Below are 72,089 nucleotides of genomic sequence, written 5' to 3'. Positions count from 1 at the left end.
GAGACAAAATCCCGCTTTCCAAACCCTATGCTCTGGTGCAGAAATTGCAACTGCAACCCTGGGTTCGCAATTGCAAATCCTCATTAATGTAAAGAATAGCTCGCAAATGCGGAACCTGACAAGCCCGGGAAAATGTCCCAATTGCGACATAGACCTCGCAAATGCGAAGTCTGCCCTCTTCACAAATGCTATCCCTAGTCTCCAAGACTAGGTAAGCCTAACATGCATGGAGAAATAGCAGAATTAATAATAAAGCATCCAATTTAAACCATCTAGCTATCATAATACCGCAGACAATGACTCCCAAAAATCTGGTGAGACTAAGTCATAAGCTCTACACAAATATACTATATAATCCCTAGTACAACACTATCTAGAAACAAATTAAGCAGTAGAAAAAAACAAGGACAAAGGGTGACTCTGAGGCCTACGAACGCTGGGCAGGTATACCTTGAAGTCTCCAAACTGAATGCTCTACTCACTGGTACCTAGCCTGGGTCGAGGTACCTGGATCTACACAAAATTATATAGAAAAGTGGTATGAGTACACCATAACGGTACCCAATAAGCTTCACACGGGTCGTATTCACATTTATCATAACAGGTCGTATTCACATTTATCAATTTCAATGATAAGCATTCCTTATATCACCACGGGAGCCTTGCATTTAGTTTTGAAAATCATTTTACCCGAAATAGTGACCCGCGTTTTAGCACACCTTATCACGCCATATGGTTAAAAGTAGTTCCCTACTGGAAACATGCGTATCAAGACCGCCTTATCTCATCCCATGCATTTCAACCCCTAGCCTTATATCACCGCATGCGTATCAGTATCACAACATAATCACAACTCGCACCACAAGTAACCGTATGCCACAATGTGCCACAAAGTCAACAATATCGATATTACTATAACAAGTACTCCATGGCTCAACCACAATGTCCACAGGAATTTCAACAATAACAAAATAAAAGTGAATAGCTCAACAAGAGAGATACCTCAACAATTAACAATTTTTCCTCAATGTGATAACGGCTTTTACAACTTCAACACCAATAACTCAACAAGGATATATTCCATGAAATAACAACTCCAAGTAAGGTAGTTCAACAATCAAAGAAGTAACAAGGCAATAAGAAAAGCAATAACTTCAACCAAAACACATAAGAGAAACATAACAAGTAAGAGATTGAACAAGTGCTACAATGTCAAATAAGCATGCGAGAGTATATAAAAAATGTATGAGTGAATTACCAATGAAAGAGGTGACATGTTATAAAAACTCAACTAAAGGCACAAAAATAGTCTAAATGACCTAAACCGGTCAAATACCACATATAGCCCGTGTACCCACTCGTCACCTTGCGTACACGGCTTTCACATAACACAAATAGCACAATCAACCCAAATCCTAAGGGGTAATTCCCCCACGCAAAGTTAGGAAATATACTTACCTCAAACCAACAAAATATATCTCCTAATAAGCCTTTTCCGGGAATATCCAACTCTAGACAGCTCGAATCGAGCCAAAATAACTTAATACCATACATACAAACCACATGAAACTATTCCGGATAATAAAGTTCTCATCATTAAAGAAAATCAAAAAGTCAACCAAAAATGTCAACCTTAGGCTCGCACCTTGGAACCCGACCAAACTTACAAAACCCGAATACCCATTCAACTACAAGTCCAACCATACTAAAATTATTCAATTTCGGCCTCAAATCGACCTCCAAATCCTCAGTTTATAGTTTAGGAAGATTTCACAAAATTTCCCAATTTTTCCAACTCAAAACACTAATTAAATGATAAAAACAATGATGGATTCATGAATAGTATCATATCCAAGTAAAAAACAATTACCCCGATCAAGTCCTTGAAAATCCCTTACAAAATCGCCCAAAACCGAGCTCTCTAACTCATAAGATGAAAAATAACTCTAATCCTCGATCTAGTCCTTTTTCTGCCCAGCTATTCCACACCTGCGAAAAATCCATCGCAGGTGCGGCTTTTCATTAAGCCCAGGAGGATCGCTTCTACGGACAGTTGTGCGCATCTGCATTTCCGCTTCTGCGGAAAATGACAACACCTGCCGTCCAAAAGGCAACAGACAAAAACTCTGCTTTTGCGGAGGAAACACGCATCTGCGGTTGCGTACCTACGCAGAAATCTCTACTCCTACTGGCACAACTCGCCCAACCCCAAATCTCGCTTCTCTGGCTTAGAGGACGCTTCTGCGATGTTGTACCTGCGGTCCAAAGTGTGCAGGTGCGATTGCAGCAGAACCTCATGTGGACGGAAATTCTCCTTAGTCCAAAATAAATGTGAATTCAATGCGAATCACACCCGGGGACCACGTACAAACATACCGGCAAGTCCCAAATCACATAACGAACCTACTCAAGGCCTAACATCACATCAAACTAGGAATTGTAACCTAATTCAAACCTATTGAGTCCATGAACATTCAACTTCCAAAACTAACGCCGATTCATATCAAACCAACTCCTATTGAACTCAAATTTTGTACACAAGTCATAAATGACACAACGGACCTATTCCAACTACCGGAGTCAAAATCCGGACCCGATATCAATAAATTCAACTCTTGCTCAAACTTCTCAACCTTCCAAAAATTCAACTTTCATACTTTCGTCAATTCAAGAGAAAACGACTTACAGACCTCCAGATCAATATTCGAACACGCTCCTAAGTCAAAAATTACCATATGGAGCTATTAGGGTCATCAAAACTCCATTCCGGAGTCATATACACAAAAGTCAAACTCCAGTCAACTCTTTCAACTTAAGCTTCCAACCTTGGGGCTAAGTTTCCCGGTCCACCCCGGAAAGTCACATAACCACAATCTAACATAGAGGAGGCAATAAATAGGGGAACTGTGCTAAAATACTCAAAACTACCGGCCATGTCGTTATATCCCCCCTCTTAAAACAAACATTCAACCTCAAATGAGTATAAGGACATACCTGAAGTGGTGGAAAGATGAGGATAACAACTACACATATCATGCTCGGTCTCCCAAGTCGCCTCCTCGACTTGTTGACCCCTCCGTTGAACCTTCACTGAAGCAATGTTCTTTCATCTCAATTTTCTAACCTGTCTGTCCAAGATGACCACCAACTCTCCAACATAAGTCAAATCCTTGACCAATTGGACTAAGCTGAAGTCTAAAACATGGGACAAATCACCATGATACTGGAAACATGGAACATCGGGTGAACTGTGGATAAGCTAGGTGGTAATGCAATCTTGTAGGCCACCTCTCCCACTCTCTCAAGGATCTCCAAAGGACTGATATACCTAGGGCTCAACTTGCCCTTCTTCCCGAACCTCATCACACCCTTCAAGGGTGGAACCTAGAGCAAAACCCTCTCTCCAACCATAAATGCTACATCACAAGCTCTCCAATTGGCATAACTCTTCTTCCTAGACTGTGTTGTACGAAGCCGATCGAGGACCAACTTGACTTTCTCCAAGGCATCTCAAACCAAATTTGTGCCCAACAACCTAGCCTCACCCCACTCAAACCAACCAACGGGAGAAAAACATGCCTCCCATATAGTGCCTCATAAGGAGCCATCTGAATACTCATTTGGTAGTTGCTGTTGTTGTAGCCGAACTCTGCAAGTGGCAAGAATTGATCCCAAGAACCCCCGAAATCCATAACACATGCACGAAGTATATTCTCTAATATCTGAATGGTGCGCTCGGACTCTCCATTTTTCTAGGGTTGAAATGTTGTACTCAACTCAATCTGTGTGCCTAACTCACGTTGTACGACCCTTCAGAAGTTCGATGTAAACTGCGTGTCCCGGTGAGAGATAATGGATACCGGCATGCCATTAAATCGGACTATCTCTCGGATATAAATCTGAGTCAAGTGATCTGAGGAATAGTTGGTCACCACCGGAATGAAATAAGCCAACTTGGTCAACTTATCCACAGTCACCCATACAACGTCAAATTTCCTCAAAGTCAATGGGAGTCCAACAACGAAGTCCATGATAACATGCTCCCACTTCCACTCGGGAATCTCAAGTCTCTGAAGGAAACCGCTCGGCCTTTGATGCTTATACTTCACTTGCTGACAATTTAGGCATCGAGCCACATACTCCACAATATATTTCTTCACTCTCCTCCACCAATAGTGCTAACTCAGATCCTAATACATCTAAGCGGCACCCGGATGAATGGAGTATCGCAAAATGTGGGCCTTTTGAAGGATCAACTCACGCAATCCATCTATATTGGGCACATATAACCTGCCCTACATCCGCAACACTCAGTCGTCTCCAATAGAAACCTCCTTAGCATTAACGTTGTCATGACCCCAATTTTCCTCGGCACGATGTTGTTGCGACCAAACACACTCACGCAAGTATACGCGGTCGTCAAGTAATAAAGTGACTCAAAGTCGGATGTCGAACCCACGAGGACTTATGATTAGCTATTAACTAAATTAGCCTATCTTAATTATCTAAATAAGAATTAAATCTAAAAATATTTTATTCTAACTAGTTAAATAAGAAAAATATAAATAATAAACTTTGAACAGAGGAAGAGCAGATTTTAATGATATCAATGTAATGAAAACGATCTAGGGTTATGGGCTATCTAACAATCCTATTGTATTCTTCAATTGAATTGACCGACTAATTTATCTAGCTTATTGGTTGACAGGGTTAATGCTCATAAGAATCTGTCGAGTTCTTACTCGCCTATTCAAGCTAACCTAACGCCTATATGTCTATGGAGTTAGAATCAACAAGAACGCATTTATAATTCCTGTAAATCAACCACGCAAGGCAATTAGGTATATGTCTATCCTAACCACGAATCCGTTCCCCGATGCCCGAGTTCAAGAACTTGCCCTACTCAATCCTATATGCAAGATAGAATTCCCACTTTTGAGTTCAATTCTAGATTCGTAGATAATATTCAATTGGTGATCAAGCAATTAAATAATTAAGCCCAAGATTGAATAAATAAACTAATATGATAAATCAAGAAGTCAAAATCAATATCCGAATAACAATAGTCATGAAAGAACCACAACCCTAGAACGTGAAGTTTAGCTCCACATAGACATGGTAGCCAAACAACAAATCATATAAAGAAACATAAAAATTACTAAGTTTGGTAGGAGAAAGATGAAACTTGATGAATTCCGGCCTCCACAGCTTTGTCGTAGCTTTTTTCCCCCTTCCCAATATGTTAGATAACCTAAAAGAGGCGTTTTTAGCTTATATATTGCGTACAAAAGTCGTGGGCCAAAGCTCTCCTATTCCTAGTCCAAATCGGCTTCAGGGATTGATGCTAAGGTGGATGCGACGCATCCACCTTGTCCTCCATTTCAATTTTTGCCTGCGAAGGCGGATGCGACGCATCCACCTTGTCCTCTATTTCTCAGCTTCGCACGCGATGGCGGACGCGATGGCACAACTTCACTGCTAAGGTTGCATGCAGGATGATGTTTTCCTAGGTTGGATGCGACGCATCCAACCCTTCTTCCTCTAGCTAAACCACCTTTTCTTCATATTTTGCACTCCGAACACCTTAAATCGTCACACATAACTTAATTAGTCATCAAACCAATAATTACACCATGTTGGGTGTTTTAAAGATTAAATAACATCAAAAAGTGGTTAAAGCATGGGTAAAGTAACATTAACACATATCGAAATATGCCAAACATCACTACCCCACACTTAAACCTTTGTTCGTCCTCGAACAAACCATCATATAGTAGACGAAACAAAATTAAACTCTTATCGTTCAAAGCACACTGCACCTATGACCGTGGTTATTTGCTACAATTAGGCTCTAGACTATGCATCAACACACTTCCCTTTTCTTATGCCCTTCTTTAAACATATTCGAACAAAGACAACATGCTCACAACAATCCTAACCTCAAAAACCGACTCAATGTCACAATGCACTCATGGCTTGAACAACCAACATCATAGAGAAGTCTAATAACGTTACCTATCCCTCGTGAAACCATGTGCCCTCACAACAAAAGCAAAGAGAGTAGAATCACTCCACACATTCGAATCTCATGCTCACAAAGAAAATCGCTCACTCTCACAAAAAGAAGTCGCATGCATGTAATTGGTACCATAGGCTTGCCCTTAATGTAAATCTCTACTAATGTAAGCTCGCTCGATCTAAAATCAATTAGGACTTTTTTCATGGTTGTAATGTGGGCTAAGGGACGGGTAGGATATATTTTAGGAATAGTGACTCACCCTCCTAAGCACTTTAATACATCACAAAATTACTTTAAGCGCAAATTCTTCAACACCACTTCAATTTCACAAATAATATCACCCCAACAATATTTCCTCTTTCTTTAAGCACTACTTTAATTCATACCCACTAGCAAGAATAAGACAACAATTTATTCCTCTATATTTTTCTTTCTTTCAATTTCCGCTAGTGGTGTATTATTTTACAAAATAAGTGCACCCTTCTTTCTTTCATTGGTTCCACTCAAAAGTCACCCCACACTTAGTCCCTTCTTACTTCTTTTAGCGCTCATCTAACAATTAAAGTGCTTTAAGAGGTAAAAGGATCAAAACAATATCAATTAAGAATAAAAAGGGTATAGGCTTGTAATGTGGGTACCAAATAAAAGGTCTACAGGCTCAAAAAGGGTTAACTAGGGATAGATTTTATTTGTGATAAGCAATAAGCTCAAAAAGATCAAAGAAAGCCTAAAATCATTTTTCAAACCGAGCATCACCTAAAATTTCGCTTCAACTCACATACCGGGCAAGTTCTAGACACAAGTACATTACATGGACTACACAAAAACCTCACCACACATGGCACATGACTCGCTAAGGACGGTCACATTCCGACTCTCAAACAATGCAAGTATTCACGGAGCAACGAGATATTAAGCATTAAACGCAAAGTGAACACAAGTCAAGAAAAATGAGAAATAGGCTGCAACAAAACATGCTATCCGTTTTAACAAGGCATCATCAATAATTTCAGAGTGAGAAGGGAAGATATTACATATGTAAAAGCTTAAGTATGCCAGTATCAACCAAGTCAAGGTCACCTAGGTTCATCATTCTTCCTCCTTTTATTCCCTACATTCCTACTCTACTCTAAAAAGAAAACAAAATTACCCGGTTCAAACTACATCCCATGGAAAAGAACCGAGGCACAAAGAAAAACCACAGGGGATTATTACTATCTACAAAGATACTATTTTTTTTTTTTTTTTTAATAAATAAACTAATAGATAAACTGATAGTTACTCCATATAGATGAATTTACTGCTATTTTATGCCATTAATCCAGTGAATATATTAGTACATTCATCCATACATCAAACATAAATCACCCCCACCCCACACTTAGGATTGTGCGTTGTCCCCAACGCACACAAACAAGGTAAAGTAGGGTGAGAAGGACTCCCTGAAGTCAAGGTGGAGGAGCATCTGCATCCATAGCATTCCTATCATCAACAACTGGTGCTGATTCTGTATCAGGTGTTACAGCGACCTCAATAGGCCTGTTGAGTGGAGCCTCGGTGACTATGGGAGGAACAGGAGTGGATGGTCCGGCAGTGGATGATGCAATCAGCTGGGAGATGTCTGTACCTGCACATTGAACCAGAGCTCTGAGGAGTAATGATATCTCCTTCATCATCGTGGCCTGCTCGGTCTGAACTCGGCTTAGATCCGCACGAGTCTGTCTCAACTCATCCCTGGTGGCACTCAACTCGACACGAGTCGCTATCAGCTCAGCCCTGTTCTCTTGCATATCTGCTTGCATATGCTCAAATAATTGTTGGACGGTGAGCTTAGAAGACCTTCCCTTGTTCGGCTCTAGAACATGAGTGACATCATATGGTCCTGGAGCTTTAGCCTCAATGTCATCATTCTCCTTGTCCCATAGTACTCCCCTCTCTGTTAAAAAAGCCGTTAGGGTATTAGCAAAGAACAGCCTCCACTTGTAATTCATCCTGGTTCGCTGCATTTGATCATGCATGATGGCTCCAAAGTTGAGTGGTATCCCCTCTAATAAAGCATATAATACGAGTGCGCGGTAACGAGGGACATCAGTTTTATGTTGGCATGGCAGCAGTCGGTTACAAATGAAATTTAGAGCCACACGTGCTAACGCACTCATGAATTCCTTTGCTATAGAGTGGTACTCCATACTCCCATGCTTCCATTCTGCATCCTTCCTGGTAGGGCATAGGACAGACTTAATGTGTGCATAATCTGGTGTTTTGCATATGGCGTCAAACCTGTCAGTGAGTGTGTGTGGCACCCTTAAGAAGTTATTCAGAGCTTCAGCTGACACATTAATATCTATCCCTCTTACTCGCACAATGTTTCCCCGTGCGTGACGCCAATTGGCGTAGAGCTCTCTAACAATGGTGAGGTTGGCTTTGCCATGACCTTTCAGAATGGGTCCCCATTTTTGCACCTCTCGAATTGACTGGAGAAACTCTGAGTACTTTGTCTTAAGTGGTCCGATGTTTATCGGCTTTTCCGGAATGTACTTCTTTGAAACCAATATCTTCTTATAGGCTCGGAATGCCTTCTCATTAACAAAGTATTTCTCCCAATCAACTCGGTCTATGGGTTCACCTTCGTCTTCATCACTCATGTTGATCTGTAGGTGGTCATTGTCCGAATCGGAATCGGATTCAGATTCTGTAGTAATCTTCTCCTTCCCTTTATCAGTTGGAGCACTCATTCTCGAAGCTTTTCTTTGGTATGTCACAGGCTCTCGTATCTCTATTCCTTTGCTTGGTGTAATACCCTTCTTCACTGTCCTCCGGACCAATGTTTCCTCCTCCTCTTGCTCTGAATCATCACTTAACTGCCTAGGCAGCAGTTCCATTTCCTTCTCCATCCGTTTCCTCTTTTTCTGTGGATTTGGACCGCCCGCTGCCCTTCCGGTAGGCTTTTTGGGCGGTTGTTTGTTACCATCTTTGTCTTGTTGCTTGGATGGTTTACTCGCTGCTGTCATTTTACGAATCTAAGTACCTGCAATGCAAAGAATTCAACAATTAGCAGATGAAACAGCGAAGTTCAGCCTGAAAGCAATTGCGACAGCTTGCAGACTTCAATTTATTTGTAAAGTCATGCCATTCACTCTTCATGGAATTGTAGCTCATGACTTTCAGCAAGTATGTGATAACTTTCTTCAAAAACTCAATTTCACATAGCCCCTCACTCGACCCCACACTTATTCTCAAGCATACACCAATGTTGCTCGGTTACTCAGACTTCACCGACGCCTAAATTTTTCTTAGGGACAATTCGTCGAACATGTGGTATGCAACAAGTGTGCCTAGTTCATTCTATCAGTTGAGCAGTGCAACTACCCTCCCAAAGTTGGACGAGATGAAGGGAATTATAGTTTATCATCTCTCAACCATTACAACTACCAAGAACGACAGCCCTAAAAATCTTGAAATTGCAAAACCTACTTGTTGCTACCATTGAAGGAGGGAGGAGAGACGAATTTGGAGAGAAGCCAACGGAAGAACGAAGAGGATGATGCGTACCTGTCGCGTTTGATCTTATTGCGATACAATTTCGATGAGAGAATTCTGTTCTGCGTTCGTAGGCGTCGCCAAAACGAGACGAGTGGATGCGTCGCAAGAAACGTTTTTTGTTCGAATAGGTTATCTTAAGATGTGTTAAAATATATATTACTTACCTGTGCGTGCGAGCTTTGACGCGACGCATCCCCTTGTCTTCCTTCAAAAATTTTCGGACGCGATACGGGCGCGATAGGCAGACTTCACTGCCTTGAGCAATTGGCCCGTCAATTTTTTTTGCTGAGGGGGACGCGACGCATCCGCCTCGTTTTCCTTCAAAAATTTTCGGACGCGATACGGGCGCGATAGGCAGACTTCACTGCCTTGAGCAATTGGCCCGTCAATTTTTTTTGCTGAGGGGGACGCGACGCATCCGCCTCGTTTTCTTGAATAAAATCTATGTCCTACGAAAAGAAGGGAGAAAAAAAAAAATTAAAATAAAAATAAAAAAACTAACTAACTTGGGTGGCCTCCCAAGAAGCGCCTGATTTAACGTCGCGGCACGACGCAACATGTTCTTCATGCCTCCACTAAGTCCATTGTGGTCTTGTGACGTGCAATGTCACCACCCCAATAGTGTTTTACTCTTTGGCCATTTACCAATAATGTCGTATTGGACCCCTTTTTACACAATTCTATCGCACCATGAGGTTTCACACTAACCACTTCAAACGGACCCGACCATCGAGATTTAAGCTTTCCTGGAAAAAGCTTTAGCCTTGAATTAAACAGTAGAATTTGTTGACCTGGTTCAAACTCACGATGTTGGATATGCTTATCATGCCATCTTTTTGTCTTCTCTTTATACAATTTGGCATTTTCATACGCATGCAATCGAAACTCATCAAGCTCGTCGAGTTGTAGCAATCTCTTTTCACCGGCCAAGTCCATCTCCATATTTAGCTTTTTAATCGCCCAATAAGCTTTGTGTTCAAGCTCGACGGGCAGATGGCAGGCCTTCCCATAAACCAACCTGTACGGAGAAGTGCCTATTGGGGTCTTGTACGCAATGCGATATGCCCATAATGCGTCATCCAGCTTCCCGGCCCAGTCCTTTCTATTCATACTTACTGTCTTTTCCAAAATCTGCTTGACCTCTCTGTTGGAAACTTCTACTTGACCACTCGTTTGGGGATGATAGGCAGTAGAAACTTTGTGCTTGACTCCGTATTTTGCAAGAATATTATTCAGCAGTTTGTTACAAAAGTGAGTTCCCCCGTCGCTTATCAACACTCTTGGGGTCCCAAAACGTGTGAAGATGTGCTTCTTTACAAAGCCTACCACAACTTTTGCGTCGTTAGTAGGAAGAGCTATGGCCTCTACCCACTTAGAAACATAGTCGACCGCCACCAAGATGTATCTGTGTCCGTTAGAATATGGGAATGGTCCCATAAAATCAATCCCCCAAACATCAAAAAGTTCTACCGCCAGTATATTTTGCAAGGGCATCTCGTGCTTCCTCATGATAGTTCCAGTTCTTTGGCATCTATCACAATTTTTAACGAAGGCATGTGCATCCTTAAACAATTTTGGCCAATAAAAACCTGATTGTAGCACTTTTTGGGCGGTTCTATCCCCGCCGTGATGACCTCCATATGGTGACGCATGGCAGTCATGTAGTATAGCCTTCATCTCTTCCTCAGGAACACACCTTCTCACCAACTGATCTGCACACTGCCTATATAGGAATGGCTCATCCCACACGTAGAACCTTACATCATGTAGGAATCTTCTTCTATTGTCAGCTGTCCACTCTAGTGGCGTTACCCCACTTGCGATAAAATTCACATAATCTGCATACCATGGGGCTTCACCTGAGGTGATTGCCAATATTTGCTCATCCGGAAATGTTTCTTTAATTGACCCTCCTTCAGCTACATGGTTCCGGCTCTCTAATCTGGATAAATGATCGGCCACTTGATTTTCTGTCCCTTTTCGATCTCGGATCTCTAAGTCAAATTCTTGCAAGAGGAGGACCCAACGAATCAGCCTCGGCTTGGCGTCTTTCTTTTCAAATAGGTATCTGATAGCTGAATGATCTGTGTAGACGATGACTTTGGTTCCCACTAGATAGGATCTGAACTTGTCAAACGCCCACACCACTGCAAGCAACTCCTTTTCAGTCACTGTATAATTCATCTGAGCTGGATTCATAGTTTTGCTTGCATAATAAATGGAGTGAAAGATTTTATCCCTCCTTTGCCCCAACACCGCTCCAATTGCTATGTCACTTGCATCGCACATCAACTCAAATGGTTGTGCCCAATCAGGGCCAATGATAATTGGTGCAGTCACCAAATCTTCCCTTCAGCTCCTCAAATGCTTTCAGACATGCATTATCAAACTTGAAGGTAACGTCTTTCTCTAGAAGCCTGCACAAAGGGGAAGAAATTTTCGAAAAATCTTTAATGAAACGACGATAAAAACCTGCATGACCCAAGAAACTGTGAATGCCTTTTATGGATGTCGGCGGGGGCAATTTTTCGATCGTCTCCACCTTTGCTTTATCCACCTGTAGACCATCTTTTGAAACCTTGTGCCCCAAAACTATACCTTCACGTACCATGAAATGGCACTTTTCCCAGTTTAGCACCAAGTTCGTCTCTTCACACCTAGCTAGCACTTTATCAAGGTTCATCAAACAACTATCAAAAGAACATCCAAACACAGAAAAATCGTCCATGAATACTTCTACATATCTTTCAACCATGTCAGTGAAAATAGCCATCATACACCTTTGAAAAGTCGCAGGTGCATTACAAAGACCGAAGGGCATTCTCTTGAACGCATACGTGCCATAAGGACATGTAAATGTAGTTTTCTCTTGGTCTTCTGGGGCTATAGCAATCTGATTATACCCCGAATAACCGTCCAGGAAACAGTAGTATTCCTGGCCAGCTAATCTATCAAGCATTTGGTCAATAAAAGGCAGGGGAAAGTGGTCTTTCCGGGTGGCATTGTTTAGTTTTCTGTAATCTATGCAAATTCTCCATCCAGTTACAGTTCTTGTCGGAATTAAGTCATTATTTTCATTAACTACTACGGTTATCCCCCCTTTCTTCGGCACACATTGAACGGGGCTTACCCATTTACTATCAGAGATTGGAAATACAATACCTGCATCAAGCCACTTAATCACTTCTTTCCTTACCACTTATTTCATGATTGGATTTAGTCGGCGTTGGTGTTCTACACTCGGCTTGTGTCCGTCCTCCATGAGGATTTTGTGCATGCAGAAAGCTGGACTAATGCCTTTAATGTCAGACATTGTCCACCCAATTGCTCGCTTGTGCTCACGTAGCACCCTTAATAGCTTTTCTTCCTGTAATTTAGACAAGTGAGCAGAAATAATAACAGGTAAAGTGTCAGAACTTCCCAAATAAGCATATTGAAGGTGAGGGGTAGGGGTTTAAGTTCCAAATTTGGAGCTTTTTCAATTGACGGCTTTGGTGGGGGGCCACTTGGCCTATTCAGGGGCTCAAACGGGATTATTCCTTGCATGTAACCACATGATGTATCTAGGATTCCCTTTATCCCCTCAACCTCATCATCCATCTCCAAGCTATCAAATAGCATGATTGCTTTTTCTAAACAGTCGCCTAGATATACACTCGTGTTAAGAAGTTTCTCATCCACCTCCACCACAGATATCATAGAGAGCTCCTCATAGTGGCGGGGGAGTTGGATTGCTTTGTAGACATTGAAGACTGCCTCCTCGTTGTCCACTCTCATAATCATTTTCCCTTCTCTCACTTTAATTATTGCATCGCCAGTAGCCAAGAGAGGTCGTCCCAATATGATTGGAACTTGTTCATCAGCCTCGAAGTCTAGAATAATGAAGTCAGCTGGGAAGATGAATTTTCCAATTTGCAGCAGCACATCTTCAATCACTCCTTCAGGGTAGGCTATGGACCTATCAGCTAATTGCAACATCACGGTGGTTGGTCTCGGAGCTCCCAGACCTAATTGCTTAAACAAGGATAACGGCATCAGATTTATGCTTGCACCCAAATCACACAGAGCACGTCCCACGTTAATATTACCGATTTGTACTGGAATAGTGAAGCTGCCAGGGTCCTTAAGCTTTTGGGGAAGCTTGTTTTGGACCCTTGATGTGCACTCCTCAGTAAGTGCAACCGTCTCGAACTCAGTCAATTTCCTCTTATGAGCCACTATGTCTTTTATGTACTTAGCGTACTTTGGAATTTCACGAAGTACATCCACTAATGGAATATTTAATTGAACCTGACTCAACATGGAGAGAAATTTGTTGAACATGCGATCGTCATTCCTTTTCTGCAATCTTTGGGGGAAAGGTGGTGGTGGCCTTGTAACCTCCATTCGCTCTGAACTTGCATCATCTTCCTTTGACTCTTGTGTTGCCTTAGGTGTCAACTCCCCCCAGGTATAGGTTTTTCTTTTATCTTCCTTGGCGCTTCCTCTAGTTCCCTCCCGTTTCTAAGTGTAACTGCATTAATTTGAGGGTTCTTCTCTGTATCACTGGGAAGTGAGCCTGTAGGTCTAGTATTTTGGTTTGCTGCTAACTGCCCCATTTGCCTCTCAAGATTTCTAAAATCGGTCCTGAGCTGTTGATTGTCTAGTAACAACTTTTTCAGCAAGTCATTCGTACTTTCTTCCATTTGTTGGGGTGGCTTCTGAGGTTGAGTAAAATTCCCTTGAGGCCTATACTGATTCTGTTGACTCCCGCCCCATGAGAAGTTAGGATGATTCCTCAAGTTTGGGTTGTAAGTGTTCCCATATTGCGCATGTTGATTCATAGGACCTCTGTTTTGTTGTCCCACATAGTATATAGATTCAGGATTCGTGGGGCACATGTCAATCATATGACTGTCTCCGCATAGTTCGCAACAAATAGACATCTGCTGTACATGTTGCATTTGTTGTGTTGCCATTCTATTCATCTGATTTGCCAATTTTGCTATATCGGCTCTCATGGCGGAAAAGTCATCAAGCTCAATCAAACCGGCGGCCTTCTGTTTAATTACCCTTCGTGAATCCCCCTCTCCTTGCCAATTATGGTCATTAGCAGTGAAATTATTTAGCAGGAGTTGTATTTCACTATACGGTCTTGCCATGCAACTACCCCCACAAGCTGAGTCAAGATTCATCTTTGATGCTTCATCTAACCCATCAACAAAAGTGTGACCCAATACCTCGTCAGTTTGACAATGATGCGGGCAGTCTCTGAGTAGTTTCTTGTATCTTTCCCAAGCTTGACGAAGTGTCTCGCCATCCCGTTGTTGGAACCCAAGAATTTGGCTCCTCAACGACTTTGTCTTCTTAGTTGGGAAAAACTTGATCAGGAATTTCCTTGCTAGATCATCCCAAGTGTGGATAGAGTTCGCGGGCTCCTTTTGCAACCATTCTTTAGCTTCCCCCAACAGTGAAAAAGGGAATAGTGTCAGCCTGACATAGTCCTTGGAGAAGTTCGGATAATTGTAAGTGTCCGTGATTTCCAAGAAGTTCTGAATATGCCTCTGCGGGTCCTCATGAGATAGACCCACATATTGTCCTGTGGACTGAATCAGCTGTACCATGTACTGTTTGAGTTCAAAATGCCCAGTGATATCAGGCTTCACAATAGCCTGAGTCATATTCGCAAGATTGGGCCTTGCGGCTTCGATTACCGGACGCTCTTCATTGCCTGCCATATCTATTGGCTGTGGTTGGATTGCGATGTCCAAATCTCTTTCGATTCTCGTTCTAGCTTCGTGTTCCCTTCTCACTCTATGTAATGTTCGTTCGATTTCTGGATCAAGAGGAATGAGGTTGTTTGCACTTCTACTCCTCTGCATTCGAGAGTAAACCCTGCGTTGACACAAACCAGGCAAACTGAAAATTAAAACTTGAAAACAAATATCTAATAAAAGCTTAACTTAGTCACGTAGCTAATTTCTAAGTCCCCGGCAACGGCGCCAAAAACTTGTTGCGACCAAACACACTCACGCAAGTATACGCGGTCGTCAAGTAATAAAGTGACTCAAAGTCGGATGTCAAACCCACGAGGACTTATGATTAGCTATTAACTAAATTAGCCTATCTTAATTATCTAAATAAGAATTAAATCTAAAAATATTTTATTCTAACTAGTTAAATAAGAAAAATATAAATAATAAACTTTGAACAGAGGAAGAGCAGATTTTAATGATATCAATGTAATGAAAACGATCTAGGGTTATGGGCTATCTAACAATCCTATTGTATTCTTCAATTGAATTGACCGACTAATTTATCTAGCTTATTGGTTGACAGGGTTAATGCTCATAAGAATCTGTCGAGTTCTTACTCGCCTATTCAAGCTAACCTAACGCCTATAAGTCTATGGAGTTAGAATCAACAAGAACGCATTTATAATTCCTGTAAATCAACCACGCAAGGCAATTAGGTATATGTCTATCCTAACCACGAATCCGTTCCCCGATGCCCGAGTTCAGGAACTTGCTCTACTCAATCCTATATGCAAGATAGAATTCCCACTTTCGAGTTCAATTCTAGATTCGTAGATAATATTCAATTGGTGATCAAGCAATTAAATAATTAAGCCCAAGATTGAATAAATAAACTAATATGATAAATCAAGAAGTCAAAATCAATATCCGAATAACAATAGTCATGAAAGAACCACAACCCTAGAACGTGAAGTTTAGCTCCACATAGACATGGTAGCCAAACAACAAATCATATAAAGAAACATAAAAATTACTAAGTTTGGTAGGAGAAAGATGAAACTTGATGAATTCCGGCCTCCACAGCTTTGTCGTAGCTTTTTTTCCCCCTTCCCAATATGTTAGATAACCTAAAAGAGGCGTTTTTAGCTTATATATTGCGTACAAAAGTCGTGGGCCAAAGCTCTCCTATTCCTAGTCCAATTCGGCTTCAGGGATTGATGCTAAGGTGGATGCGACGCATCCACCTTGTCCTCCATTTCAATTTTTGCCTGCGAAGGCGGATGCGACGCATCCACCTTGTCCTCTATTTCTCAGCTTCGCACGCGATGGCGGACGCGATGGCACAACTTCACTGCTAAGGTTGCATGCAGGATGATGTTTTCCTAGGTTGGATGCGACGCATCCAACCCTTCTTCCTCTAGCTAAACCACCTTTTCTTCATATTTTGCACTCCGAACACCTTAAATCGTCACACATAACTTAATTAGTCATCAAACCAATAATTACACCATGTTGGGTGTTTTAAAGATTAAATAACATCAAAAAGTGGTTAAAGCATGGGTAAAGTAACATTAACACATATCGAAATATGCCAAACATCACTCATGATGGCACCTAGTCTCTACGACTAGGTAAGCCTAACAATAATTAAAATTGAACAGTTATGCATTAACAAATTATGGAAAATAACTGAACAATAGATAAAAACCTTCCGAATACTGAGTCTCACACTACATACCCCAAAACCGGTGGAACCGAGTCATAAGCTCTAGTATAACAAGAGTAACTACTACCTCACTATTAGAAAGTAAATACAACAGTAAATGAGAATAAAGGAAGGTGACTCTGAGGCCTGCGGACGCTGAGCAGGCATACCTTGAATTCTTTGATAAAACAGCTAGCAGGAATCTCTATCTACCGGCACGAGCAGACGCACCTGGATATGCACAGGAAGATGTGCAAAAGCATAGTATGAGTACACAATAACGGTACCCAACAAGTATCAAGCCTAACCTCAGTAGAGTAGTGATGAGGCCAGGTCAAGACACCTACTAGGATATGAAATAGAAATTATAAAATGAAATACGGATATAAAGTGGAAAGTAAGAAAACAACTATTATGGATCAAGATGATAACATGATCGAATACCGGAAAATCAACAGTATCAATAGTATAAAAGAAGAAACTAAAAGACTACAATGATCATGTACGGACAACAATTGATGGAAGACTAAGGAATGAAACAATAGATATATTTCCCACCAAAACACTTTGCAACGTGAAATAACAGCAAGAATCACATCGAGGTACCGCGTCCTGTATAATGAAATCAAAATCGAGGTACTTCCCCGTATAATCAATACCAACAACAATAATGGATAGAAAATGCTCAATAAGATAGATGTTTCAACAATAACCAACATCACCTCAACGTATTAACGAATTTCACAAATTCAACACCAAATAACTCAACAATGAGAAAATAATGTATAACCACGATTTTTGGTAAGACTAGCTCATAATAGAGGAAATAACCTTCAACACTGAATCTCAAATAATGGGAGCCGACAAGTAAATGGGGAAACATGTAAAATTAACTCAAACAATGATATCTAAAAATGAAGAGATAACATATAACAATAAAGGGGCAACAAGTTCAACTAATAGCATGGGAGCAATTTAGCAAGTAGGATGTAGAACAAATACTAAACAAGTCAACTAAGGCGTTTAAGGATAATCTAAAACAATTAAGGATGATTCAATTGTGAGAATTTAGAAATAATCTAAGTAGCCTAAACCGGTCAAATACTACGTACAACCCGTGTACCCACTCGTCACCCTGCGTACATGGATTTCACTTAGCATAATTGAATGAAACAATACCAATCCTAAGGGGTGGTTCCCCTACTCGAAATTAGGCAAGACACTTACCTACACTAGGCCAATTCAACACTCGAAAATAGCTTTTCCCTTACAATCCGCCTCCACATAGCACAAATCTAACCAAAATAGACTCAATATCATCAAACAATGCTTAGGGATTAAATTGCAATAGATAAAGTTAAGATTTTTACACTTTTTCCAAAAATTCAACAAACCCGGATCTAATGGTAGATTCCGGCTACCCATGACCCCGCGTATTCTTATATGTGATTAGCCTAAAATATCCGAGTCAAAATCGACTCTCAAAACTCAATTTCTTATATTTCAAAAACTTGACAAAATTTCATAAATTTCTACTATGATTCACATGATTTTGATGTTAAAATCTAAGATATGTTGATGAAATATGATTAGAAATAGATTAGAATCACTTACCCAAGATTTTTCGATGAAAATCCCCTCTCCAAGTCGCCTCCTACGGAGTCTAGGGTTAAAAAAAAGAGAATTAACTCAAAATTCCCTTCCATCTCTGTTGTCATCGCAATTGCGATGCATAGTTCGCAATTGTGAACAACGGATACTCCGCAAATGCGACCATGATGATCGCAAATGCGAAGAAGCTCTCCCTAGGTGCACTTCGCAAATTCAAATAGTGGGTTCGCAAATGCGAACCCAGCAAACTTGGCCAACCTTCGCAATTGCGAGATCTGAGGCCTATGCAGAAAACCAACAACTTTCAATAATAACAACACTTCACTAAGTGTCCGAAACTCACCCGACCCCTCAGGACTCCAAACCAAACATCCACACAATGTATGAACATCATACAAACTCGCTCGCGCGATCCAAACACAAAAATAACATCTAAAACTACGAATTAAACTCAAAAACGCATGATTTTCAAAGAGGTTTTCAAGAACTTCTAAAATTTCAACTAAACATCTGAATCCTATCAAATAAAATCCGAACGACATTAAATTTTGCAGACCAATTCGAAATGACATAACTACCAATTCCAAGTCCAAAAATCAAATTCCGAGCTCGATAGCTAAAAGTCAACCTACGGTCAAACGTTTTAACTTAAAATTGCCAAATTTTAGCAAATCAACCTACGTATTTCCAAAATCAATTCTGGGCATACGCCCAAGTCCTAAATAACGATACGAAACTATCGGGGTCGTAAAACTACAGTTTTGGGGTCATTTTCACAAAAGTCAAAGTTTGGTTAATATTTTCAAATTAAAGCTTCTAAGTCTAGAATCAAAGGTCCAAATCAACCTGAAAGCTTTCCGGAATGAAACTAATCAACCCCGCAAGTCATAAAGACACAAACACACAAGTGTGAACTAATAAAAAGGGTAACGGGGCGCAATTACACAAGATGACAGATCAGTCATTATATTCTCCCTTTTTTAAAACAAACATTCGTCCTCGAACGTCCATAAGGACATACCTAAAATGGTGAATCGATGAGGATAACAACTCCACATGTCGTGCTCGGTCTCCCAGGTCGCCTCCTCAACCGGATGACCCCTTCATTAATCCTTCATTGAAGCAATATCCTTTGACCTCAACTTCTGGACCTGGTGGTCCAAGACTGCCACCTGATCCTCAACATAAGACAAATCCTTGTCCAACTGGACTGAGCTGAAATCAAACACATGAGACGGGTCACCATGATACTTCCAAAGCATAGAAACATGGAATACTAGATGAATTGCAGCTAGACTAGGTGGAAGTGCCAGCTTGTAGGCCACCTCTCCAATCCTTTCAAGAATCTCAAAAGGTCTGATGTACCTAGGGCTCAACTTTCCCTTCTTCCCGAACCTCATAACACTCTTCATGTAAAAAACCTGTAGCAAGACCCGCTCCCACAACCATGAATGCAACGTCACGAACCCTCCAATCCGCATAACTCTTCTTTCTAGATAGGGCTGTGCGAAGCTGATCTTGAATCAATTTAACCTTTTCCAAAGCATCCTGAACCAAGTCTGTACCCAATAGCCTAGCCTCGCTCGGCTCAAATCAACCCAACGGAGACTGACACCTCCTCCTATACAAGGCCTCATATGGAACCATCTGGATGCTCGACTGGTAGATGTTATTGTAGGCAAATTCCGCAAGCGACAAAAACTGATCCTAAGAACCCCCAAACTCCATCACACAAGCACAGATTATATCCTCTAATATCTGAATAGTGCGCTCCGATTATCCGTCCGTTTGAGGGTGAAATGTTGTACTCAACTCCACCTGTGTGCCTAGCTCACGATGTACAACATTCCAGAACCACAAAGTCTGAGATAATGGATACCGGCACACCATGAAGTCTCACTATCTCGCGAATATATAGTTGAGCTAGCTTCTTTGAAGAATAAGTAGTCACCACTGGAATGAAATAAGCCTACATGATCAACCTATGCACAATCACACATACTGCATCGAACTTCCTCTGAGTCTGCGGGAGCCCAATAACAAAATCTATATTAACCCGCTCTCATTTCCACTCTGGAATCTCTACCCTCTAAAGCAATCGACCTGGTCGTTGATGCTCATACTTCACCTGCTGATAATTTAGGCACCGAGCTATATACTCAACTATGTCTTTCTTCATCCTCCTCTACCAATAGTGCTGCCTCAAGTCCTGATATATCTTAGCGGTACCCAAATGAATGGAGTACCGCGAACTGTCAGCCTCATGAAGAATCAACTCACGCAACCCATCTACATTGGGCCTACATAGCCTTCCCTGCATCTGTAACACACCGCCATCCCCGATAGTGACCTCCTTGGCATTTACATATTGAAACGTGCCCTCAAGGACAAAAAAATAGGGGTCATCATACTGACGCTCTCTGATATGGTCATATAGAGAAGACTGAGAAACCACACAAGCCAAAAGTCGACTCAGCTCTGAAATATCCAATCTAACAAACTGGTTGGCTAAGGCTTGAACCTCCAATGCTAATGGCTTCTCGGGATGATATAGAATGGTGATATCATAGTCCTTCTTTTTGAACAGATGTGGTAGACTCCGGTGGTCGATAAAGTCCTCATAAGGAACACCATACAAATAATGCCGCCAGATCTTCAATGCATGAACAATGGTTGCCAACTCCAAATCGTGGACTGGATAATTCTTCTCATGAATCTTCAATTGTCGAGATACGCAGACAATCACCCTACCGTATTGCATCAACACTGCGCCAAGGCCAACATGTGACACATCATAATACACAGTATAAGACCCTGAGCCGTAGGTAACACTAACACTAGAGTTGTGGTCAAAACAGTCTTGAGCTTTTGAAATCTCGCCTCACTCTCCTCGGTCCATCTGAAATGAGCAACCTTCTGGGTCAATCTAGTCATAGGTGCAGCAATTGACGAGAAGCCCTCCACGAAATAACGATAATACCCTGCCAAACCAAGGAAACTCTGGATCTCAGTAGCTGAGTACGGTCTAGGCCAAATATGCACTGCCTCAATCTTCTTCGGATCTACCTTGATCCCCTCACTCGACACCAAAAACGCCACTGAATCAAGCCAGAATTCATACTTTTAGAACTTTGCATATAACTTCTTCTCTCTCAAGGTCTGGAGCACAATCCTAAAGTGTTGCTCATGATCTTCACAACTGCGGGAGTACACCAAGATATCGTCAACAAACACAATGACGAATGAATCAAGATAAGGCTGAAATACACTGTTCATTAGTCGCATAAATGTTTTTTGGGCGTTGGTAAGCCAAAATTACATCACAAGGAACTCGTAGTGACCATACCGAGTCCTAAAGGCATTCTTCGGAATATCTAGATCCATAATCTTCGGCTGATGATAACCTGACCGCAAATCAATCTTGGAGAATACTCTGGCACCCTATAATTGATCAAATAGGTCATCAATACGTGGCAATGGATACCTGTTCTTCACCGTGACCTTGTTTGATTAATGATAATCAATACACATGCGCATAGATCCATCCCTTCTTCTTCACAAACAAGACCGGAGCAACCCACGGTGGCATCTCGCACAAAGTCTAGATAAGCATTACACCCCTTCTCAACCATACATTGAGCCTTTAGAAATGATATAACTCGGCTAGGAACATAATCAATTGCACCCCTCCACTCTAACCGTGGTAAACCTGGCATAGCCAGCATCACACTCTTGGTATGACAATCAAGAATAGCATGATAGGGCGACAACCAGTCCATGCCCAAGAAAACATCAAAGTCTACCATACTGAGTAATAACATATCAACTCTGGTCACAAAATGACCAATAACAACTAGACACGACCGATACACATGGTCCATAACAGTAGAATCTCCCACAGGCGTGCACATATAGACAAGAGAACTCAAAGAATCACGGGATATACCCAAATATGGGGAAAAGTAAGATGATACAGAGGAATAAGTTGAGCCTGGATCAAATAACACTGCTGCATCTCTATGACAAACTAAGACAATACTTGGGATAACTGAGTCGGATGCAACTGCCTATGTCCTAGCAGGAAGAGCATAATATCTGGCCTGACCTCCCCCTCTAAGGTGACCTCTACCTGACCGACTTCCACCTTTAGCTGGCTGAGCAGGTGGTGTGGAAATTGGGGCAGCAATCATGGCTTCAGAAGTTTGCAGACTTGACTGAATTCGTGGAGCCTGAGTAGTCTGGGAAGGGGCACCCCTACTGAGTATGGGGCAGTCTCTAAACATGTAGCGGGTATCTCCACACTCAAAACAAGCTCTCAGTGGGCGTGGTGGCTGGTACTGGTTAAGACTTAGTCGGCTGGACTAACCACTGAAGGCACCCCATGCAGGAGGTGCACTAGAAAGTGGCAGAGCAAAGCGTGCAACCTGGGACCTCGATACAACCAGAGCACCGCTAGAAGCTGGAAATGCTCAATGAACTGAACGGGCTGAAGCTGAAATGTGACAACCACTAGATCCCCCTATGCCAAGATGCCTCTTGGCCTCCATATCTTCTCTATCACAGTCTTGCATACCCTCCAACCTCCGTGCACTCTCAACCACCTGCTGATACGGAGTGTCTGACTCTATCTCCCTAGCCATGCTGAACCTACTACTCTGATTGAGCCCCTCGATGAATCGACAAACTCACTCTCTAATCGTAGCGACCAAGGCTAGTGCATGCCTAGATAAATCACTAAATCGGACAGCATACTCCGACACTAACATAGTACCTTGACGCAATCGCTCAAACTCCACACGCCAAGCATCCTGAAGGGTCGGAGGAAGAAAATCTCTCAAGAAAAACTTTGAAAACAGATCCCACGTAAGTGAAGCCTCCTCGACTGGGCTACCCATCTCGTACGCCCGCCACCATTGATATGCCGCTCCCTTCAGCTGGAATGTAATAAAAGCAACCCACTCATCTCTACAATTCCCATAGTACAGAGAATATGGTGACACTCCTCAAGAAAGTCGTGTTCATCCTTCGAAGCCAAACCACTAAAAGTAAGAAGGTAGTTCTTCTTGAACCTCTCGAGACTGAGCTCCTCCTTCTCAAATGCTGTTGCCCTAACCACGGGATGAACTGGAGCAACAGGCTGTACTGGTATAACCTCTAGGACCTGATCAACCTGAACCCGCTGGTCTAGGGTATGGGCCGCAGGAGTCTGTAATCCTCCCCCAGTCTGAGATGTGGCTGGTTTAAGTGGGATCAACCCCACCTGAGCTAAGGTGCTGAACATGCTCATGAACTGTGCGAGGGTCTCATGAAATGCTGGGTTGGCAATAGGCACCTCGGGTGTCTGACCAACGACTGCAGCTACTGGTGGCTCATCTGTCGCAACTCGGGCAGGTGCTCTGCATGCACCTCGTGCCCGTCCTCGGCCTCTACCCTGGCCCCGGCCTCTCGCGGCTCTACCAGGGGGCATGAGTATTTGATCGTCAGATCCTACGGTGCGTGTCCTCACCATCTGTGAGAGAATACAAAGTTAAAGATTTAGTTTTCGAAATCAACCAATTCGCACGATAAGGAATCATGGAAGTGACGTTTTCCTAACAGATCCATAGCCTCTCGAAGATAAGTACAGACGTCTCCGTACGATCCTCCAGACTCTACTAACCCTGCTTATGACTCATAACACCTATGAACCTAGAGCGTTGGTACCAACTTGTCACGACCCCAATTTTCCTCCGTAGGATGTCGTGATGTCATCTAGTCTATACGACTAGGTAAGCCTAACAATAATGAAAACTGAACAGATATGCATTAACAAATTGCAAAAAATAATTGACCAATAGATGAAAATCTTTCGAAAACCGAATCTAACACTACACACCCCAAAACCGATGAAACCGATTCATAAGCTCTAGAGAGTTTAACAAGAGTAACTACTAACTCACTGTCTGGAAGTAAATACAACAGTAAATGAGGATAAAGGAATGTACTCCGAGGCTTGCGAAGGCCAAGCAAACATACATTGAAGTCTCCGATAAAATAGCTAGCAGGAATCTTTATCTACCGACACGAGCAGACGTACCTGGATCCGCACAAAAAGATGTGCTAAAGAATAGTATGAGTACACCACAATTGTACCCAGCAAGTATCAAGCCTAACCTGAGTAGAGTAGTGATGAGGCAAGGTCAATACACCTACTAGGATATGAAATAGACAGTATAAAATGAAATATGGATATAAAATAAAAAGTAAGAAAACTACCAATATGGATCAAGATGATAGCATGATCTAATACCGGAAAATCAACAGTAGGAATAGTGTAAAATAAGCAACTAAAGGACTACAATGATCATGTACAGACAACAATTGATAGAACACCAAATAATGAAACAACAGATATATTTTCCACCAAAACACTTTAAACCGTGAAATAACAGCAAAAATCACATCGAGGTATCACCTCGCGTATAATGAAATCAAAACTGAGGTACCGCCTCATATAATCAATAATCCCAACCGAGGTACCGCCTCGTATTCACATTTCTCGATTTCAATCACAATCTTTCCTCATACCGCCATGTGTGCCTTACATTTGGAATAGGTTTTGAAAACAGTTTTCCTAAAATAGCTACACGCACTTTAGCCACCTTATGACGCCGTGTGGCTTCACGTAGTTTCCCTACAAGCAATACGCACATAAGTCCCACCTTATACCGCTGCATGCACATCAACTCAAGCCTTATACCGCTGCATGCGCATCAATATCAAATCACAATAACAACTGGCACCACAAGTTCCCACATATCACAACTTGCCAATAACAACAATATTAATGTTTCCACAAAAATAGCCATGGTTCCACCACAACGTATACAAGAATACCAACAACAATAATGGATGGAAAATTCTCAATAAAATAGATGTTTCAACAATAACCAACATCGCCTCAATGTATTAATGACATTCACAAATTCAACACCAAATAACTCAACAATGACAAAATAATGTATAACCACGATATTAGGTAAGACTAGCTCACAATAGAGGAAATAACCTTCAACATTGAATCTCAAATAAAGGGAGTCGACAAGTAAAAGGGGCAACATGTAAAATTAATTCAAACAATGATAATTAAAAATTACTCCCTCCATTCTAATTTATGTGAACCTGTTTGACTGGGCACGGAGTTTAAGAAAAAATAAAGACTTTTAGAATTTGTGGTCCTAAACAATTCAAAAAGGGGCCCAGAGTATTTGTGTGGTTATAAAAGCTTCTCATTAAGGGTAGAATTGTAAATTTAAGCAAAAATGTTTCCAAATTTAGAAAGGGATCATTTTTTTGGAACGGACCAAAAAGGAAATAGGTTCACATAAACTGGAACGGATATAGTAAGAGATAACATGTAACAATAAAGGGGCAATAACTTCAACTAATAGCATAGGATATAGAAAAAATACTAAACAAGTCAACTAAGGCATTTAAGTAGAATCTAACACAATTAAGGATGATTCGACTATGAGAATTTAGAATATAATATGGCATTTCAATTAAAGCATGGAAATAATCTATGTAGCCTAAACCGGTCAAATACTACGTACAACCCGTGTACCCACTTGTCACCTTACGTACACGTATTTCACTTAGCACAATTGAATCAAACAATACCAATCCAAAGGGGTAGCTCCCCCACATGAAATTAGGCAACATACTTACCTCGACTAGGCCAATTCAACACTCGGAAATAGCTTTTCCCTTAAAAGCATCCTCCACACGGCTCAAATCTAACCAAAATCGACTCAATCTCATCAAATAATGCTAGGGAATTCAATTGAAATAGATAAAGTTAAGATTTTTACACTTCTCCCAAAAAGTCAACCCGAGCTCGCCTGGTCAAAACCAGTAACTTTCAATTCTAACAACACTCCGCTAAGCGTCCGAAACTTACCCGAGACCTTGGGGCTCCAAACCAAATATCCACACAAGTCTAAAAATATAATACAAACTCGCTCGCGTAATCAAAACACAAAAATAACATCTAATACTACGAATTGAACTCAAAAAATGCAAGATTTTTAAAGAGATTTTCAAGAAATTCTAAAATTTCAACTAAGCGTCTGAACCCTATAAAATCAACTACGAGAGATGCCAAATTTTGCAAACAAGTTCTAAATGCCATAACAGACCTATTCCAAGTTTCAAAATCAAATTCTGAGATTGATAGCTAAAAGTCAACTTACGGTCAAACGTTTCAATTTAAAATTTCCAAATTTCGGCAAATCAACACAAATCAATCTACGGATTTCCAAAATCAAATATGGGCATATGACCAAGTCCGAAATCACGATACGAAGCTATCAGCGTCATAAAAACACAGTTCCGGGTCAACAAAGTCAAAGTTTGGTCAACATTTTCAAATTCAAGCTTCTAAGTCTAGAATTAAGGGTCCAATCACCCCGAAAGATTCTCGGAACAAAACTAATCAACCACGTAAGTCATAAAGACATAAACACATAAGTGTGAACTGAGAAAAAGGGGTAACAGGACGTAATTACACAAAATGATAGATCGAGTCATTACAAACATGTTGTGCACTGTCCTTAAGGACAAGTAAATGGGAGTCGTCATAGTGACTCCCTCCGATGCGCTCATATAAAGAAAACTGAGAAACCACGCAAGCAAGAACTCGATTGGGCTGCGAAACATCCAGTATAAGAAACAGATTGGCCAAGTCCTGAACATCAATGGCTAGTGGCCTCTCAGCTACTGGTAGATATGCCAAACTACCCATACTCTCCGCCTTTCGACTCAAGGCATCGACTACCATATTAGGCTTCCCGTGATGATACAGAATAGTGATAGCATAGTCTTTAAACAACTCTAACCATCTGCGCTGCCTCAAATTAAGATATTTCTTCTTAAATAGATGATGGAGACTCTGGTGGTCGGTATAGACCTCACATGGAACATCGTACAAGTAGTGCCGCTAAATTTTCAAGGAATGAACAATTGCTGCTAATTCCAAGTCGTGGACATAATAGTTCTTCTCATGAACCTTCAGTTGTCGAGACGTGTAGGCAATCACCCTACCGTCTTGCATCAACACCACGCCAAGGCTAATACGTGATGTATCACAATATACAATGTAAGACCCTGAACATGTAGGCAACACCAACACTGGGGCTGTAGTCAAAGCAGTCTTGAGCTTTTTAAAGCTCTACTGACACTCCTCGGTCCACCTAAACAGAGCACTCTTTTGGGTCCATCTGGTCATAGGTGCAATAATATATGAGAAACCCTTTATGAAACGACAATAATACCGGCCAAACAGAGGAAACTCTAAATCTCAGTAGCTGAAGACGGTTTGGGCCAACTCTAAGCGGCCTCAATCTTCTTCGGATCTACCTTGATCCCCTCACTCAACACCACATGACCCAAACATGCCACCGAATCAAAACAAAATTTACACTTTGACAATTTTGCATATAACTTCTTTTCTATCAATGTCTGGAGTATAATCCTCAAATGTTGCTCACGATCCTCCCAGCTGCGGGAGTACACCAAGATGTCGTCAATAAACATAATGACGAATGAATCAAGATATGGATGGAATACACTATTCATTGGGTGAATAAATGTTATCGGGGTGTTGGTCAGTCGATATGACATCACAAGGAACTCGTAGTGACCATACCGAGTCCTGGGGTAATCTTCGGAATATCCGGATCCCGAATCTTTGGTTGATGATACCCTGACCTCAAATAAATTTTTTAGAACACCTTAGCACCCTGTAGCTGGTTAATAAGTCATCAATGTGCGGCAATAGGTACTTGTTCTTCACTGTAACCTTATTCAGCTGTCTATAGTCAATACACATTCGCATAGAACCATCTTTCTTCTTCACAAACATAACCGGAGCACCCTAAGGTGACACACTGCGCCGGATGAGACCCTTATTATACAACTCTTATAGATACTCCTTTAACTCCTTCAACTCCGCTAGTGCCATAGGATGTGGTGGAATAGAAATTGGCTGAGTGTCCGGCAACAAGTCAATACCAAAATCGATATCTCTATTGGGTGGCATGCCCGAAAGATCTGTTGGAAATACATCTGGAAGTCTCTAACTATCGCAACTCGCTCGACGGTAGGAGTATTAGCACTAGCATCTCTCACAAAAGCTAGATGTGCATCACATCCCTTCTCAACCATCTATTGGGCCTTAAGGAAGGACACAACCCTACTAGGAACATAATCCAATGTACCCCTCCACTCTAACCACGACAAACCTGGCATATCTAGTGTCACAGTCTTGGCGCAACAATCTATAATGGAATGATAGGGCGACAACCAGTACATTCCTAAGATAACATCAAAATCTACCATACTGAGTAACAATAGATCAACTCTAGTCTCAAAACCACCAATAACAACTAAACATGATCGATACACACAGTCCACAATAATAGAATCTACCACAGGCGTGGACACATATATAGGAGAACTTAAAGAATCACGATATATATATCCAAATACAGGGTAAAGTATGATGATACATATGAGTAAGTGGAGCCTGGGTCAAATAAAACCGATGCATCTCTATGACAACCCGGAACAATACTTGCGATGACTGCGTCTGATGCGACCACCTCTGTCCTACCTGAAAAAGCATGGAATCTATCCTGGCCTCCCCCTCTTGGGCGACCCCTACACGCATGATCTTCACCCCTAGCTGGATGTGCAGGTGGAGCAGCAACTAGAGCAGCAACCACGGCCTGAAAAGTCTATGGACCCTATGGAATACGTGTAGCATGTGTAGTGTGAGGAGGTGCACCCATCCTGAGTTTGGGGCAGTCCCTCACCATATGTTTTGTATCACCATATTCAAAGAAAGCTCTCGATGGGCGTGGCTGCTGAAATTGGCCCTGGCCTGGTCAGCTACACTGGCCGCTGAAGGCACCCCGTGCATGGGAGTGCACTAGATAGTGGCTGAGCAAATGGGCAACCTGAGACCTCGGAGTAGTCGGAGCACCACTAGAAGCGGGAAGTGCTGAAGGAACTGGACGGCTTACATAACCTCTATCATGATGGGTTGCAGCTGGAGCGCGGGCACCACTATATCTTCATGAATCTCGAGGCCTCTTAGCCTCCCTGTCCTCCCTCTCATGGCCCTGCATAACCTCCACCCTCTGCGCAATCTCTACCACCTGCTGGTACGGAGTATCTATATCCAACTCTCGAACCATGTTGAATCTAATACCATAGTTAAGCCCCTCGATGAATCGGCGGACTTGCTCTCTGATTGTAGAAACCAAGGCAGGTGCATGTCTAGAAACCTCACTGAATCTGATCGCATCTCAGGATGCCCTGCCATGTCGTTCCATGTCCTGCCACGTGCGACGTGGTGAGACGTCGTGCCATGGCCACGCCCTGCCATGTCCTGCGTCGTTCCATGGCCATGTCATGTGTCGTGCCATGGCTTTGCACTGCACCGTGCCACATCCATGCACTGCATCATGCCACAGTCACGTCATGCCATGCTCGACGTCGTACCATGGCCACACCCTGCGTCGTGCCATGGCCATGCACAACCATGTCCTGCGTCATGTCCTGCGTCATTCCATGGCCATGTCCAGCCACGTTCGACGTCATGACATGGCCATGTCCTACCATGTCTGATGAAGTGCCATGGCCACGCCCTACCACATCCGACGTTGTGCCATGGCCACGCCTTGCCATGTTCGACGTCGTGCCATGGCCGTGCCCTACCATGTTCTGCCATGTCCTGTATCGTGCAATGGCCATGTCCTGCCACGTCTGACGTCGGGCCATGGCCATGTCCTGCATCATGCCATGGCCATGTCCTGCCACGTACGATGCCCTGCCATGTACTACCATATCTTGCATCATGCTATGGCCATTTCCTACCACGTCCGACGTCGTGACATGGCCACGCCCTGCCAGGTCTTACATTGTGCCAGGGCCATGTCCTGCCACGTCCGACGTCGGGCCATGGCCATGCTCTGCCATGTCATGTATTGTGCCATGGCCATGTCTTGCCACGTCCGACTTCGGGCCATGGCCATGTCCTTCCATGTCCTGCGTCGTGCCATGACCGTGTCCTGCCACGTCTGATGTCGGGCCATGGCCACGCCCTACCATGTCCTGCGTCGTGCCATGACCATGCCCTGCCACGTCCGACACCGTACCATGGCCATGCCCTACCATGTCCTGACATGTCCTGCATCGTGCCGTGGAATTTGATTGTAGTGTCTTGTATTCAAGATATCAAAATGAAGTGTTATGTAATTACTTAGGTTATAAGACTTGTCCTAGTCTTGCCACCTAGACTAATGACTTAAGAGTCATTCAAAAGATTAGAGGGGTGCTGCCACGTGGGGGGGGGGATTTAATATTTATCCAACTTATTAGTTAACTAGGTAATGTCCCGTTATTCGGTAATTAACCAATTACCCGCATAATTAAGAATTATCTCAAATTACTTAAAATTTTACTTATTGTTTAATACACTTTATACACCGTACTATTACGGTCATGTGGTACCATGTAAAATAAATTCACACACTATTATTTCATTAAAACATCCATATAAAAATACATATATTTTCTCAACTTCTAATTTTCCTAATCTCATATAAAGAGTATAAATTTTCGTATGCTTAATTCTTAAAATGGTAAAAAAGATAACCTTCTTTTCTTGTGAAAAAAAAATAATTCATATCTTTGCAATAAATAAAATATCATAAACCTTTCTCATATTATGTGTATAATTTAAAACATATTCGAAAGTAGTAATATTAATAATTATATAAAATTATATTTTTCAAACCATTTTTTTTCCTTTACAAAAATGTTCCACTCAAAATACCACATTAACATAATATCTAACAGTATCAATGTTATATATATATATATATATATATATATATATATCGGTATCAAGGTTTTTAAACTTACAGGGTGTAACATGCCACTGCCCTAACCTCGGGCTATATTAGAACAACAGGCTGCCCTAGTATAACCTCTAGGACATGATCAACATGGACCCGCTGCTCTTAAGTACGGACCGCGGGAGTCTGAACTACTACCCCAGCCTGAGATGTAGCTGGAGCAAGTGGGATCAACCCTACCTGAACTAGAGTACCGAACATGCTCAAGAAATATGCTAGGGTCTCCTGAAGTGCAGGGGTGACAACAGGCGCCTTGGGAGCCTCTACCCCAAATTGAGCTACTGTTGGCTCCTCAGTCATTGCTCGGGCAGGTGCTCTAGCTGCACCATGTACCACGGCTCTAGCAGGGGGTGCGGGTGTCTGATTGTCGAATCCAGCGATTAGTGTCCTCACCATCTGTGAGAGAATAGAAAGACAAAGATTCATAATTTCAAAGTCAACAGATTCGCATGATAAGGAATCAAAGAAGTGAAGTTTCCTAACAGTTTTTTAGCCTCTCAAAGATAAGTACATACGTCTCCATACCGATCTGCAAGACTCTACTAAACCTGCTTATGACTCATAACACCTATGAACCTAGAGCTCTGATACCAACTTGTCATGACCCTAATTCCTACCAGAGGATGTCGTGATAGAGCATAGTCTCTGAGACTAGGTCAGCCTAACATGCATGGAGAAATAACGAAAATAATAATAAAACTTCAAATTTAAACCATCTAGCTATCGTAATAGAACTCAACAATACCGCTGACAATAACACCCAAAATCTGGTGAGACTAAGTCATAAGCTCTACACGAATATACTGTAAAATCCCTAGTACAACACTATCTAGATAAAGAGTAAACAATAGAAAAATAAGGACAGAGGGTGACTCTGAGACCTGCGAACTTCGAGCAGGTATACCTTGAAGTCTCCAAACTGAATGATCCACTCACTGGTGCTTAGTATGGGTCGAGGTAAATATGTGCAGAAGAGTAATATGAGTACACCACAACGGCACCCAGTAAGTATCAAGCCTAATCTCGATAGAGTAGTGACGAGGCCAGGTCAAGACAACTACTAGGACAAGATAAACGGAACAAAATATAATAAATAGAAGTAACGGGAAGCGGAGAAAGTTAATTATAACAAGCATCTTAGCAATGAAATCGAATGACATGATTTGTAAGCATAAAGCAAATAAGAAGGAAGCAATTAAGGGAAACCACAAGTAAGCAAATACGGACAAAGATGGTAAGACAAGGAAGAATAAAAGGATCATGAAATGTTCAAACAATAACTCTATTCAATATGATATGCACAATAAGAATCACAACCGAGGTACCGCCTTGTATTCATGTTTCTCAATTTCAATCACAATCTTTCCTTATATTACAGCGGGAGCCTTGCATTTAGTTTTGAAAATAAATTTTTCCGAAATAGCTAGCCATGTTTTAGCCCACCTTATCACATCGCGTGGCTTCAAGTAGTTTCCTACTAGCAACACGCGTTTCAAGCCCACCTTATCTCACCCCCTACGTTTTCAACCTCTAGCCTTATACCACCGCATGCGTATCAATTATCACAACACAATCATAACTCGCACCACAAGTGCCTGTATGCCACAACTTGCAACAATGTCAACAATATCGATATTTACACAATAAGTAGGCCATGGATCCACCACAATGTGCACAATAATCTCAACAACAACAAAATAAAAGTGAATAGCTCAACAAGAGAGATGCCTCAACAATTAACAACTTTGCCTCAATGTGATAACAACTTTTACAACTTCAACACCAATAACTAAACAAGGATATAGTCAATGAAATAAAAACTCCAAGTAAGGTAGTTCAACAATCAAAGAAGTAACAAGGCAATAAGAAAAGCAATAACTTCAACCAAAACATATAAGAGCAAAATAACAAGTAAGAGGTAGAACAAGTGCTACACCATCAAATAAGTATGTGAGAGTAGATAAACAAATGTATGAGTGAATTAGCAATGAAAGAGGTGACATGTTATAACAACTCAACTAAAGGCATGGAAATAATCTAAATGGCATAAACCGGTCAAATACAAAATATAGCCTGTGTACCCACCCGTCACCTTGCGTACACGACTTTCACATAACACAAATAGCACAATTAACCCAAATCCTAAGGGGTAATTCCCCACACAAAGTTAGACAAGATACTTACGTCAAACAAGTCAAATAAATCTCCTAATAATCCTTTCCCACGAATTTCACACTTTGGACGGCTCGAATCTAGAAATAATAACTTAATACCATAAATACAAACCATTGGAAACTATTACGGACAATAAAATTGTAATCTTTAAAGAAAATCAAAAGGTCAACTAATAAAGTCAACCCTGAGCCCACACCTCAGAACCTGACCAAACTTACAAAATCCGAACAGTCATTCTATTATGAGTCCAACCATTCTAAAATTATCCAATTCCGACCTCAAATAGACCTTCAAATCCTCAATTTATAGTTTAGGAAGTTTTCACAAAATTCACCAACTTTTCCAACTCAAAACACTAATTAAATGATAAAAATAATGATGGATTCATAATTAATAAAAAATTCAAGTCATAAACACTTACCCCGAACAAGTCCTTTAAAATCCTTTTCAAAATATCCCAAAACCGAGCTCTCTAACTTAAAAGATGTAAAATAACTCTAACCCTCGAACTAGCCCCTTTTCTGCCCAGCTATTGCACACCTGCGCACCAACAGTCGCTTCTGCGGCTCCGCAGTTGCAGAAAAATCATCGCAGGTGCGGTTTTTCATTAAGCCCAAAAGGACGGACTGTTGTGCGCATTTGCGCTTCCGCTTCTTACCCAAGGCGCTTCTGCGCATCTGCTTCTGCGGAAAACGACCGCACCTGCAGTCCCAAAGCCAACAGACAGAACTCTGCTTCTGTAGAGGAAACCAGCATCTGTAGTTGCGCACCTGCGCAAAAACCTCCGCACCTGCGGGCACAACTCGCCAGCCCCAAATCTCGCATCTGCAACTCAGAGGCCGCTTCTGCCAAAGTGTGGAGGTGCGATTGCACCAGAACCTCAGCTGGACAAACATTCTCCTAAGCCCAAAATAAACACGGATTCAATCTAAATCACATCTGGGGGCCCCGGGACCCCGTCCAAACATACCGGTAAGTCCCAAATAACATAACGGACCTACTCGAAGCCTAAAATCACATTAAACAACATCAAATTTACGCATCGCAACCCAATTCAAACCTATTGAATCCATAAACATTCGACTTCCAAAACTAACGCCGATTCGTACCAAACCAACTCCGATTGACCTTAAATTTTGCACACAAGTCAAAAATGACACAACAGACCTATTTCAATTTTCGGAGTTAAAATTCGGACTCAATATCAATACAGTCAACTCTTGGTCAAACTTCTCAACCTTCCAAACCTTCAACTTTCCAACTTTCGCCAATTCAAGTCAAAATGACCTACCGACCTGCAAATCAATATTTGGACACGCTCTTAAGTCCAAAATTAATATATGGATAACGGATCTATCGAAATCATCAAAACTCCATTTCGGAGTCGTCTTCACAAAAGTCAAACTCCGGTCAACTCTTTCAATTTAAGCTTTCAACATTGAGGCTAAGTGTCGTAGTCCACTCTGAAACTCACCCGAAATCAAACCAACCACCCCAGCAAGTCACATAACCATAATATAACATAGAAGACAATAAATAGAGGAACGAAACTAAAATATTCAAAATGACTGGTCGGGTTGTTATAAGCCTAAACTTTGCAAATGCAATACCTGAGACCCCTCTGTTATCATCGCAATTGCAATGCTGGTGCTCGCATTTGTGATAACTGAAGCAGCAGCACACCAACAAACCTGAAACCAACTTAAACCAATCTGAAACAAGTCCATACCTCACTCGACGCACTAGGGCTCCACACCAAACATCCACACAATTCTAAAAATATTATTCGAACTCACTCGCGCTATCAAAATAGTAAAATAACATCCAGAACCATGAATCAGTCATCAAAATATATGAAATTCAAAAGAAAAACTCAAGAACCTCTGGAATCACAACTAAGCATCTGAATCCTATTAAACCAACTCCGAATTACACAAAATTTTACATACAAGTTCCAAATAGAAAAATGGACTTGTTCCATGTCCCAATACAAAAGTCCGAACCTAATAGCCATAAACCCGACCTGCGGTCAAACTTAAGGAAATTCCTAAACCCCAAATTGTCAACTTTCGGCAAAATATGTCAAATCAACTTAGGAATCTTTGAATTTAATTTCGGGCATACGCCCAAGTCAAAATCACGATACGAACTTATCGGAGTCACTAAAATACCGTTCCGGGATCATTTTCACAAAAGTCAAACCTAGGTCAATATTTTCAACTTAAGCATCTAAATCAAGAATCGATGGGTGCAAACCATTCCAAAACTTTTCCGAAACGAAACTAACCATCCCCGCAAGTCATAAAATCACAAATATACATATGGGAAGCTTCAAAAGGGGAAACGAGCTCAGATACATAAAATGACCGGTCGGGCCTTTACATTAACCCGCTCGACCACCTCCACAGGGAACTATTTGTGTACATATAGGAAGCTTCAAAAGGGAAAATGGGGCTCAGATACATAAAATGGCTGGTTGGGTCATTACATGAACCCGCTCGACCACATTCACATGGAACTATTTGTGTTAAAGCGGATTAAAATTATTTTTTATACTGTAATTTTTTCTCTTTTAAATATAATTTATCAATATACACAATATAATTTTTCGACGAAGAGGGTTCAACTTAACCCCCTGACATCATGTGGGTTCGCCTCATATAATTATTTATTCATTTGTTCATTCTTCTATGTAGTGACACCACTTACCAAAAATTATGTGTACATCATTGATGTTAGAGTTAGGTGGCATCACAACTAGGTGTGATTTTGGATCGTGACAATGTTGTGGGCTAGAGGAGCCTTTTGCTGGTGTTTGTGAGATGTTGCGGGAAAGAAGAAATGGTGATTACAGGGGCGGATCAATGGATTTTGTGGCCTAAAGCCAAAACATACTAAAAGGCCCTTAAATTTCTTTTGTAAAATTCATATAACGATGAGATACAAAGCAAATACCTAGGACTTTGGCCTAGTTGTAACTATATAACGCGTGATGCGTGAATTAGTTTCACGTCATAGTTTAGAACTCTGTCGTAAATGAAATTATGGCATTAATTAAGTGGAAGAAGGTAGAGGGGGCGCAACGATAATCTGTCGACTTTCGAACGTTGTGCCCCATTGCATTTGGAGATTTCTCTTAAAAAGATGAACAAAAACTAATTATTTTCTAATGAATGGATCAATAAAATATGGTGAAAAGAAATAGCCAATTCAGAATAACGAGTTAAAATTAGAAAGTGAAATCATTAGAAATATAAAAAAACAAGAGTGTACATAGAGGAGAAAAAAATTAAATTTGATAAAGTTCATTATTTAATTAAATGAGTAAGAAATTTATCGCTATTTATCACTCAGGTGTATAACTTTAGTTAAAACTTTTAAAATATTTTATTAATAATAATTACATAAAATATATGTGACACATAATACTTAAAATTTGGGATCCTTAATATTTTGGATACCTGAGGCAATGGCTTCATTTGTCTTGCCGTTAGGCCGCCCTAGGTGATTAGATGGAGATAAGATGGTGGTTCATATGGCAGATTAGCAGTTGTAATCTTTTTAAAATTATGATCTTGGACTACGTGTAATTTCATCGTTTATGGTGGTATTCGTGCCCTTTTTTTTATTGACGATGAAAATTGTGCTGGAGAGCAAGAAAATGGTCATGGCACAGATTCACGTGAAACACAAAGAGAAATGGGGAGTGTACTAGATTAAAAACAAAGAAAATCTGTTATTGGAAAGGGGGAAAAGTTAGCGACAATGTAATGAATGGTTAAAGTGGGTAAATGTAGTAAAATTGGGGTAAAGTTTATTTTTTTAAGTTCAATGACCACAAGATATCATATTCTGAAAAAATAAATTATAATTACTTCATTTGCTTTTTCTCACTCTCCTTTTTAGTTCCTTCCTATTCACCAAAATGCTCCTTATATACCGGGCTATTCATCTTGTAAAGATAATAAATTCTGTTTATTTTATATGACACTCTTATTATGCGAACTGTCTCAAATATTTGACACTATTGCATTTTCGTACAACTTTCACAATTTTAAGAATTAACTGTTATTAAAATATTCAACTTCAAATTTTCATATCATTTATTCTTTACTAACTTACTGTATAGTTATTATTTTAGTTTGTTCATTATAATTGATATAATATAATCATATTGATAAAAAAATAGACATAACACATGTCCTATCCAGAAATGGACATGAGCAAGGATTGTCTGGACAGCTTTGTAGATAATAAATTGGCATCAAGAAAATAATCAAGACCAAAAAATATTGCAACAATCGTAGTATTTGATTTAAAAATATATGAGTGTTACAATCTCTATTAATCATCTGATTCTTCTTTTCAACCGTAAATAAATTCAAGGGCCTTTGAACTTGATCTTGAATCTATATTTGTTGTCACAAATGATAATCTTGAATTCAACTAGCACGAACTTTGATTTGAACTCGTACTCCTCGAACGTTGATATGTTCTTCGTTCTTGAACTTGAACTTGATTTCCTAGACTTGAACTTGATTGCTTGAGGCTTGAAGCTTGTAGAAAAATTGTGATGTTTGATCCACGAGCTCTCCTTTGCTTCTTGTTATGACTTCTGGTCCCTTTTCTGAGTTATGAAAACCCCTATTTATAGTTGTGGAAGAGAAGAGTTGTGATGAGAACTAACTCTTTCCGACCAATCAGGTTAAAGTGTGACAATGCTGCATTTAATTAGCTAGAACATGTCAACTGCACATGTGGCGTAACTTCATTGGCCTTTTGATTTGACTTGACATGCCTTGTCATTTTGACACGTGGCATAATCTTATTGGCTCTTTCGTTTGAGTTGGTGTGCCACGTCATTTGACACGTGGTACCAAACTGGGTTCGTAGCCCGATGATTTGGACTTATTAATTTAATCAACATATATTGGACTTATATAATTAATCAAATTATATTAGCTCATAATATTCATTTGGACTAACATATCTAAAATATAATCCACATTTTTTATCGAAAAAAATTTGATAAAATTTAAATGCTTACAAATACCCCTTACTTCAAGACTCGTGTTTACCCTAAAAAACGGATAACAATTAAATTTATAAGTGGTTTTAAGGATATGCGAGTTAATTAAATACAAACGATAAATTGCGTTAGAGTAAATAGATAAAGGACGTAATAAATTGCCAAACAAATCAAGAGGAGTAATCCCGGACTAAGTGACAGCTCAATAGAATGCCTACCTTCGATCCCGGGCTTGCGTTACTAATGGATTGATGAACAAAAGTAAGAACTTTGAATAACAGAGAAAATAAGAGTATATTGTCTTGATGTGCGTGTTACAGTGTCCTTAATAAATAATCAGACCCCTCTTTATATAGTAGGGGAGTTTTACCCTAAGTACAATTCCATAAATGGTAAAAATCTTCCGTTTAACTAATCACCCATTATCTGCCGATACGTTCCGAGATTCACGCTGTGACATCTGGCTGGTCACGGATATCACAGTCTTTTGTTGGTCGTTCTCGATTATCTGGTAATGCTCTCTAAAGCCTTTGGGATTCGAACCTGGAGGTCATGGTCCCGATACTTTCGAGGGCAGGCATTTTGCCCGGACCTCGACTCGAGGGGCTCTTTGCCTCGACTCCGGTTCCTTACCGTCACATCTCTCGCTTCGTTTAATTTATAGGAAATCTGTCACGACCCAAACCGATGGGCCGCGACGGACACCCAGTACCTTACTCAACCGAGTACCAACGTAACGTATCTTTATTATTACATCATCATATACACGTGACATACAGGCCTAATAGGCCAACATCATTATTTATAAATTTAAAACATAGGCCGACAAGGCCGTACAATCTTTCACGTACACGACATATGTCTACAAGCCTCTAAGAGTACACAATTGTCATAAAGGTCGCGACAGAGCCCTGTCATACCAAACCATACATATCTAAATCATACTGACCAAACAAGCAACTCTGGAGCAAATGGAGTGCACCAATATCTTCTGCTGAGCTGATCGCCTACTTGGAGGACTCTTGACCTGTCTATCGAGACCTGCGGGCATGAAACGCAGTGTCCCCAGGCAAAAGGGACGTCAGTACAAATAATGTACCGAGTATGTAAGGAATAAAAATCAGTAAATAATAGACATGAGAGAAACATGGAGTAAAAGACTCGACATGTACGTCTGCATAGCTCTGTGAATTATTTCATTTTTATAATGTCATGCATATGCATATAAATGTCATACCATGCATAGGTATATGCATTCTTAACATCATCAAGCCTCTGAGGGCATCCCATCATATCATTTCGGCCACTGTGGGCAAATCATCAACGTATACCAGCTGATCAGGTGGTGGTGCGCATATAATGCCATAACCTTTTCCCATGTCCCATATACATATAACATACGCGTGTATAACCCCATCTGGTCATGGGTCAATGTACATGTATAAATGTATGAAATGCATAAGAAATACGTTAATAAGATTTTCTCGAAATATCATAAAAATAATATGCATATCGGATAAATTCTATCAAATACATATTTTTCTGAGACCCATGAACAGAAGATATAATAATAATTCATATGGGGAATCAAGAATATACATACCCCTAATAATTTTATGAATAGAGTCATTTGTGGAAATTGTGCATTTGCTCATTTCGTTTGTATCGTATTGATCATGCCAAAAAGAAAGAGGGGATAGCCTTAACATACCTGAACCAATTCTCTTTTTACGAAAACACGTAACGGTGGATCGAAATAGGAGAAAATTCGTATGATATTCTTGAGAAAGATTGCACCGTACTCCGTTATAATTGCAAAATCTCACTTTCATTTTGAATTGTTGAAGCCTGGCATTGCTTTGATATATGCAGATGCATAGGAAATCTCATATTGAATTCTTACAAATTAATATTTTGGCATTTGACATATGCTTAAAGTTGAGATGCCTCATGTTAAAAGCCTTGGAGTTCAAAATGAATTCTCTGAAGTTTCAAAATGAATTACTTTGGAGATTCCATCCGTATGAAATCTCTTAGCAATCAAGGTTTCAATTCTTAGCAACATAAGTATCTACATAGAAGATGTATTAAAATCTCTTATTTTTGAGATTTGTGGGCTCCACCCTTTAGTGATGACTAGGCTACTGAATCCTCCAAATGTGCCACCTATTTTATGAACTTAAGAGTCATAATTTGGGCCTTTGTTGCTGCCACGTTTTGGCTTATTAAGCTTATCCAAGATCTTGATTTATTATCCACTAATCACTTGATTAACTTGTTAATCTCTCATTAATTAATAATTAACAAATTACCCACATAATTAAGAATTATCTCAAACTATTTAAAAATACTACTCACTTTTAACATACCTTATACACCTTACTATCATGGTCATGTGGTACCTTGTATGGTATTAGTCCATAAATACCGGTATTTTAGCTCGGGTCGTACTTTATCCAAAATGTCAAACTTTGACAAAATTCATTTTCTCTGATTTGCTTACCCTCTCACCTTCATGAATTTACTCGTCACTTGTTTGAAATAGCATAATGCTTAAAATTTCAAAATAATCTCATTCCCAAACTTACGTCGATTAACTTACGACGAAACTTTAACGTACGAAAATGCGGGATGTAATATCTCATTTTCGAGCTTTCAACAATTTATTTATGGCGTACTTTCACGTATAAAAATATAGGGTGTAACAAAATCGAGGCATCCCATGGGTTCGGTTTCGCCCGTATACAGATAGTCCTCTCGTTTCTCATTGAGTAAGTTTAAGGAAACGACGAGAAATGACATATGCACTTCGATCCCTTCTTCAACACGGCGTGACAGAAACGACAAAGAATTCGGAACGTCCCGTCAATCACATCTCAGTCATCGGCAGTCTATCCCCGGACGCGAAACGGTGCGAAGCCCCTATAAATGCTCCCCTCCTTCGTTCATTTTTTACCTTTTGGCCAAGCTTCTACCTTCGAATCTTCAGGATATTACTTCCTTTCTTTCATACTCCAACTTTTTTACCTCCGTTCTTCAAGATTTCTTAGTAAATTGCAAGCTTTTACTTATTTTATACCCAAACCATCGCATTTGATTTCCTCATCAAAGATCTTACCTTTTATCTCCCAACCTTTCTTCATATTTTTCAGACTTTTTCTAGATAACAGTGGCAAAAACTTCCAAAAATGTTCCCCAAAAAGTTACTTCTTCTTCTTCTTCTTCATAGCCGACCACCGAAGTCATGGAGACCACTCCCGATATGGTCGTCCTCGAAAGATCTACTCCGGGCGCGGCTATCGATGAACCAGCTGCCGAGCCTCCCTTGAAAATGTTCGTCCCCGGGGGATGTTCGGTTGTGGATGAATTTAATGTCAAAAATACCTCGTCGGTGTAAGTCTGATGTGAGGCGGTATCTAAGTATATTTTCTCAATCAAAAAAGAAGTCCTTTCTAAGGTTCAAAAGGACTGCGGGTGGGCAGATAAGGACATAGTAATCCCCGGGACCCGAGGAAGCCATTACTATCCATGTGGAGGGGTATCTGAGTGTTTACACTTATCCCTTCATACTAGGCCCGGTGGATCCGGTCATTCGGGACTTCTGTAGAAGGTATGAAGTATGCATCGATCAGATTCACCCATCGGTGTGGAGGATCGTACGCCGGGCTAGCAAAGCCCCATTCTTAAGCATCGACGAGGACCGGGACCGGGGCTGGCAGGGACACTTTATCTGGGTGAGGACCTCAGACTTGATCCCTGCCGAATTTAGGCCATTCCCCGAGAAGTGGAATGCATCACGTAAGCACAACTTTCCTTTAAATGTCGATTTTATGATCATCTCCTTTTTCCTTACCAGTATTTGCAATGGTGCAGCAGTTTCTCGAGTCCCAAATGGCATTCCTCTGCTCAAGGAGTGGATCGAGGGTGTTTGTTCGCAGATGCCTTATTCGGAGTACTCATGGTGCGAGCTCTCGAAGGGCTGTTGGGAGGCTCATTCTCACGGTAAGATCTCTTTACCGAATAAGTAACATTAGGCTCCCCTTTTAGCATCACATTCTCATTTCTTTTCGCAGGTTTGCCTAAGACCATTGAGCTTAGGCCTCCAGTAGAGAATGAGGACTTGTCCGTTGACCCCCCACTTCAAGGCATCTCGGGGCCGCAGTAGGAGAGAAGGAGAAAAGAAAGGCTCTGGGCTCCCCAAGCTTAGAAAAGAAGAAGCCAAGGAGGAAGTTGGCCCGTAAGTCAAAGGAGAGTTCTGGCTCTCGAGCACCCGACTCGGACTCACTTTTTCAGCTCAGTGATGAGCCCGAGGAGGATGATATTCTTGTGGCCCGTAAAGCGATCTCCCCCGCAGAGCGGGTGACAGTTGAATGGGAGATTCATGAGGTCGGTCTCCCTTAGATAAGGGAGGACGATGAGGAGGCTGGGGCAGAGACTACCCAGGATGCCGGCCATTCCCCGAAAGAGGCACCCGGTGTAATAGATATTTCAGGGTCGCCTTCCTGTACCGAGTCCATGCTCGAAGAGGCTCGAACGGTGAAAGAGCGGTCCAACGAAGGGGATCATGGTGAGGACGATCCCCTTCGTTCTTTTTTCAAAAGTGTCCGCTATGGAAGATTTCATCGGGTTGGGCGACCTGGAGGTGCCGAGGAAGTAGCGGTCTTCAGAAACTGGCGGGTTGAATTCGAGCCTAAAGTTGATAAACCAAATCCCCTCCCCGGGCATGGATCTCGGCCGTAAGAGGTAAATAATCATCACCGTCCTGGAGGATGCCCGGATTCTTTCTTCCACCATTGGAGGGGAGATCTACCTCTGGTGCCTGTTAACCAAAGAAGACCAGGCAAAAATGAGTGAGGTGGATGTGACGTGCTTGTTCAGCGAAGTACAGCAGGCGCTGAATCGGGTAAGGCATCGTTACGTTCTTCCATCTTCTTACTTAGTTTTTGATATTTATCACGTCTTCCCTCTTTTATCATTTTGTAGGCTTCGGTACTCCATAATGAAAGTTTTCTCTGGTACCGGGCTGAGGTTAACCAGCTCGCGGCTGAGGTCCGGGAGCTTGCCGCGAAGAGTGACACGTATAAGCTTCTCATCGAGCAACACGATGGTGTCAGCAAGAGTATTCGGGCCGAGTTGGATGCAGCTCAAAAAAAGAATGCCCACTAGGTGGAACAAGTAAAGATTTTGGAAGTTAGTAATGACAATATAGCCATGGAGACTAACGACCAAACCTCACAGGTACAACAGAAGATTGATCTGACCGACTAGCTGCAGGCTGAAATTAATGATGTTCAGACCTTGGCTGATGTTTGGAAGAGAAAAATGGACCGACTAGCTTCTGAGAAGGAGATTGCCCGGGAAAAGCTGGCATCAATAGAGGTCCAACTCTGAGTGGCGAAAGAGAAGGCCGATACACTGGTTCGGCGAATCAAGGACCTCCAAGCTCAACTGGGTTCGGCCATTGCTGAACCAGATGCCCTTAGCAAGGAGCTCGAAATAACAAGGTCGGGGTCGGAAATATCCAGGGTTGATGCTGAAGATATGGTGGCCCAGTACAAGACTGATGTTAGGCCCGCCTGAAAGTTACCATTGAGTACGTGAAGCGGATGTCTTGAAGGGAGACCCTCGAAGAGATTCATGCCCAAGGTTTCGACCTGTCGGCCGAGATCGAAGAGGCGAAGAGGCGAAGAGGTAGAGGATAAGAAGCTGGCTGAGCCTGAGGGTGAAGAAGGCTCCGAGGGCTTCGGTGAACCTAAAGATGGAGATGACCCCAACGACTTTGATGATGAGGCACGTTCCGGGTGAGATCAGGCATAGATGTCTTAGGAATATTTGTTTTTGCACTTAGTACATTTATTTTGTGAAGCCATTTTTGTTGGCCTTTGTAAATACTTTTTTGGAATGTATATAAGGCTTTTTTTCCTTTTGGCAATTTTTGAGATCGTTACTTTGGCATCCTCTTCCTAATTGCAAAGATTTCAAACGATTTAGCACAAAATAAGACGTAGTAATAAGTTTTTGTTCAGAGGTTCGAATAAGACTTGTTCTCAATGTGAATTTTGTTTGGAACTTGTGGGGGCTCGTTATGACCGGAAGCTTTCCCCAAAGTGCTTGTTTAGATACCTTTAGACTATAATTTTTTCGAGGGTAACCTTTGAACCGGTTTGGAATTTTGAAGGCCTTATGTTTTGATTACTAACAAGAGTGGATTGCTCTAGTGTTGAGCACCCTCCACTTCCAACCAAGAGGTTGTGAGTTCGAGTCAGCCCGAGAGCAAGGTGGAGAGTTCTTGAATGGAGGGAGCTGAGGGTCTATTGGAAACAGCCTCTCTACCCCAGGGTAAGGGTAAGGTCTGCGTACACACTACCCTCCCCAGACCCCACTAGTGGGATTATACTGGATTGTTGTTGTTGTTATGTTTTAATTACGGGGTTCAGACACCTCCGAGCCTTTTCTAGGGTGGTCGTAGCATTTTAAGTTTAGGCACTACCTAATAGGCTTTGTACCTCTGGGCTTCGATAGCCCAAGCCATCCGAGTTTGCCTAAGACGACAGTCCTCGAGTGGGACTGGTTGTAGCCTTCTAAGTTTAGTCACTGCCTAATAGGCTTTTGTGCATTCGAGCTTCGATAACCCGAGCCGCCCGAGTTTGTCTTGGATAAAAGTCTCCGAGTGGGGGTGATCTATTGGGTCCGGATAGAGGCGGCCCTTGGGCTCGATATCCTTAAGGAACAAAATGTATTAGTCTTAAGGGACAAAATATGTATCTACAAGGTAGAAAATGTCTTTCATTCATGTGCATAATATACAAGATTGTAAGTGTGTATAAGCTTCGTGTTATGGCTTAGGTGGTCTACGCGGGCATGGTTCATTTGACCGTTTGGCCCTTACAATTAATCCTATCGATCGATCCCAGACTGATCAAGAACATAGTTTCCTTCCTTGCTAATAATCATTACCTGAGGGTGATGGCCCCCAGTATTCGAGGTCGATCATCGAGAGGGCTCGGATATTGTTGATGTGACCATCGACTCCGATTCACAACCTGTCTTTGATTCTAAGTTAGCACGATCCACTGTTGCCTCATTAAAAACCTTTTCTGAAAACACATTTGGGATAAAATCGGTTCAATGAAATAAGAGTCAACGCTCGCTTTTAGGCCTAACAACAAACACCTTCCTTTGGTTGTTTCCTGCAAGTGTTAGTCCAATTCGCGATATATGTAATAATAAATAAACAAAAAATAATGAATGGGGTCGTACCTTAGTAGTAGTATCATTTTAAGTGGGTTAGTTTCCAGTTGTTCGGTAATTGCTCATTTTTCCCTGCTTTGAGTTTGTATGACCCTTTACCGGTAATCTCGATAATTCTATATGGACCTTCCCAATTCGGTTCCAGCTTCCCTTTATTCGGGTTCCGGGTGTTAAGTGTCACCTCTCTTAACACCAAGTCTCCAATATTGAAGTGTCGTAGGTTGGCTTTCCAGTTGTAATACCTTTCGATCCATTTTTTTTGGGCGGCCAACCGTACGAGGGCAGCCTCGCACCTTTCATCCAATAATACCAGGCTCGTGCTCATGGCCTCACCGTTTGATTCCTCGGTCGTATATTGGAACCTAAAACTCCTTTCTCCTACCTCAACCTGTATTAGCGCTTCGGCAGCATAGACCAACGAAAATGGGGTGTCCCCAGTACTAGACATTGAGGTCATACGATATGCCCACAGGACATCGAGCAAAATTTCCTTCCATTTTCCTTTGGCAACGGTCAATATCTTCTTAAGGTTTTAGAGTATGGTCTTGTTTGTAGACTCCGCTTTCCCGTTCCTATTAGGGTGATAGGGTGTTAACAGGATCCTTTTGATCTTCTGGTCCTCGAAACATTTGCTTACCTTACTGCCGATGAACTGCTTCCCGTTCTCACATACGATCTTGGCCGGCATTCCGAACCGACATATTATGTGGTCCCAAATAAAATCAATGACTATTTTTTCTCTGACTTTCTCAAATGCATGAGCTTTAACCCATTTAGAAAAATAGTCATTCATAAATAATATAAATTGAGCCCTACCGGGTGCCCATGATAGGTGACCGACGATGTCCATTCCCCATTTCATGAATGGCCAAGGTGACAAGACTGAATACAGTAGCTCCCCGGGCTGATGGATCATCGGTGCATTCATTTGACACCCCTCGCATATCCGTACGAACCCTTCGTATCTTTCTCCATGTCAATCAAATAATAGTCGGCTCTGGTTATCTTACGAACCAACGATTAGGCACCCGAATGGGTGCCACATGTGCCTTCGTGAACTTCTCTCAAGACATATTCGGTGTCTCCCGGTCCCAGACATATGGCGAGCGGGCCATCGAACGTTCTTCTAAATAGGGTATTATCTTTTGACAGTCTGAACCTGACCGCCTTTGTGCATAGAGCTCTCTATTATTTAGGATCCGAGGGTAGCTTCCAGGTCTTTAGGTAATCTATATACTTGTTTCTCCAGTCCCAGGTTAAGATTGTCGAGTTTATCTCGGCGTGGCCTTCTTCCACTACCGATTCCATTAGTTGTATGACCGTTCCCTAGATGAACTCATCGTCATCAACCGACGACCCCAAGTTAGCTAGATTATCAGCTTCGCTATTTTGATCCCGGGGTATATGTTGTAGGGTCCACTCCTTGAATCGATGTAGTGTTACATGTAGTTTATCCAAGTATCTTCACATTCGTTCCTCTTTCACTTCGAACGCCCCATTGACTTGATTTACCATAAGGAAGGAATCGTACTTTTCTTCGATCACCTAGGCCCTTAGGCGATTAGCCAATTCGAGACGTACAATCTTGGCCTCATACTCGACCTCATTGTTAGTCAATTTCACTGTTCTAATAGATTGCCTAAATATATTACCCGTGGGCGGCATCAATATGATGCTGAGTCCGGACCCCTTAGCGTTCGAAGATCCATCCGTAAAGTGGGTCCAGATCCCCGAGGAGGTCCTAGAGGTTAACAATAATTCCTTTTTGACCTCGGGTATTAAGGTCGACGTGAAATCGGCCACGAAGTCTGCCAAAATTTGAGGCTTAATTGTGGTTCGGAGTCGATATTCAATATCGTACCCACTAATTTCTACGGCACATTTGGTCAACTGTCCCGAGAGCTTGGATTGTTCATTATGTTCCTCAATGGGTAAGTAGTCACGATACATATGGGATGGCATTGAAAATAAGGCCTTAACTTCTTGGAGGCGCTTAGCAAAGCGAGTGCCAATTTCTCCATCTAAGGATACCTCGTTTTGGCCTCGCCTAGAATCCTACTAACATAATATATAGGGAATTGCGTACATTCTTCTTCCCGGACTAAGACTCCACTTACCACTAAGTACAGTTACAACTACTCGTCTGCCTTTGGAGTATGAAGTAATGGAGGACTCGAAAGGTACCGTTTGAGTTCTTCCAAAGCTTGCAGACACTCCGGGGTCCATGAGAAGTTAATCTTCTTATTCAACAACGAGAATAACCGATGGCACTTATCGGAGGACCTTGAAATGAATCGACCCAAGGAGGCTATGCGCCTGGTTAGTCTTTGAACGATCTTGGCATTGTCTACCACGGTGATGTCTTCTATGGACTTGATCTTGTCGGGATTGATCTTGATCCCCCGGTTGGACACCATGAATTCAAGGAACTTCCCGTACCAGACTCCAAATGTGCATTTCACTGGGTTTAGCTTCATATTGTATTTCTTCAATATGTTGAAGGTTTCCTGCAAATGACTCAAATGGTCCTCTGCTCGCAGGGACTTAACCAACATGTCGTCAATGTAAACCTCCATTGATTTTCCTATTTTCTCTTCGAACAACTAATTTACTAGGAGTTTGTAAGTGGCACCAGCATTTTTTAGTCCGAATGGCATTACGTTATAATAATAGGTGACGTATTTAGTGATGAAGGAAGTATTTTCCTAGTCACCCTGATCCATCTGGATCTGGTTTTACCCGGAATAGGCATCAAGAAAACTGAGTATCTCGTGGCCTACTGTCGCATCGATCATGCGATCAATGTTAGGCAGAGGAAAATAGTCCTTAGGGCACGCATTGTTCAAGTCTTTATAGTCTACACACATTCTTAATTTATTTCTCTTTTTAGGCACTACCACTACGTTTGCTAACCAGTCCGGGTATTTAACTTCCCGAATGGATCCTATATTAAGGAGTTTGGATACCTCGTCTTTGATGAATGCGTACTTAATTTCGAACCGAGGCCTCCTCTTCTATTTAACCGGGTGAAACTTCGGATCTAAGCTCAACTTATGAGTATTAATTTACGGCAGAATCCCTGTCATGTCAAGATGGGACCAAGCAAAACAATCTATACTAGCTATAAGAAATTCAATGAGTTTTTTCCTAAGCTCGGGCGCAAGCCCCTTGCCCAGGTATACCTTCCAATCATTCAGGTGCTTGATCAATATGACTTGCTCCAACTCCTCAACCGTCGACTTAGTGTCATCGGAATCGTCAAGGTCTATGGAAGACCTGGGGACTCCGTAATCGTCCTCCTCGCATGTCCCTTGCTTTTCTAGTTCGGCCAGGGCCGGTGTCAGTGATTGCTATTTGGTTTCTTCCTTGGTGACCGAACTCGAGTTCTTCGATGTTGAGAGTATAGATATCGGGACCACCTCATCGACCGCGAACATCTCTTTTGCAGCTGGTTGCTCTCCGTAAACTGTTTTGATGCCTCCTGGTGTAGGGAATTTCAACGCCTGATGTAGTGTCGAAGGTACTTCCCTCATGTTGTGAATCCAAAGCCTCCCGAACAAAGCATTGTATCTCATATCACCTTTGATCACGTAGAACTTTGCTTCCTGAATGGTTTCGGCAGTGTTTACCGACAGTGTTATCTCCCCTTTAGTGGTCTCACATGTCATGTTGAACCCGTTTAAAACTCGGACTGCATGAACATTTGGTCTTGTAGACCCAACTCTTCCACGACCTTCGATCTGATGATATTGGCCGAGCTACCTGGATCAATTAACACACGCTTAACTCGAGATTTATTTATGAGTACAGATATTACCAGTGCATCATTGTGTGGTTGCACTATGCCTTCATCATCCTCATCGTTGAAAGATACGGTTCCCTCCGATACATAATCTTGAGTCCATTTTTCTCTTGTAATGGACACTTTAGTGCGCTTTAACATCGGCCCCTGGGGACGTCAACCCCACTAATGATCATGTTAATGACGTGATGAGGTTCCTCTTGCTCGATCTGCTTGTTGGAGTCCCTATTCTTGAAGTGATTTTTGGCTCGATCACTCAGAAACTCTCGAAGGTGTCCGTTGTTGAATAACCGGGCTACTTCCTCTCTCAGTTGTCGACAGTCTTCGGTTATGTGGCCGTGAGTGCCATGATTTTTACACATTAGTTTAGGGTCCCTTTGGACAGGATCGAATTGCAATGGTTGAGTCCACTTAGTATCTTTGATGCGTCCGATGGTTGATACGATGGGCGGGCAGCGTCGATGTTGAAGTTGTAATCCGATAACCTTGTGCTTCCTTAGACTCGATAGGTCTGTCAAAAATGCTTTCTCTCAGGAGTCCCCTGTTATTATGACCTCGGTCGCTCCTTCTTTCACTTCTCACAGTGCTGCGTCCGGACCCATTACCCATTCGATCTCCATTGTATGGTTGATACCTGTCTCTATTAGATCTTGGTTCATGATCAATGTCTCTTTTTGATCTGTCACTAGCTCTGACCGGATAAACAGACCCGGAAGGGACCCTGAGCTGATTATCTTCGACCATGAATTTTGATTGGTACTAGTTATGGACATCAGCCCAAGTTACTACCATGTGTTCTATCAGATTTTGCTTCAACTGTTGTGAAGCAAATGAGCTTCGGGAATTGAGTCCTTAGGTGAAGGCCTGAACGGCCCAATCATTTTCAACCGGAGGCAGGTCCATCCGTTCCATTTGAAACCTCGATACAAATTCCCTGAGCATCTCGATCTCTTTGATTTACCTTGAAAAGGTCTGATTTCCTGATCTCGCCCTTGATGGCCCCAGCGTGCACTTTTACAAAGGTATCTGCAAGCATAGAAAATGATTCAATAGAATTAGGGGGTAAGTTGTGATACCATATCATACCTCCTTTTGACAAGGTCTCTCTGAATGTTTTCAGCAGAACAGATTCGATTTCATCATCTTCCAAGTCATTTCCTTTGATGGCGCACGTATAATAGGTCACATATTCGTTGAGATCAGTTGCCCCATTATACTTCAGAATTTTGGGCATCGGAACTTTTTTAGGATCGGCTTCGGATCTACGCTCGGAGGGAAAGGCTTTTGGACAAATGTTTTGGAATCCAGGACCTTCAGTATCGGTGGTGCTCCCGAGATTTGGTTGACCCTAGAGTTATAGGTCTCCATTTTTTTGTCATTGGCTTCGATTTTCTTTTCTCCCGATTACACCTGTTTTTTCAGTTCCGTAAGCATCTTTATTATCTCAGGGTTAGTCCCGGGTTTGTGTGTACTTAGGCCTATCGAATGGGTTCCCCCGCGAATGATGTTTTCGGCGTCAGTAGGCAAGTTTGCTTCGATAGCCACGTTTGAGTTAGCATCGATCAGATCAACGACTGGGACTCCGTTGGGGTCAACATGAGGCACATCGTTGCTGGGTACCACGTTGTTATTTTCTCCATGTTGGCCAGACTCAGCATCCACGTTCAAATTGGCAGATTGGGAGTTCGACATTTTTAATCTGACCTGAAATTTAAAGTTCGAAGAACAAGTGTAAAATAGAGTGTGTTATCGAAATTTGTATCAAATTGCCACTATTATCTTTAGCCCCATGGTGAGCGCCAAAATATTTACCATAAAAAACATATAACAATTAAATTTGTAAGTTGTTTTAAGGATACGTAGGTTATTTCAATACAAACGATAAATTACGTTAGATTAAACAGATAAAGGAAGTAATAAATTGCCAAACCAATCAAGAGGAGTGATCCCAGACTTAATGACAGCTTAATGGAATGCTTGCCTTCGATCCCCGGCTCACGTTACTGATGGATTGATAAACAAAAGTAAGAACTTTGAATAATAGAGAAAATAAGAGTATAATGCCTTGATGTGCGTGTTACAGTGTGCCTAATGAATAACCAGACCGCCATTTATATGGTAGGGGAGTTTTACCCTAAGTACAATTCCATAAAAGTTAAAAATCTTCTGTTTAACTAATCACCGATTCTCTGCCGATACGTGCCGAGATTCACGCCGTAACATCCGGCTGGTCACGGATATCACGCTCTTTTGTTGGTCGTACTCGATTATCTTGTAATGCTCTCCGAGGCCTTTGGGATTCGAACCTGGGGGTCATGGTAACCGATACTCCCGAGGGCAGGCATTTTGCCCGGACCCCTGCCCGAGGGGCTCTTTGCCTCCACTCTAGTTCCTTACCGTCATGTCTCTCACTCCGTTTACTTCATTGGAAACTGAGGCGTCTCATGGATTCGGTTTCGCCCGTATACAACTCGCCAAAGTTTAAACTTGTCATTTCGAGACTAGGCTTGAAGTACTGCCAACATATTTTATTGCTATTTATTGACCTTAGTTTTCCTCATACCATTTGAAAGCTTCATTGGCACTTCGTCCTCCAAATGTAAATTTGATTAGAATAAATTCTCCTTTGGATTTATGCCTTAGTTGTATTCTATTTAGACCAAAATAATGACAGCTCATCACACGCCATAATTGATCTTTTAACTGATTTCCTCTTTTTCTTAAGCGCTAAAATGGAAAATAAGTTTCAAATGGCAAGCAATTGCATTTAAACTTGATTGTTCACGGCATTTTAAAATGGAACTTTTAATGAGCGTATAATTGATCTACTAGACGTGGCAGTTGCTAGAGACTTTTGAATTCCACAATTGATTGTTGCTAAGATCTCGTCACCATGACGCCTTAATCCGCGTATCAACCTGAAACTCATTCTCCTTAATATGTATTCCTCTTACTCGGATAGAGTATTTCTAATCCAAGTTGGCGTCAAATTATAGTATCCCAATTCATGCTGCAAATCAATTGTTTAAGCCGCCTTAGCCGCTTATCCCACATTAAAAATATACTTTCACCGGCTACATTCCCAAATAGGAGGCATAATCTTAAGGCGTAAAGGTTATACGGCATATAGAAGATCAAACCCAAGACAATATATAGAAGGATAAATTCTCAACAACATATAGAAGGTTCCACCCGTAACCAGATCGGCTTAAGGTGCAAAGAGACTTAAATGTCCACCTTAAAATTGGAAAATTACATATCCTTTTAACGGCAAACCTACGAAGAGGCCAACTTAAGGTGCAAAGGGACATAAACGTCCACCTTAAGATTGGAATATTATAGTTTATTTTAAGGACAAACCCGCGGAGACGCCAACTTAAGGTGAAAAGTAAACGTCTACCTTAAGATTGAAAAATTATAGTTCATTTTAAGGACAAACACTCAAATAGGCTAACTTATGGTGCAAAGAAATTTAAACGTCCACGTTAAGATTGAAAAATTAGAAAGCTTCAACCCGAAGGCTTGGTGGACTTGACGATTTCGACTTGAAGACCGACAAACTTGAAGATTTGATGGACTTGAAAACTTGGTATACTTTGATGTTTTATGTTGAAGAGCGGTGGACTTTTATACTTCAACTTAAAAAATTAACAGACTTCAAAATTTCAGCTTGATGACTTGGAAGGCTTGAATACTTCAACTTGAAGACTTGAAAGGCTTGAATACTTCAACTTGAAGATCGGTGAATATGAAGACCGACAGACTTAAAGACTTATAAGGCTTAAATACTTCAACTTGAAGACCGACGAATGCTTGATTACTTCAAATTGAAGACTGTAGGACTTGCAAACTTTAACTTAAAAATTGACGAACTTGAAGACTTAGAGGGTTTAAACATTTTATCTTGAAGACTGGCAAGCTTGAAAAATGACGGACTTGAATACTTCAAACTGAAGACGTAGCAGCCAAGCCGAATACAACTTGACTTGGCATTAAAGACTTCAACTTTCTTACTAAAAGACTTCATCCATCCATCAGAGATGCCAATTTTCTATTGAGGCTTGCCCCACTGACCATAAATCTTTGATAAGGCAAAAATTTCAACGAAAGAATACATCTAAGCCTGATTTTTTTTAAGTTCCAATCTTGTGGATTATATTCCATCATACTTCATTCGAACAACGATTGGGGCAATATGTATCTTTAAACTCGTGCGACTGAACATAGAATAAAAATCTAAGTTGCCTACGTACCTCGGTGAAAAGGATTAAGTTATACCGTAGTTCAAAATATGTGAGTTTTTTTATTTTTTTAATGTCCTATCTTTTTTCTAAGCTGCCTCTTTCGAGGTTTTCAACCTAGAAGAAGTATACAGTTTATACTCTTGCGGGCCAGGAGTAACATGTAGTTTATACTCTTGCATTAAGGAGCTTAGCGACATGAAATTTAAGCTCGTATTTGGATGAGCTTTATAACTTGAAGATTTTGCTCAAATTTGAAGAGCTTCATGACATGCAGTTTAGGCTCGTGCGTCCAGGAGTGTTGTAATTTAAAGATTTAGCTTACAATTTGAAATGCTTCACGACTTGAAGAATTGCTCAATTTTGAAGAGTTTTGCAACTTGATGTTCCGCTCGAATTTGAAGAGCTTCGTGATTTGAAGATTTAGCTTAAAGTTAAAGAGCTTTGCAACCTGAATACTTTGCTTGAATTTGGAGAAATTTACAACTTGAATACTTTGCTCGAATTTGAAGATCTTTACATCTTGAATTTTGGCTCGAATTTAATAAGCTCTGCAACTTGAAGTCTTTGCTCCACTTTGAAGAGCTTTCAACTTGAGTCTTGAATCGAATTTGAAGAACTTTGCAACTTGACACTTTGCTCGAATTTGAGGAGCTTCACAACTTAAATACAATTCTTGAATTTGAAGAGCTTTACGTATTGAATTTTGGCTCGAATTTAAAAAGCTTTGCAACTTGAAGTCTTTGCTCGACTTTGAATAGCTTTCTACTTGAGTCTTTTCTCAAATTTGAAGAACTTTACAACTTGAACACCTTGATAGAATTTGGAGAGCTTTACAACTTGAAGACTTTGCTCAAATTTGAAGAGCTTTATGTCTTAAAAATTTAGTTCAAAATTGGGGAGCTTCAAGACATATAATATATACTCATGTGCCAAAAAGCATTATAACTTGCAGTTTAGGCTCGTGCGTTGAGGAGCAATATAACTTGCAATTTTACGCTCGTGCATTGACAAGCATTATAACTTACAGTTTAGGCTCATGCATTGAGGAGCATTATAATTTGTAGTTTAGGCTCATGCGTTAAGGTGCATACTGACATGCATATACTCTTCGGTTTCATTTTCGAATAAAAACTTGCCCCCATCCCCATCTTCTTGTTTTTCTTATTCGTCATAATGCTCAAAGACATGTAGCCCTTGGTCTGCATTTGTAGATATACTTAGTTCCAATCCAAGAAGTATCACAATACACTGTATAAGAACCCGATGTTGAAGGCAAAAGTAGAACCGAAGTTGTGGTCATGGCAGTCTTGAGTTTCTGAAAGCTCTCCTCAGACTATTCAGACCGCCTGAATGGGGCACATTTCTGGGTCAATCTAGTCTAAGGTGCAGCAATGACGAGATACCTTCCACGAAGCGACGATAATATCAAGCCAAGCCAAGAAAACTCCGAATCTCATTAGCTAAAGACAGCCTGGGTCAACTCTGAACCGCCTCAATCTTCTTCGGATCTACCTTGATCCCTCACTAGACACCATGTGCCCCAAGAATGCCACATAACCGAGCCAAAACTCACACTTGGAGAATTTAGCATAAAGCTTCTCCGCTCTCAACGTCTGTAGTACAATCCAATGATATTATGCATGATCCTGGCTACGTGAGTACACTAGGATATCATCAATAAATACTATGACAAACGAATCAAGATATGGCTGGAATACACTGTTCATCAGATGCATGAATCTTGTTGGGGCATTGGTCAGCCCAAAAGACATCACAAGGAACACGTAGTGACCATAGCGGGTCCTAAACGTCGTCTTCAGAATATCAGACTCCTGAATCTTCAGCTGGTGATACCTAGACCTCAAATCATTCTTAGAGAATACTCTAGTTCCTTGAAGCTGGCCAAATAAGTCATCAATGCTAGGCAAAGAATACTTGTTTTTAGTTGTAAATTTGTTCAACTGTCAATAATCAATGCACATTCGTATAGTACCATCCATCTTCTTCACAAATAGAATCGATGCACCCCAAGGCGACACACTAGGCCTAATGAACCCCTTATGAAAAATTTCCTGAAGCTGCTCTTTCAATTCCTTCAACTTTGTTAGTGCCATACGATACGCAGGAGTAGAAATGGGCTGAGTGCCTGACACCAAGTCGATACTAAAATCAATGTCCCTGTTGGGTGGCATGATCGACAGGTCAGCAGGAAAAATATTCGGAAAGTCTCCTACCACTAGAACAGAATCAATGGTAGGATTATCAGCACCAACATCCCTCACAAAATCCAAATATGCCAAACACCCCTTCCTATCATTCTTTGGGCCTTCAGATATGAAATCACCCTACTGGGAACATAGTCGAGAGAACCTCACCACTCGATCCTAGGTAACCCCGGCATCGCCAACGTCACGGTCTTAGCATGACAATCCATAATAGTATGATATGGGGACAACCAATCCATGCCTAGAATCACGTCAAAATCAACCATGCTAACCAATAAGAGATCAACTCTCATCTCCAATCACCTAATGGTCACCACACATGACCGATACACACGGTCCACAACAATAGAATCGTCCACCGATGTAGATACATGAATATGCGTAACTAAGGACTCACAGGGCATATCCAAATAACGAGCAAAATTTGATGATATATATGAATAAGTGAAACCAAGGTCAAATAATGTGGAAGCATCTCTATGGCACACTGAGACAATACTTGTGATCATTTTGTTCGAAACAACGACATCTGGCCTAGCGGAAAAAGCATAGCGTCTGTCACGCCCCAAAACCGAGGAGCGCGACCGACGCTCAACCGAGAGAACCCGGCCGAGCAAGCCTGTTAGATCTCCTTCTACCCAAACTCATCCCTGAATAAATAGGATATGTACTCCATTAATCAAATACTGAAAAGATTTTATTAACAACTTCCTTTTCATTCCCATTAGCAGTTTCAATCATAATTTCCAAAATATTACGAGTTTATAGAATTAATAAAAAACATGATTTTCAAATAACAACATTTCTAGTTCAATTTCCAACATCAACCACAACCCACAACCTGTCTACGGAGCCTCTAAGTACAATAGAAAAGTAATATAAAAATATCGGCAACAAGGCCCCGGCTATACCTCAAAACACAGTACATGAGAAACAAAAGATATATGACCCTGAAATGAAATGGGGCTTACCAAATCAGCTGAAAAGAGTGTACTTCTATCACTGATCAATGCCATATGATGTAGGACCACCTGCATCTATTAAAGATGCAGCGCCCCCGGCAAAAGGGACGTTAGTACTGTCGAATAGCACTAGTATGTATAGCTAGAAATCCTCTTTCAAAATAGAAATTCCCATATGATCTATACATGGAACACATAATATAATGTAATTGAAACAACCTGTACAAACAAGGATAACGAAAGGGGCACCTATTGTCTGCATTAATAATGTGTCTCATTAGACCGTCCTTACTATTCACATATCGTATTATACACTTATGCGTTTCATAGAACGTCCATATTATTTATTCATACCGTACACCTATACTTCTCATACACAATGCACCTATGCGTTTCATAAACCGTCCACAAGATTTCATAACACAATATACCTACGCGTTTCATAGACCGTCCATAGGATTTCATAATACAATATACCTATGCGTTTCATAGACCATCCATAGGATTTCATAACACAATATACCTATGCTTTTCATAGACCGTCCATAGGATTTCATAACACAATATACCTATGCGTTTCATAGACCGTCCATAGGATTTCATAACACAATATACCTATGCTTTTCATAGACCGTCCATAGGATTTCATAACACAATATACCTATGCGTTTCATAGACCGTCGACAAGATTTCATATCACAATATACCTATGCGTTTCATAGACCATCCATAGGATTTTATAACACAATATACCTATGCGTTTCATAGACCATCCACAGGATTTCATATCACAATATACCTATGCATTTCATAGACCGTCCACAGGATTTCATAACACAATATACTTATGTGTTTCATTGCCCGTCCATAGGGTTCATACGCATCATTATGCGCATAACCATATATAAACTCAAAGCGACATGATTAACATTACATTAAGGTCGTAAGTCCCCGGATCATTGGAACACTTCATGTTCATGCTATCACTTCATTAGTACTTTCAATTACTTACATCATCATTATTTCATTGGCTCCCTTTTTTCCATACATATTATTCTTCATTCATGGCACGATGGCCGTATCTTATATTCCATACTTTCATTTCATTACTTTCAAGACTCATCTCATAAATATCAACATAGAGAATATTCTTAAAGTCCTTTCCCCAAAAGGGCAATACACAATTTCAACTCATAAATATGTAAAACCTTAAAACACATTGGAATACTTACGAAGCATAGCATTAGTTATAACAACCACATTTGGACATGACTTGAGTATATAAGCTTTTGGATAATTCTATTTTCGGAGTCAATTTGTAATTATTGAATCAAGGATCATTTCATAATATTTCACACATTATTTCATTTCATTGGATCTATTGGCCACAATCATAACTTTCATTATTAGCACAGTATCTACACTTTATATCCTCAACTCACTACTTTCACTTTCAAGCATCTTTATAGATTATCGATAACAAAGAATCTCTAATTACGACTTTTACTATACCTATGAGCAATTAAGAGTCTTAAGAACATTGAGACTTCTTACACAATTTGGCATAATAGCCTTCACTTGAAACACTACTTGGAGTCATAATATTTTTATACCCAACTCATACTTTGAACATATTCCAGAAGGATAACATCATATTATAAGAGTATCCGGAACACATGTTGAACATATACCTTTCAACATAAAGTTTATTCAGAATAGTTGATTTATAAAGAATAACTCGGGACTTACAAGAACATCATGGAATTCAATTATAGTTAAGAAGTTTAGCCAACATACCTCAATTGAGCTTTCCTTAAATTACTACAGCGTTCAGAAAATTCTAGCAATCCCAATCTATTTAGAGACATAACAAAATTGAACCATAATTAGGAAGATATTCATGGTCTCAGCTCATTTGAGCATTTTATCAAACACTAGGTGTGCAAATTTAACCACAAGGTTCTTCTACAAGATTTCCTTCACTTCACAACCCAATCCTCACGTATTTAAGCTCAACAATCTTCCCACAAATCTTATTGGTACATGCATGTATAAATAATACTCTCATACCCAAGCATCATACTCCTAATCAACTATCTTCTACCCAGATTTGAAATTGAAAACTAGGGTATGGAACCTTACCTCTTAGATGAAGAACTTGTGGGTTTTCCCTGTTAATCTTCCAAGATTTGAGTAAGACTTGATGAATAATTAGCCTAGGGTTTCCTCTCTCTTTAAAATACTCTCCTTTCTCTCTAAAACATTAGAAGTTTGCTCAAAAATGGCCCAAAGCGTGTATTTAACGAAGTAGGGTCGGGTTTTAAAAACCCAAAAATGAAGCTCCGGAACAGGTTTTGCGATCGCATAATCGATATGCGGACCGCATATTGGCCGCATAATTGGTGTCCAAAACTAGCCAAAAATCTGTCTGAGTCTGCGGTCACTATGCGGCCCACATACCTATTCTGCGGTTGTATAGTCGACCGCAGAACAGTTAATAATTGCTTCCAGACTAACCCTCTCCTGCCTCATTTCTGCGGTCATTATGCGGCCCGCAGAGTGGTTCAGCAGTCGCATAATGGACCGCAGAAACACGTTTTTCCTCCAAAAAATTTCCTTCACTCTCCGGTGCATTGTTCACCCAAAACGTCCCAGCCGCGGCGAGCTCTAAAATCCTTAAACATGTATACCCACTCTGGCACCACGAAACCTTGAATTCATTTGCGAAATTTTATGGGGCTTTATACTTAAATACTTCAAAATTGTTTTCCGGGGTGTTACAGCATCGAGCCTGGCCGCTACCTAATCGGCCTACCCCTCTAAGGAGACCTCTAGCTGCCTAAGCCCCACCCCGAGCTGGCTGGGCGGGTGGTGAAGTAACTGGTGCAGAAGTCATAACTTGACCCCTCTGCTGAACTGGACCTCCCAAAAGACGGGGACAATACGTCCTTACATGTCCAAACTCTCCACACTCAAAGCAACTCTGATCCATCAATGGCGGTGGAGACTGAATCGGACCTCGAAAACCAGAATAACTGCTAAAATGACCTGGTACAGATGAACCCCGAGCTGATGGAGCACGGGATGAACTCTGAGCTGGGAGGGCACTGAGAGATGAATGGCACTGCTGATAACTGTGTAAACCATGGCTAGCTGATGTACCCCAATGAACCATACGAGTCATCTGAGCGGGCCTATAAGAACGACCCCTGCTGTGGTTGGACTGTCCTCCAGATGAGGCACTACTGAAACTATGATGCCTCTAGGACTCCTTCTCATCACGCTCCTAACTACAAACCTGCTCTAGGCGTCTATCAATATCAACCACCTCATAGAATCTAGCACTTGACGCAATCTCCTGAGTCATGACAAAGCACAGTCCATAGTTGAGGCCATCAATGAATCTCCTAATCCGCTCTCTCTCGGTGGGGACTAACCATACCGCATGATGAGCCAACTCTGAAAATCTCATCTCATACTGGGTCACTGGCATATCCTCCTGGTGTAGCTGCTCAAAATGCCTACGCAACTCCTCCCTACGGGTCTGTTGAACAAACATCTCTAAGAAGAGAACTGAGAACCATGCCATGTAAGTGGAGCAGTGCCAGCTAGCCTGCTCAAATCATAGGCCTCCCACCATCTGTAGGTTGCCTCTGACATCTGAAAAGTAGTAAATGAGACTCCGTTAGTCTCCAGAATACCCGCCATGCGAAGTATCCGCTGACACCTGTCTAAGAAATCCTGAGCATCCTCTGACTCCGCCCCACTAAACTCTGGAGGCCTGAGTCTCCCAAACTGCACTAGCCTCTTCTGCTCCTCGTTACTTATAGGTGGACCAACCTGGACCTTAGCAGCTGCAACCAGCTCGGCTGGTAGTACCCCGGTATTTGAAGTTCCTAATCTACAGGTGTCAGGAGTCAGAGCACACCTACCCCCCCAACGGGAGAAGTGGCTGGTGCGGCCGGAACTGAAACCTCCTGAGCAAGGCTAGTGCATACAGTCAATATCTGGGCCAAAGCCTCCTGAAGGCCTGGAATAACAATAGGCACAGCCGGTGCTTAAGTTGGTCCCACCGGCTCAACCACATCTGGTATCTGCTCCTAATTTGGAGCAACTGGTGGCTCCACAAGTGCTGCTCTAGTTGATGTACGAGCTGCACCTCAGCCTCTACCGTGGCCCCAGCCTCTCACGACCCTAGCTGGTGGTACTGGTAACCGTCCGCCCGATCCGATCACATGTGTCCTCACCATCTATGAAGAATAGAATAATAGAAGTTTAGTTTCCGGAATAAACAAATCAGCATGACAAGAATACAAGAAAGTGAAGTTTCCTAATGGTTGGTAGCCTCTCGAAGATAAGTACAGACGTCTCCATACCGATCCGCAAGACTATACTAAACCTGCTCATGACTCGTGAGACCTAAGTAACCTAGTGCTATGATACCAACTTGTCACGACCCAGATCTCGACATGTCGTGCTGGCGCCTATCACATTACTAGGCAAGCCGACAATCACAAAATAACTAAGCAATTTAAATGGAAAGCATGATGTAATAAGTTTAACAGTAAAAATCACATGAACAATCGATAAGAATAACTGCGACTCAACTAAAAAATCCCCAAAATTCGGGTGTCACTGAGTACATGAGCTACTAAGGGTCAACACAGTCTAAATTTCTAATACAACTATCTGAAAAAATAGAACAGTACTAAATAAACTAAAAAGAATGGGAGTCGAGGTTTGCGAGAATCATAGCAGCTACCTCAATAATCTACAAGCAGATACTACTCCAAGTCTGGCAACCGTCGTGCCCAGATGTACCTAGATCTGCACGCGAAGTGCAAAGTATAGTATTAGTACAACTGACCCAATGTACTCAATAAGCAATAGGACTAACCTTAAACTGAAAGCACTGACGAGCTCAGAAAGATATAGTCTGAATCCAGAAAATGACATTACAAATATAACAGGGAAATGACTGTAATAACTCAGAGAAATTTTGTAATCAGTTTGTATACAGTGCGAAAATGTAGACATGCTTTCGAGTTCAACAATTTAAGCTCAAAATTAATAAAGATATGCCAAGCACAACTAGAATGAGGAATGTTACATCTCTATGACTACATGTCAAATATGTATCACACTGATAGCCTCAGTTACTCACACTCTAAGAGTACTCAATCTGACTGTCTCAACTCCCGCTCATCACACTCAATCACTCAGTATTGTGCGGTACCTGTGCTCACTGCTGGTATGTCAGATTCCGGAGGGGCAGATCCTACCCAAGCGCTAATATAAAGCCAATATGGCCTGCTGCGGCATGCAACCCTATCCTATAAAATAGATAAAGCCTATAAGGCCTGCTGCGGCGTGCAACCCGATCCATAATATTAATATATATAAAGCCAATATGGCATGTTGCGGCGTGCAGCCCGATCTATAATATCACTCACAACAAGGCTCTCAGGCCCCAACTCGGTCATCAATCTCTCCAGTCTCGCGAGCTCACATATCTCGTGTCACTCAGCCCGAACAATGATAACATGATGTAACAGTGAATGATAACAGAGACTGAGATATGATATGCAAATGAATGAATATCACTGAGTATTAAATGGCAACTTAATCAATTAACTCAATAGTAGTAATGACCTCGGTGGGTCCCAACAGAATAGGCACATAGCCTAAACATGATTTCTAACATATATCACAGCTCAATTACTCTAAGACGTAGTAATTACATGGATAGAAACAATATTAGTTAACTACATAGTATCACATAATCAACCGAGTCATAAATCCCACGGTGCAGGCCCACACGCCCGTCACCTAGCATGTGTGTCAGCTCAACACCAATCATATAATACGAAATCTAGGTATTCATACCCTCAGTACTAAGTTTAAAAGTGTTACTTACCTCAAAGTGCGCAACTCAATGCTCCAACAAACTCTTGCCTCGCGAATCGGCCTCGGAACGACTCAAATCTACTCACAAACAACTTAATATAATCAATACAAGCTATAGGAATCGATGCCATACAATAAAGCTAAGTTCTTTAACCAAATTCAGAAAGTCAACCTCGGGCCCACGCCTCGGAACTCGACAAAATTCAAAAAATCCGAACATCCATTCATAACGAGTCCAACAATACCAAAATCACCCAATTCCGACTACAAATCGACCCTCAAAATCCCAAATCTTACTCTCGAATCCCTAGTCCAAAATCCCCCAAATTTCACCTTAAAATACATAATCTACGTGTAGAAATCAATGGGCATTCAATGTTACTGGACAAAAGTGATCGAAAATAGTTTACCTTTTGGTTTGTAGTGAAATCCCTCTAAACATTCGCCCCTAGCCGAGCTCCCCAAGTCCAAATATGAAATTTTACTCTAACCCACAATTTGGAATCTGCCCAGTGGTTACACTACGCGATCGCGGCATTACTCACGCGCTCGTGAAGAACAAAATCTTCAGTGGCCAGAAATCTCCTATGCGAGCGCACTCCCATGGTCGCGAACGCGGTGAGTAATTCCCCAAAGGTACGTGATTGCGGACCCACACATGCAATCGCGTAGAACAATGCATCTGACTTCCCAGGCCTCCTCTTCCTACATCGCGAACGCGACACCTCTCACGCGTTCGCGTAGCACTAAATACTTAAGGTTCGTGATCGCAGACCAAATCACGCGAACGCATAGACCAACTTTGCGCTTGCCAGACTTAACCCTTCACGATCGCTTCCCCCCTCACGCGATCGCATAAGAGGAAACCAGATACATGGAAAACAAGCAATCCCATAAGGCCAAACTCAATCCAAAATCCATCCAAATCTCACTCGAGGCCCCCGGGACCCCATCCAAACATACCAACACATCCTAAAACATCATATGAACTTAGTTGAACCCTCAAATTACATCAAACAACATCAAAAATACGAATCACACCCCAATTCAAGCCTATTGAAACTAATGGATTTCCAACTTCTACAATCGATGCCAAAACCTATCAAACCAACTCCGATTGACCTCAAATTTTGCACACAATTCATAATTGACACAACGGGCCTATTCTAGCTTCTGGAACAAAAGTTAGTGACCGATATCAACAAAGTCAACTCTCTGTCAAACTTCTCAACTCTCCAAACCTTCAATTTTTTTAACTTTCGTCAATCCAAGCCAAAACAACCTACGGACCTCCAAATCGATATCTGAACACGCTTCTAGGTCCAAAATCACCATACGGATCTATCGGAATCATCAAAACTCTATTCCGGAGTCGTTTACCAATAAGTCAATATCCGATCAACTCTTTCAACTTAGGCTTCCAACCTTGGGACTAAGTGTCCCAATTCCTTCCGTAATATCCCCGGAACCAAATCAACCACCACGACAAGTCACATAACAACAAACGAACATAGAATAAGCAATAAATTAGGGAATGAGGCTTCAATACTCAAAACGACCGGCCGAATCATTACAATAGTAATTTAAATTAATATTTTAAATTTATGCGCAATCTTAAATTACGGGATAAAAATGAAATAAATAGACTATGACATCGACATTATATTGTGAGAAACATGAAAAGCTCATTTTTAGAGAGAGAAAACACATTCGATGAGTTAATAAACGCTAGCACAGTAAAAGGAGAAGCAATATGCGTTAAAGAGTTTTTAGGGTGGGGGGGGGTGGAGAGTGCGGGGAACAAAGGATTCATGTATTTTTATCGGGATCGGAGAAATAAAAGTAGAAAGTATGGTAGCAATGATGAGTTTTAAATGGTCATTGTTTGCATGTAAGAATGCAATGGATAAAAGAAAAGCCAAAAGGACCAACGAAATGAAATAAATATTATTTCGTTCGTTTCCATTCAGGTAAACCTAATTAATTGAGCACCAAATTTTAAAAAATAAATTTAAATTAATGATATGAAATAAGGCGTATATATTATATTTGTCTATAAATTATTATATAAAGATAAATTGTATCTAATATAAAAAAAATTATTCTTTTTAACCCTAATAAAAAAAATATTCAGATAAATTGAAATGCAGGGAGTATATGCTATTGCTTTCTCTGTTTTCTTTGATGGACCGCATTTTCTTTTTCTTCTACTTTTTGTTTCTTCCTTTGTTTCATCACTTTTTCTTTATTTCACTTTATTAGCTTTTTTGGTTTACCCACTTTTGTCGAGTAATGTCTGTCTCACATATTTCAGTATTGAAGAAGCTCCCGTTCTTTTTCTTATACGTTTCACTATTTATTTTTTTCCATCTGCTTTACTTTCTTTGATATGTTTTTTATTACTTCATTTGAAAAAACAACACATTGTAATATTTTCTTAATGATAAAATTTAATATCAAACAAATATTGTGATACGTTTAAAATAATAAATTTTAAACTTTTTATAGTCATACAAATATTGTGAGATATTTAAGATCATAAATTTAAAACTCTATTTTTTGAAATTTTTATAGCAAATCAAATTATGACAAACAAAATATAACGAATGAATATTAATTTCTCACTCCATACTTTATAGTTTTCATCTTTATATGTACTAACTGATTCGAAATCGATACAAGGGACAGAACATATTTATGTGTAAGGCAAATAAAATTAAAAACATGTCTTTTCCAAAGAATTAAATAGAAGTACGTGTATCAATTAGGATAGATGATCATTATTTGTTTTTGACATTCTTGCCATTCTATTTTAATTTGGAATTACCAGAAAAGATATGGCAAAATAAACATCTAAGATGCATCGGAATGGTTGGCATAGGCCAGAATATTTTATATAAAACTAGCTTTTTAGCATATGAATTGCATGTGTATGTCCAGTTATTTAATATATGATTTTATGAAATAATATTAATATTATTAATTTTTTTGAGATGCTTATAATTATATATGAAAAATAAAGTATAAGTTTGCAAAACAAATTAATGTGGAAGCAAAATTTCATAAATCACAAAGGATAGGGCATTTATCATTGTATCACACGGATCGAGTTCCCATTTGATTCATGCAGAACAATTTACATCTAAATGTTCGCTTCTGTTTTTTTTTTTTTTTTTTTTTTTACGTAAAACAACGTTTACAAACTAGGTTTAGGGTTTTTAGATACAGTGTATCAATAACTGTTATTAAATACCTATAAGTTATATCAGTAAACATTTAAAGGGCGATGTGCACAGATAGTCAGTAATAACACATGTATTTATTTACTTTTAAGCCATTGTTTTAAATGTATTTAGTCTTTAGTCACTGCTTTAATAAATTTTTACCCGCCCGGACGAAAATACCCTTCTGCTATATAGGATTTCGCTGATACATACGCTCCTTATTCACGATCAGCAGCAGCTCAAACTTACGTGCAAACTTACGTGCAGAGAATTGTTGTGATCGTCCAAAATTGCAGAAGCTTCTCTTCCGATTTCAAACTTTTTGTCTAAGTTCAGAATTCAACTTTCTCGTCCAAAATTCACCATAAAATTACAGTAAGTTCTAAAGTTTCAGATATCTCTATATGCTTTTGTGTGTTTGTGTGGATTTTTATTTCGTTACTGAAGAATAAGATGCTAGGAATTTGATTTTTTTTCTTTTCTATATTGATAACGTTAAGGACATCGCGCCCTTAACTCTGTGATTGTTCTGTAAATATTGAGGACATAATGTTAAGGATTTGGTGTCCTTAACATGACTGTTGTTCTAAAAAATATTAAGAATAAAGTGTCCTATATTTTGCAACTTGTATTAATAAAGTTAAGGACACGATGTCCTTAACTTCATGACTATTGTTCTAAATATTAAGGACGTAGTGTCCTGTATTTGCAAATTGTATTAATAAAGTTAAGGACACACTGTCCTTAACTTCATGACTGTTGTTCTAACTATTAATGACACCATGTCCTTAACATTTTCACTGTACATATCAAAGTGAAGGACACCATGTACTTAACAATTTCACTGCACACATCAAAGTTAAGGATAGCTTGTCCTTAACATTTACACTGCACACATCAAAGTTAAGGACAACTTGTCCTTAAAATTTTCACTGCATACATCAAAGTTAAGGACAGCTTGTCCTTAACTTTTACAATGCACATATCAAAGTTAAGGACAACCTGTCCTTAACTTTTACAATGCACACATTGAAGTTAAGGACATCATGTCCTTAACTTTTACAATGCACACATCCAAGTTAAGGACACCATGTCCTTAACATTTTGACTGCACACATCAAAGTTAAGGACATAGTGTCCTGTTTTTGCAACTTGTACTAATAAAGTTTAGGACATGATATCCTTAACTTCATGACTACTGTGTAAAAATTAAGGACATAGTGTCCTATTTTTGCAACCTATACTAATAAAGTTTAGGACATGATGTCCTTAACTTCATGACTACTGTGTAAATATTAAGGACATAGTGTCCTGTATTTGCAACTTATATTGATAAAGTTTAGGACATAATATCCTTAACTTCATGACTATTATTCTAAATATTAAGGACATAGTGTCCTGTGTTTTGCAACTTGTATTGATAAAGTTTAGGACATCTTGTCCTTAACTTCACGATTGTTGTATAAATATGTCCTGAATTTCCCATTTTCTTGACTTGCAGGATGGATACAATATGTATTATAGTTGCTTTTAATGGTAGATGGACTGCAGACTATAAGTATCTTGATCATCAAACAAAGCTTGTTCTAGTACCTGAGGCAATTCGATTTGAAGATTTTATTAACCAGGTCTTTGAAGTTATTGAATTGGATAGAGACAAGTTTGAAGTAATGATATGGTTTGATATCAATCTGGGAACAAGCAAGGGAATGCTTGTATCCAAAGATTTAGATCTTCACACATGTATAGATTTACTAAAAAGTCATTCACTCTTCAAGGGTTGTCGTTTTATTGTTGATATTTCGGAAAGAGTTTTTGATTCTACAATCACCTTTGAACATGTCAATACAAAAACTCAACAAGACAATCAAGACAAATGCCAACAGATAATGGAAATAGATGTGGTTGAATCTCAACCAATAACTGAAGAGGTGCTTCAAACATTTGATTCTATTCAAGAAGAAGGACAAAGCATTATAGAGATTGACAACGAACAAGATTTGGGTATTCAAGTCTTAGAGACTGCACCGGTAATAGAAGAAGTTGAGGAAAAAACCTTTACTCAACTAACTAGACAAAGCTCAAATTCGAAACAAAAAGAATCCCCAACTACGATATTAAGAGAAAATGCTTCGTTGGATGAAATAAAAGTGGGATCAATATTTGACAAAAAGAAGAGTATAATTAACTATTTTTCTAATATAGCAATTAAAGGACATTTTGAATTCAAGGTTGTTAGATCAAGCTCAACAAGATATTCGTTAAAATGCAATGATGATAGGTGTGGGTGGTGTGTGTGTGCTTTCAGAATTAAAGATTCAACACTATTCAAGATAGTAAAGATTGAAAAAAATCATGACTGCTCAGTTAACATTATGAAAGCTGATCAAAGGCATGCAACTTCAAAGTTGATTAGTGGTTACATTATCGACATCTTCGAGACCCAAGGTTTGAAGTTACACCAGCCTTTGACATGGCAGAAATGCAAAAATTGCATAGACTAGACATTGGTTATCAAAAGGCGTGGCGTGCTATTCAACGTGCTTCAACTTTAATAAGAGGAACTCCTGAAGAGAATTATGAATTATTGTCTTCATACTTGTATATGATGAAAAGTAAAAATCTGGGAACATACACTAACATAAAGATAGACGACAACAATAGGTAAACAATCAAAAAGAGTTTATTAGTCTATTTTATAAACTTTAGGACATGGTGTCCTTAAATTAGATGTGTGCAATGAAAATATTAAGGACATGGTATCCTAAAATTTGATGTGTGCAGTGAAAAAGCTAAGGACATGGTGTCCTTAACTTGGATGTGTGCAATGAAAAAGTTAAAGACATGGTGTCCTTAACTTTGATGTGTGCAGTGAAAATGTTAAAAACATGGTGTCCTTAACTTTGATGTGTGCAGTGAAAAAGTTAAGGACATGGTGTCCTTAACTTGGATGTGTGCAGTAAAAAAGTTAACGAGATGTTGTCCTTAACTTTGATGTGCGTAGTGAAAATGTTAAGGACGTAGTGTCCTTAACTTTGATGTGTGCAGTGAAAATGTTAAGGACATGGTATCCTTAACTTTGATGTGTGTATTATAAAATTTAAGGACATGGTGTCCTTAACTTTGATGTGTGCAGTGAAAATGTTAAGGACATGGTGCCCTTAACTTTGATGTGTGCAGTAAAAATGTTAAGGAAATGATGTCCTTAACTTGGATGTGTGTAGTGAAAAACTTAAGGACATGATGTCCTTAACTTTGATGTGTGCATTCTAAAAGTTAAGGACATGGTGTCCTTAACTTTGATGTGTGCAGTGAAAAAGTTAAGGACGTGGTGTCCTTAACTTTGATGTGTTCAGTGAAAATGTTAAGGACATGGTGTTCTTAATTTGGATGTATGCAGTGAAAAAGTTAAGGACATGGCGTCCTTAACTTTGATGTATGCAGTAAAAATGTTAAGGACATGGTGTCCTTAACTTGGATGTGTGCAGTGAAAACGTTAAGGACATGATGTCCTTAACTTTGATGTGTGCATTATAAAAGTTAAGGACATGGTGTCCTTAACTTTGATGTGTGCAGTGAAAATGTTATGGACATAGTGTCCTTAACTTTGATGTGTGCAGTAAAAATGTTAAGGACATGGTGTCCTTAACTTGGATGTGTGTAGTGAAAAACTTAAGGACATGGTGTCCTTAACTTTGATGTGTGCATTGTAAAAGTTAAGGACATGGTGTCCTTAACTTTGATGTGTGCAGTGAAAAAGTTAAGGACATTGTGTCCTTAACTTTGCTGTGTGCAGTGAAAATATTAAGGACATGGTGTCCTTAACTTTGATGTGTGCAGTGAAAAAGTTAAGGATATGGTGTCCTTAACTTTGATGTGTGCAGTAAAAATATTAAGGACATTGTGTCCTTAACTTTGCTGTGTGCAGTGAAAATGTTAAGGACATGGTGTCCTTAACTTTGATATGTGCAGTTAAAAAGTTAACGAGATGATGTCCTTAACTTTGATGTGTGCAGTGAAAATGTTAAGGACGTGGTGTCCTTAACTTTGATGTGTGCAGTGAAAATTTTAAGGACATGGTGTCCCTAACTTTGATGTGTGCAGTGAAAATATTAAGGACTTGGTGTCCTTAACTTTGATGTGTGCATTGTAAAAGTTAAGGACATGGTGTCCTTAACTTTGATGTGTGCATTGTAAAAGTTAAGGACATGATGTCCTTAACTTTGATGTGTGCATTCTAAAAGTTAAGGACAAGTTCTCCTTAACTTTGATGTGTGCTAAGGACAAGATGTCCTTAACTTTGATCTGTGCATTGTAAATGTTAAGGATTTGGTGTTTTGTATTTTTAACCTTCTGTTAAACTGTATTTTCAGGTTTCTTTATATCGTTTATGCATATGGATCATCAATAGCTGGTTGGAATCATTGTAGACCAGTGATTGCTGTTGATGTAACTTTTTTGAAGTCAAAATATCGTGGTGTTTTAATGATTTCAGTTTCAAAGGATGCAAATAACCAAATATTCCCACTAGCCTTTGGAATTACAGAATCTGAAAATAACAATTCCTAAGAGTGGTACTTTAGTGAGCTTCGCAATGCAATTGGGAGCCGTGGCAATTTAATTTTTTTATCGGACAGGCATCAATCTATTGCACATGGCATTGCAAAGGTATATCCTGAAAGCCACCATGGGATTTGTATCTATTATTTGGAGCAGAACCTAAAGCGAAGGAAAGTGAAAGTGAGGTCATAAAACTTTTTCAAAGTGCTGTAAGAGTATACAGGCGCAAAGAATTTGATCTATACATGTCAGATATAGCAAAAGTTGATAAGAAGACTTTTGACTACTTGATGGAAGAACCACCAGAAAGGTGGGCACGTTCTTGTAGTCCACGATGAAGATATGACATGCTCACAACAAACATAGTTGGGTCAATGAATTCTGTGCTATTAGAAGCAAGTGAGTTTCCTATATTAAGAATGATGGATTTCATCCAAGTGAAGCTACAACGTTGGTTTTATGAAAGAAGAAATGAAGCAGAAGGAACTTTTATTACGTTTCTTGTTGGGTAGAAGAGGAATTGAAGAAAAAGATAGATTTAGCTTTTACTTTAAATGTAAGTATTATGTTCTTACTTTAGCTTATTATTTTAATGATAATTTAACATAATGTACTAACTTATAGTTTTTCAACTTTGAAGGTCTTCTCTGTTGATTCATGGCATTCTAGAGTTGAGGAAGAAGGAATTACTTTAATGATGGACTTAAACAAAAGAACATGTGATTATTTTCAGATTCAATTTGATGAATTACCATGTATACATGCAATTGCAGCTATCGAGCAGAGAAACATCAAGAAGTCCAATTTCTGCTCGGACTGGTACTTAAAGGAATTTTGGCTGAAAACATATGAAAGACAAATACATCCTGTAGGACATACGGATTCTTGGATTGTACCAGAGAGTGTTAAGTCACAAATTATTAAACCTCCAGATTTCAAAGTCCCGCCAGGTAGAAGGCAGAAGAAAAGGCATATTCCAGCTACCGAATCATCAAAAATAATATTCAAATGTAGTCGTTGCAGAAGAATTGATCATAATAGAACATCTTGTATATATTCTCCGGCAGTCCATCCATTTTCAAGGAAGCATATAGAATAATAGATATATCTACTTTTGTTTATCTACTCTTTTAAG

The sequence above is a fragment of the Nicotiana tabacum genome, chromosome 9 (assembly GCF_000715075.1).
Source record: "Nicotiana tabacum cultivar K326 chromosome 9, ASM71507v2, whole genome shotgun sequence".
Classification (NCBI taxonomy): Eukaryota; Viridiplantae; Streptophyta; class Magnoliopsida; order Solanales; family Solanaceae; genus Nicotiana; species Nicotiana tabacum.
This window is presented reverse-complemented; position numbering follows the sequence as displayed.